The 72,089-nt window shown below is 35.7% G+C and overlaps 1 protein-coding gene across 1 annotated transcript; it reads right to left on the reverse strand.

The window, feature by feature from the left end:
• Positions 1 to 1,359: 1,359 nt before the first annotated feature.
• On the reverse strand, positions 1,360 to 57,342 carry LOC128547423 (heat shock 70 kDa protein 12A-like). Its single transcript, XM_053520217.1, has 7 exons — positions 57,249 to 57,342; positions 43,062 to 43,367; positions 40,098 to 40,249; positions 37,171 to 37,395; positions 17,553 to 17,709; positions 8,271 to 8,405; positions 1,360 to 4,509 (listed from the first exon to the last, which is right to left on the reverse strand). The coding sequence occupies exons 2-7, from the start codon at positions 43,201 to 43,203 to the stop codon at positions 3,587 to 3,589; spliced, it is 1,734 nt and encodes a 577-aa protein (XP_053376192.1). The 5' UTR covers positions 43,204 to 43,367; positions 57,249 to 57,342; the 3' UTR covers positions 1,360 to 3,586.
• Positions 57,343 to 72,089: the final 14,747 nt, after the last annotated feature.

Genomic DNA, 72,089 nt, shown 5'->3' on the forward strand with positions numbered 1-72,089 from the left:
TTTACACTTCGTGCCTTTCGTTATCATTATATGTGTAAGAGACACCTGGCGGGTATTTCTGAAAGTTTACACTTCTTGCCTTTCGTTATCATTATATATATACATGTAAGAGATCCTGGCGGGTATTTCTGAAAGTTTACACTTCGTGCCTTTCGTTATCATTGCATGTGTAAGAGACGCCTGGTTGGTACATGTATTTCTGAAAGTTTACACTTCATGCCTTCCGTTATTATTAAATGCGGAAGAGACACCTGGTTGGTATTTATGAAAGTTTACACGTCGTGCAATTCGTTATCATTATATGTGTAAGAGACACCTGGCTGGTATTTCTTAAAGTTTACACTCCGTGCCTTTCGTTATCATTAATGTGTAAGAGACACCTGGTTGGTATTTCTGAAAGTTTACGCTTAGTGCATTTCGTTATCATTTAAATTATATGTGTAAAAGACACCTGGCAGATATTACATTTTCACACTGGTATAATATTTCGATTCTAAAACGTTTTTTATGAGAATGTGAAATAAGGCAAAGCCTCAAAGCATGCTCGAAGTAATCAGATTTTACTTTATAAAGATAATACAAAGAAACTATTCGTTACTCATAAGAAAATGAAATTTCACGTGAAAAAGTTAACATTTAGTGTCATCACACATGCATGTTTCAGCTAATATGATACTTAGCACATTTTTGAGTTTTCATACTGGCTTCAGAAATATTAATGACAATATCTTCCAATTATATTCCCATGTTTATCTTTAATGCAATCTTTTTTTTAACCAACTGGAGACCTTGCATGATTTATGAGTGAACTATCAAATGATGCTGTCTATTTGCTGCTGAGATACTACTTCCTCGCCGCGAGGTTCGCCTTATTACCTTCCGGCGAAAGTTTTCAAATCCAACATATTATTGTGTGGAAGTATTGTTGCGATAACTTTGAGCTCGATTCGGGCCTGCTCTTCGTGCTCGCTATAAAGTTATAGATCAAATGTGGTAGCCCACTTCCTAGGCGCCTGTATGACGCCAAATAATATGCCGACGTGACGTCAAATGTTCGTGTTGTAACGGAAATGTGCATAGAGTTTTCATATCAGAATTCTTTATAAAATGTTTTGAAAATGTGTACGTCAAAGCCATGATATTCTGATTTATCCAAATGCTTTAAATATATACAAAGGTTCATGAGAATACGAAGCATTAAAGGTTTACTGTTTATGATAGAATTGACATTACTCTGACACACATTTTCGCGAATTCACATACCGGTATTATAAAATAACGGCCAGTTTTAAGGAACATTGTTTTCGCGAAAACGACTTGTGTTTGTTTTCTGAAATTTATTGAATAATTTGGTAGAAATACAATATATAGATTTTTCCTAACAAAAACATAGATAAACAGTATTTTATTTTACAAAATAACTAAATTTATTTTCTTTCATGTTAGCAGCTTTATGAAGTACCAGAAATATCATATTGTGCATAAACACAACACACATATTACAAATATTAAGTATAGTAAATATGTTGAAATGGCCGCCATTTGATAACGTCAAAACTCTGAAAAGAAAGTCACGCACCTGCAGAGAGATGCACGGGAAAAGTTGACTATCAACATCATTCAACAATATGGTGTAGACTAATTTTCGCGCTACGGCCTGTTTATGCAATTGTTTTAGATACTCTTCATAGTCCTGGTCAAGACATTTTCTTCTTTTTAAAAAAAAATTGATAGTCAAAAGCTAATTAGCACGGTAAACATACACATTCTGTTTTACCTAGTTTGTTTACATGCATGAAATAGCTGAATGCAAGTATTTTGTCTTATACATCTTTGATTAAATTATATAATATATTTCTGAATAGGAATTTTTGCCAGGGTGCAAGACCCTTATATGGTGCCATAGATTACTTTGAATATTTCTGAAGTCAAATGTTGAAGTCAAATGATATTTTTGAATACAATTATCAGTCTTGTCGATGCAGTGAGTCAAAATTACACCATACAGCTTAATAATTTCAAATCAATCTTTGTTCAATATCTATAGAGAGTAATAACGATGGAAGCGTTATGTAGTATATACGAAATGATTATACAAAAAAAAACTATATATGTGAAAATATTAACATACGTAGTCTCAGACTATGAGAACATTGTTTTTAAATCATTGGAACACGATTATAACAACTGTATGGTTTAACACGCCAAAGATATAATGTACAGGTTTGTAAACCATTTTAAATTGGAGAGCGGTAGAGTGATGATGGCCCAGGTAAGAAATTAATAGTCAGAGTTTTTTATCCTCTACAAAGGTCTTATCACTAAGATACGCCGCTCTCCCACGTATTTATCTGCTGATTACATGTTGTCGTAATATAGCACGACAAAATTGTGTCATCTTTTACGGTACAATCATCTACTGACATAATAATTTTCAGCCATTATAGGCTAGTAGATCGAAATATTTCAGTTTTGAATTTTAATTTTTCTTAGTAACTTGATCAAATCCATAATACAGTTGTTTTGTTGCTTTAAATAAAGACTTTCATTGAAAAAAGTTATTTCACAAAAAATAACATTACCTAGAGACTTACTCTAAGCCCTCTTTACACAAGGGAAACAATCTTATTATAGAGTGAAACTGTTGAATGAACACCGTTTGCCAATTATAATCCTGTCTATTTTATATCAGGGCAATGGGAAAGTAAGCAGGATAACACAGTCATGCATCAAAAAGTCCTGAATTTCTTGTTATTTTCCCCATACTATGACGTATGTGGAAAGCAGGGATCATTCTCTTTCCAGCAATAGCTTTCTCAACATATTTTACCTTGTGAAATTCTGTGGGTTTTAACATTTAAAAAAATTCGTCTGTTTGTTGACAAATTTCATCTAAATAATGTCACACTTTCCCCCCAGGGCATTATATAATATTGATCTTTACATATTTTTCGTTTCAAAGTGCTGACCATAACAGTAATTAGACATGATTTTTTTTCGTGCTTAGATGTAAAAAGTGCATGAAATGCATGAGATACTATGTACTATGCATTATGTTAAGTACATAGCCATCTAAGCCTACAAAAACGTTTTAGCAGAGTTGTCTCCATTTTTTTCCAAATATTTTACCCAGGATCATTTTTTTCAGCTCAAATACTTTTTTTGGTCAAAACAAAAATGTACCATAAGGCCATTTATAATAATGTGAAAATGCATCAAAAATAAGGTAACATGAGTTTCTAGCACAAAACGATCACTATTTACAGGTATACATATAATTAAGTAATGTCAACGTTGCAAATAGTAGCATTATACTACTTATGCGACTTAAATGTCTTTATAAGCTGAATTCATGTTTTCCTGATAAGGTAATTCTTTAAATCTTCTGCACTTAATATGCACGTGCAATATTTCATTCTGTATGCTGTACATGTTGCTGGTTTTAAGATCGTGTAATATTCAACGTCTCGAATAGTTACGCATGTATTACCTATATACAGAAACACTTTATATATATTTTACATTTGTAACAACTGATCCAACTGTTTATTTCACAAGTATTTATTTACAATGTGACTGCGTATGTTCATCCAAGAAAATTGACTGATCTATATGTCACGTCGCCAGTTGCCTTGTCAAAAACTTTCACGACAATTTCTGTCCCGCCAAAAATAAAACTCGTACCAAATTTATGATTCCTTCCCAAACTTGTATCGGAAATAGGAATTGAGAAATCTCCGATAACTCTGCATCCTTTATCGGTAATAAAATGCGGATGTGTTGTAGATGATGAATATATATCGAAGTTAATAGCAATTTGGCCGTCAGATACGGGACTATAAATCCGTTCCTGCTGTTCTTCATTCAGTTTTATAGACTGTCCGGCTTCAACATGGATGCTAAATATGTCATAACAACGAAGGTCTCCGTGAACATCAATTTCAACTCTTCCTTCAGGATGTTTGCATCTATCGCTGTACTTGTGGGTCGAATCTGTTCCATATGTGTACTTGCAGACTCTTTCCGTGATTACCTTAGATTCATAGCCGAAGATAACAGCTCCTTTCAATACTGCTAAGCCAGCCTCATTAGGAACAATTATTCTGAGATTTGGGAAGTTGGTCTGGACGCTCTCTTGTAAAATTGGTGATGCGGAGAATCCACCAACCATTAGGATAGCAGCACAGCCATGGACTGAAGGCCTTTCCAGTAAGGTGGCAACATGATCGATTATGTTTCGGATAGTTGGCATGAAGAACTCTTTGACTATATCAGCATCTACCCTCAACTTATCGGTAAATACTTTAACCTTGTCGCTGTAAAGTGTCTGTTCCTTCAACGTTTTTCCTCTCATCTCAAAATAAAGGATGGAAAGACTGCAAGGCATACGGAAAGAAATTATTCCTTGTTTGGTCAGGCTGATCTTACGTTTTTTTAATTCAAAGTCTTGGAACATTTCAATGTAATCATCCATATGTTTCTTCTTGAATTGCAGTATAACGTCTTCATCTGTAAAACCAAATGTTTTTCGAAAGATAAGTATTATACCTCGACAAATATGTATATCTTATAAACAATGTCTTTATTGCGCTCACTACGCTACAAAAGGTAAAGATGCAATAACGTATATATAAAGTGGCATTCACATATAGACAGAGAAAAGAAGTTTCGAGAATTGTTTTCAATAACTTCTTTTTGTCTGTGGCAATTATGAAAATACTGTGTATGGTGCGTATAATGCCTACTTAATGAATGATATTTCTATACATTTTAATAAACTCCACTTAGTGGTATATACACTAGCGGATAAAAATATGGATGTAAGTGTGAACTTTGATGTCACAATAAAATTTGAATTTATGATTTTGGATTTTATAAAATGTCCTTACTGTGTGAGATATTTACGTACATTTCATTACTTTTGTTATTTCTTTTCAAGCAGTGTAAAATAGAAAAAGTGGAAACTCCACAGGACCAAAATGAAAATGTTGCAGGCTCAGTTTGATTGAGTATGTCCATGGACAACAGTGGAAATTAAATTTGTTTTGCAAGTACGCCTGGTTAGTGAAAATAACACCGAGAACATAACAAGTGTGTAGTACTATAAGCCTAAATCTTACTCTCCATTTTTCGGGGAGTTAACAAGAACATGACTTCACCATAAACTGGTTTATGCTTCCGAGTTTCGGTTTGGAGAGGCTGCATTTTTGGAACGTGACATTCCCTGTTGGATATTTATCCTTGCTTTTTTTCTTTACAAGTGGCGAAGTTGACAGTTTTGCACAACTCACATCTTACTTAATATTCACCGATCGCTTTTACATCATTAAATTATGAAAATGAATATGCAAAATAAATGAGGAAATGGCCGTGACCTCAAATTAATTTCTCATGACTTTATCTAAAAAGCATTATTTCAAATGGCATTGGAATGATTTACCGAAGACCAAATGTAAAAGTAGTCATTAGTTTGATTCACTATTAAACAAAATATTAAATGTATCAAGAAGGCTGAACATTTAGCTTATATACATGTAAATACAAATAATTCTTGGTTTATTGTAAGAACGATGAACGTTGTTCTAAATATTAGGTCACACCCATTAGTGTGACATTAATACGTATACTTAAAACGTATCGCGCCTGTTTAAGCCCATCACGAGTGCAGTTTATACCGTCCACGGCCACAAGCTCCGGGTTGAGCATAACTCAATATAGCACATGTTCCAAATACCAAAGTACAATTAAGAGACACCCGAAGATACGTTCATACAGTAGTGTACAGGGAGCTTTCAATGACAAACTAGAGTGCGATGGAAAGCGGCGTGTGGTCCTCAGGACTAGCCCTGAACAATAAAAAATGTGCAGATCTAAACAAACTAGAATTCAGACAGGAGATCCAAGGTTATTGAACCTGCTTATCACAGAAACAGTAAAAAGTCAAAATTAAAAAGCAGGTACCAAATCTAAAGGGTGATTAGACGATTCCCAAAAATAATGAAAGCGGGGTATTGGGACCGCAGCCACTGGTTCAGGCTTTTTTTTCAAAAATCGATGACCAAAAATGCGGTCACTATCCCTGCCGAAATGTTCAAACTGATAAAACGAAACACAACATAAATGTTGTGCTTAACGATCTGACCATTCCTTTACCCACCGATATAAATGTAAATATTGAATATCATTGTTTATGAAAATAAAAAAGGTCAGCATATCAAGTACGCAAGTTTTTGTGTGTGTGTTTTAAACACTAGCAACATGAATAACACCAATGTTTAAGGTCATGTATGCCAGTATCAAGACCACCTGATTAATTAAATGCGTCGAGCAAAATATCATTTCATGGATAAGCAGAATGTTCTCTATGATGTTTTGAGAGAAGAAAATATATCTGAAGTTATTTTTCTACACCTCTGCATCATGTCACTCAATGGATGTTCCCAGATATCTGCGTATACATAACTGATCAACACCAGTTTAGTTCTGGTACTGAATCTAGTAAATAAATCCGTATTAGGTTTACTGGTTGCCGTTACAAATATTTTTGTCACAATTCATTAGTCACATAAGATGGAATATGAAATAGACAAAGTTGATGTCTTTAGGAATTTGTCAAAGGACGGGGGACAGACGGACAAACATACCACAACAGCAAATCAGAACAACATCAAACAACTCTGTACAATATTTACAGATTTATTTACAAATGCTAAACAAAAGATAGAAAAATACAACGAATAAAATAAAGAAAAGTGCTCTATGGTTTCTTCGAATGGCTGTCCATACACGACAAAGCGCTAACTATAGTTACGTAAACAAAACGTCAACACTATGAAAATACTGTAAAAGAATTAAATGGTACTTAAAAGTCAAATCCGGACAGCCATGTTTCTAATTTGGCTCATGGTAGTGTCGATTCCTTCGAACGGTTTCGAATCTTACGATAACAGATCCATGTAGCATTCGGTCGCACACAGGTAGAAGGATCGCACAACAGATCGCCGGAATGTGTAGATTCGGATGTTTCTCTAGGTTTAGGGTCTTAATGGGTAAAAGTGGTTGCTTCCCTGGTCTAGTGTCTTCTTAGGATAAAAGTAATCTTTCAGGTATAGGTCGCCTGGGCTCAAAGATTTATTCCTCCAGGTATAAACATCTGGGGTAAAAATATAAAATACGTAACACAGTGTCATTGTACATAAAATATCAGGGCATATAATGTAACACTGGGGTACACCATACTACATGTATATGTAGGCCGCGACAAAAAAAAGTGGAACAATAGTCCTGTTAAGTACACCATACAATACTTATATGTAGGTTCTTCAAAAACAATGTGCGATAACATAAAGGCAAACAATAGTCGGCTTTAATACACTACAACAATTCTTCTGCTTATACTTAAGTAAAATGAAACAAGCAAAGCATGCTGATACATAAATACAAGTAAAAACTAACTGCAGTCCGATTCTCAAAGACATTTTTTTTTAATATACTTACATCAAACGTATAAAAAAAGAAGGCGTAAACATAAATTTCACGTTCAAATACTTCTTGTTAACAATGACCTAAGGTCCTTACATAATTACAAAACGATTTTACAAAGATTTACACAGAATTTATTTTTGTCGAAATAATGTTCTCATGAAATTTTACTCTCGTTTATAAATCCATAAACCATTTACGGTGACATGTATCTTCAAGTCAAGAATCTTTCATTGCAACAGAAACAAATAATTACTGTAACTAAATCTGTAATATAACAATATTTCACATACCTTGCAAGCTCATAAAAAGTCCTTCCAAAAATCAGTGTAGGTCATATGTGTATGTTGTTATGTGCGCAGTTGGTTTGTTTTCTGAAAATTCTCAAACATATCGCACTGTACTATACAAGAAGATGTAAATGGAGACTCTGTGTGTCCGGGGTTCAGCGTCATTTTCAATATTTATTCAGTCATATAAACGACGGTGTCTACTTGTAGCACTGAGCAGAATGTCCAATTTTACAGTGCTGCCGCAAAGGACTATCACGTCGTAAGCAAATGACATGATACCCCAAACAAATCTCTCTTATGTTTCATGACTTTTGCAAGAGCTTACGTTTTGCAGGCCCGTTGTCTTCTAATCCGCAATACATTCGTATAATATATAAAAAATGATTGTAGTTTGGCAAGACTACTATCTCGATTTTTTTTTAAAAGATTCGGCTAATTTGTAAAGTTTGTTCAGGTATACGTCACAGAGTTAACCAGATACCGACGAGTTCTTACCTGTAATACTAGAAAGGAACGTTTCATATGCATTGTCTACTTTAGTTCCACCCCACGCCCCTCCGCTTGCCTTGTATAGTTCCTTTAAATCACCGCTTGTAGTGACTTCATGTACAGTGATGTCAACAGTTCCGCCTTAAATATAAGACATGAACAACATACATGACTAGAAATATAACTAAAAAATGTTAGTCAGCATGCTGTTTTCCACCTGAAGCTTTGACTTTACAAATATAAGTAAGAGCAGAGTCATGGCCCTTAGTGGACTGGTTGAAATTTCTGAAGAGTGTAAACGAAAAGTGATAAATAAGAGACGTACAGGTGTTTAGGAAGTTATTATAAGACAGTATACGCATTTTCGCATCTTCTATCAATATGAGTAAATATGATGAAATTTTTATTTTGACATTATCTTGATGAAATTATACCATTTGTGCATCAATATCTAGGTCAAGTACTGTAAGCAGCTACATGTAGTTAGTTATCAAGTTAGTACCGAAGTTATGAGATCTATGATTTAGTGCCCACTGAGATAAATCGACGAAGTCCGCTCAATTAATCCTTGATTAAGTTTGGACTTCACATAATGTAAATCGTCATAATATCTTAGTCAAGTTAAGATAACAATCAGATCGGTCATAAGTCAAAATTATGAAAGATGGGAAATAATATGAGATGCAATGAGCGGCTCTAGTTATAGACAATTTCGCCTATGAATCTATTATGTTCCTTTTTGTAATTTTTCTTGGCAAATTTTTTTTTCGTTTTCCATAGAAGTTAGTCAAATACGTTCATAAATATTACTTAATTATAGTATTTTAAGAAGGTCGAGAAACCTCTTAAAGGGCTCTTGGGCCAATTGTAGACAGTTGGCTAACTGGGAAAAGAGGCCTGGTTAACAAAGCCGTAGGCATTTTTAGTACAATATGGTATCATACCTTAAAACATTTGTTATTGTTTCTTCTACTCAACCAGGGTGGATACCAGGCTCAAAATCCATTTTTATTTTTTGTGAGGCCCCAAAAGGGTAAATTTAGTTTTTTCTCAATTTTAAGGGAAATTAGAGAAAATTTTCATTTTATTATTATTTGATCAAATGTGTATCTGTTTTAGATTAAATTATTGTAATATGAATAAATATGTTCAACACACTAATTATTTTAGAATTTGAGGCCCATTACAGGGTTTTTAAAAATATTTTGAAATTTTAGATAGGTAGCGCATAATTTAGAAGTATATTGTTTTTACTCTATTTGTGAAATCTCTACGATAGTAAGGTTGAGTATTTAAGGTTCAGGTGAGTAACAGGCATCCTAATACACAAAATAATATGGGGTCATGTTATTGTAGAATAATTGGTAAGCAAATTTTAAAGTTTGTCGAAAAAGTTTGATAAATTGCCCTCTTCTTTCATTTGTTGTAAACCATAAAATTTACTAGAATATTTTCTTCACTGCAATTTAATATTTGTTCTTAGGTAGTTTTTACCGCCCCCCCACCCCCCAAAAAAAAACAATTTTGAGGCACCAACGTGGTTTAAATTACTCACATTTTATGATAATTTAGATTAATAAGTAGTTATTATATAGTTAATAGAATCATTGCTGAAATATATTTAAGATATGACGATATTTATGATTCACCATTTTATATTTATGTTGGTATTCACATCTCTTTAATAACTTGTAAGTGGAACTTTAACTAATATGCCATAGTATAAATATTGCTCCAAGACCAGATTAATCCAAAATGTGTGCTCTCTTGATATACTAGTAGCAAGTCTATAATTATATTGAGCAATGTCACCTATACCGGTTTCTTTATTCATCTGATCTCTTGTAACATTGGAATATACCCCAAACAGCAATCAGATCACTTGATTCAGGTAGTCAGAGGGACAAGTCAAAGACATTTGTAACCAATTCGGTATCAGCGGAGCAGTTGTCAAGTATTTAGGTTTCCGCTGCTGTAGGTCAGCATTTCATGTACCACATGACACCAGTACTGGTGTGTGTCCGCTTCAGTATATATCACAATGACACTGCATAGCTGATAATTACTTTTTATTATTGTAAGTATTTCATTACCTGAAAAGGATCACTGATGTTCATGTGAACATGTAGCGCCTATTTTCCCAACCAGCTAAGTTTTTGGTATGTGGAGTTTATGAAGTAGCCATAAAGGGTGCTAGAAAATTCTAATATATTCAAAAATGATGTAATCATCATTATTTTGTTTAATTTTGTGCTTTGCAGATTGTAGATATCGGCTCTTCTTTGTCCTCATATACTCATTTCTATTCATGCTATAGGAACAAGAATGTCCTGGACCTGTGAAATCTGTTTGTTTACAATTTTGATAATAGAATAAGTATGTATATTTTGTTGTCCGTTATTAACGATGGTTATACTTGTAAGGATTCCTGAGAGTAAGCATTTTTATGTACAAATGACTGCATGAAATGATTTTTCTGGCACCTTAGTGATGGCCAGGGCTAAATTCCAACCTGATGGCCCTCCATGTAGTTTCAGCTCAACATTAAAATATTGTTATTTTTTCACTTCTAGGCTTATTATTCTCTAGAAGCCTATTTTGCTCTGGTTAAAAGAACTGAGTACATGTCTTAAGAGTTGTTAGGCTTACTTTGTATTTAAATTTACAGAAACATTTCGTATTGTACATACTTTGCCATCACATCTTTTATTTACACTGTTATGTAACTCTGAAAAGTTGAAAGGATTAGGAGGAAGATTTACTTCACTTTTTACTGGTTTAAGTTTAATTAACTTGTGTTTTTGCAACTGACAGTTCCAAATGTGTGCTCCACTTTGTTCCTTTGTGTGTCCGTATCTTTCTCGTTGTTTATAAATTTTACTTTGTTCATGTCTATTAATTGTAAAATTAATCATGTACACATCCATACAATCACTGATATGGGTTTTTTGTTTGAGGTGGAAGGATCTTCCTTCGAACCTAGTTTTTCTTAATTAATATTCGTCCTTGCGATTTTTTTTCTAGCCTTGTGCTCTGAAAATTCTCTCAAAAAGTAACAAGAGGGTCATGATGACCCTGGATCGCTCACCTGAGTAATATGAGCTACATGTTTCAAATGTCAAACTGATGATAAAATATTAAGAAAGTCAGTAGGTCACACACATTCATGGTCAATGAAATTCAGTTTTACGATTGGTGTGCAAAACTGTGTATGTCATCAAAATTTCAAGGCTGTATCTTAAAAAACAAGAAAGTAGATCAGTAGGTCAAGGTCACAGTCAAGTGACATCATATTACTTGGGATCATCAGGTAATTATAATTAAACAGTCTTGGAAATAGGATAGAATGACTTTTTAAGTATTTTTCCTATATAACTCACATAATAACTAAGTGACCCCAGGGCGGGGTCTCTTTTAACCCCAGGGGCATAATTTGAACAATTTTGGTAGAGGACTACTAGACAATGCATCATGCCAAATATCAAAAGCCTAGGTCGTGTGGTTTCAGACAAGAAGATTTTTAAAGTTTTTTTTCTATACAAGTCTATATATAACTTAAGACCCAGGCAGTGCCTCTTTTCACCCCAGGTGTACAATTTGAACAATTTTGGTTGAAAACCATAAGACAATACTACAAGCCAAATATCAAAGGTCTAAGTGTTGTGGTTTCAGACAAGAAGATTTTTAAACCCTTTTTCCTTTATAAGTCTATGTAAAACTTTAGACCCCCGGGGCGGGGCCATATTTGACCCTAGGGGGATAATTTGAATAATCTTGGTAGAGGACCACTAGATAATGCTACATGCCAAATATCAAAGCCCTAAGCCGTGTGGTTTTGTACAAGAAGAGTTTCAAAGTTTTCTCTATATAAGTCTATATAAACCATGTGACCCCATGGGCGGGGCCATATTTGACCCTAGGGAGATAATTTGAACAATTTTGGTAGAGGACCACTAGATGATGCTACACACCAGATATCAAAGTCCTAGGCCCTGTGGTTTTGGACAAGAAGATTTTTAAAGTTTTTCATTTCGGTTGCCGTGGCAACCAGAGTTCTGCAAGGAATTCAATTCTTTGAAAAATTTTGAAAGGGGGCCACCCAAGGATCATTCCTGTCAAGTTTGGTGTAATTCTGCCCAGTGGTTTTCAAGAAGAAGATTTTATTTAGAAATTGTTGACGGACGACGCACGACGGACGACGGACATCAAGCGGTCACAATATCTCACCTTGTTATTTCGTGACAGGTGAGCTAAAAATGCAACATCAATTCTTTAGGACAGTCTAAGCATGACCTTTGTTACATGAGCATATGGCTACATTTTACTACCACCTTAGAAACTCGTATCAATTTCATTTCGATGTATAGAAATTTGATCATCAGTAAGGAATACCAAATATCTGTAAAGTGTGTGATGTAGACGCGATTACAAACATTTACGTGTAATGTCATACGAGGTTTTCTATATTGTAGTAGTATTACATCTTGTGACTCCAACATTTGGTCTTATGGCATACCACTGCTTCAACAAAATATTTTTGAAAATTGCCTGTTCTGGCCATTGATAGAATACGATAACGATTTTAATAACAATAACTGTCCAAAAGCCTGTACCCTCGACTATTTAACAACTTCTAAGTTTAACAAGGACCATGACTGGGCAAGACTTACAAAACCGTATACTGGTTATTTCCTGTGGTTTGATGACCGGAAGCACTATATGAAGTTTTAATCAAATGCATGTAGTTTCTGAAATATATCTTGTTTTTTAGGTACACGCTAATCTTTTACCAAATATTCTAGTTTGAAAAGGAATCATATTTTGTATTAAACTCAGTCAAGATTATTTTTATTTCAATAGGTTAGATGACACAAAAGCCTTATGTAAAAGTTTAATCATAACACATATATTGATTGCAAAGTTATGAACTAACATGCAAAACTTATCCAAGGTGAGGATGTCAACAAAGGCGACACTAACACCAGAGTGAACAGAATAGCTCTCACTATTCTTCAAATGCACTCGAATTTTGAAAAGTTTGGCAATTTTATATGTGTATATCAATGTACATCAAATATTTACACACAATGTTTTGCAAAAAAAAGAAAAATGAAATATTTGCCAAAAAGTGATATTGCGCGTTTACTTTTTGGAGTGTATATATCGGTTCAGTATTCCATATTTTGGCAATTTGACTATATGTGTCTCAAAAGTTAGTACCAATAAGCCGATATTTTACACACTCTTATTGTAGTAACAATTAAATGAAAATAAGGAAATGAAATGCAGCGAAGTAACATGTATATATAATATATTGGCTCTACACTTTCTTGAAGTTACTTATTCTATATTATTTCTCATACCTGTATTAAAGTGTTTTGCGAAAGTCTCGGTTTTAGTGTTCTCAGACCTCAACAGAAAGTGATGCTGCAATAATATAAACAATAAAATTAATTTACACAATAAGTTTTAGTACTATTAACGTTTTAAGACTGCGTGAGTATATCCACACACTTCACTGAATGTTACATTGATGACAAAAATGATATGCAGCATGTCCGGTTAAAAATGTTCATTTTGAGTGTAATTCTCTTTGGGGCCTCTTGAATTATATATGAAAATTCAAAGAAAATGGAATATGTCTTAGTTTTTATATGCACTGGATACTATAGAGGATAAACATTCATTTCTTAATTACATGTTAATACCAATGTACCGCACATTTTAACATATTGGATACGTCACATCATCATGTAAAGAACCCCTAATTTAAGGCCTATTAGTCTTTAATTTCACTTGCAAATTACATTTATACCTCAAATTAGATTATATAGTTGAATCTTTCTACTCTATTATATATTTTTAAGTCAGATTTACCTTAACCTGTAATTTAAACAGCATTTTACTTTCATTAATATTTCTTATCATGTGCACCCCTTTGGGGGCCTCATGTAAACTTGAAAAGGGATATTTGAGCCTGGTATCCACCATGGCTGAATTCCATATACCCCAACGAACATTTTGATGTATGATACCATATTGTACTAAAAAATGCCTACGGACTTTTTTCTCGGGGTTTTCGCCAATTGTCTATTGAGGGAGATTGTTTGTTATCTGATGTTAATTTATCATGTTACTACCCCTTTAATTGATCACATATGTCATTTGATATTTTAAATATTCTACATATACAGGTTATGTAGTTTTGCATTATTGTTATTATTAACATGAATATTATTATACCACATTCATATGTCACTCTTTTCATGCGTATACACTGAAAGTAGACATTCAAATAATGTAAACGAATACAAGACGGAACAAGATGCAGACGTGTTGTAAGAAGATGTTGGGTGTTAACAGATATTTGAAAACATTAAGTGTATCTGCATTTCTAATCTTGATCCAGAGAGTGTTCGATGGTCTTGAAGCAGTGTGCGCAGAGCTCTGATTGCCGTACATCACGGCCCGAGTTTTTAGCAAACTAAATAACGAGACAGTGTCTTTTGATTTTATCCATACAGCGCTCCTTCAATACAGTCGTAATAAAACCATGGCAGGACGTCCTATTTATAAAATATTTATTTCTATTTTATACCACTCTGCCGCATGATTTGATAAATGACAAACTAACTGCCCTAATTCAAGACTTTTGCCAGGGAGAATACTACATTTCTCGCTTGCAACTTCGAGAAAGCTTTAATTGCACTAGTTTTAGCAGTTGCGTTGTTAAAATCATATACGTGTACTATGTGGATCTATGACGAAGTTTGTAAAACCCTTTTGTTTTTATTGAACAATATTTACGTCAGGTTTTGAAGCAGTTTCCAGAGTGATTGGTATTTCAATGGTAACAAATTGTGTGCATCCTGTCGCAGATTTGTTTATATTGTTAGGAAAGAAATTTTATATTGAACCTTTCTCTGAATAGGCAAACCTTATTTCTGCATTTAATAATACGTTATCTTATCTGGATGATATTCTTAATATGTATAATTTTGTGCTCAATTGGTGGATACAATTCATCCCTGGGACCGCCAGTTAAATAAAACTAACAATTCAGATACTGCTGCTTCATTTTAAGATTTACATATCTCTATTTATGACAATATCATACATACAAAAATTTATGACATGACGGATGATTTTAATGTTAGTATAATTGTAAATTATCCACATTGGATCGGAATGTAACCTTATGGGATATATATTTCTCAGTTAACTCAGTTTGCCGGAGCGTGTAGTCATGTTGATGATTTTAATGAACGTAATTAATATATTACAAATAAACGTCTTCAGAAAGGCTACCTTTATTATAAACTGCATTAAACAGTTTGCTTCATTTTACTACCATAATTCGGATTTGGTTTTAAAATAATTAATTTAAAGACACTTCTGCGTGAGGAGGTATCTTTAAGGTGATTGTTTAGTGGCCAATTTATTTTTACAGATGGGTGCTACGCTTTCCTCTTTGCTTGTGTCTGACGGAGGAGAGGAGAACTCTATGATAGGCAGTATTAAATTCTATCGGGACTACACTATTTCAATTTCTGTCTTCTGACGTGTTTTGTCGGGCCCTTGTTTATCTTGATGCTCCGTCTTCAGCAAATTTATTGAGTACATGCGATTCGGTTCTTAAAACTTGCCTTTTATATAAATATACAAGAGAATTTTAGTATTTTACATGCAATGCCTTCTGTTGCCATTGCGTGTTTAAGTACTCACCTTGCGGGGATTACTTTTATTTACACTGTCCCGTGTATTTGGATCATGGTAGGGGTAATTGTGAGGTTAGGTGCGCGCCATAAATCGGTTTTAGCTCCCCTGTGTTGATTAAGCCACTGACCGTGCCCCACTGTGTTCCTTTTTGTTCGTTTTGCATGCGCGCGCGCGCGCGCGTATGTGTGTGTGTGTGTGCATTTGCGCGTGTATGTGAATGTTGGTCGTGTGTACGTCCCTGTTGGATATTTATCCATGTTTTTTCTTCTAACAATTTCGTTTATATTGCGAAAATATATTGATACCTTCGCAAATATCAATCAAATGTACATGTGTAATCAGTTGACAGGTTTTATTGTTATTTAATCATATGTTACGTGTAAGTACATGAGTATACGTATTTCAAACCGTACGTTCATTTTGTTTACGTTAGTTTGATTGTAATACGTAAAATGACCATTGGTTTGAACGCTCTTTTCATGTGACATAACGCATGTTCTTTCTATTGAATTTCCTTGTAGCCGGGTGTGTTAAATTGTTTAATACTGTAGGTAATTATGTTTATATGCTCACAAAATTCACATTAATAAACAAAACTCTTATCTTATTATCTTATCTTATAAATTTAACATCCCCTCGTTAGACATTGTTTAACAGGTAAGAATAACTAGGGGCCGATCAATAAGAACGAACGTCATCAGACATCTTTCTTAATTTTTTCCTTCGACAAACATACACTTATGGTAGAAAAATACACCAATAAAAAAAATTAAAGAATCGCTTATATCAAATACAATAAGTAAATATCTTATAATATAAAAGTTTTGGAAGATTGCCATTAATCGAAAAGGCACTAAAACACACCCTCACAATCCCTATATATATATATTAGGCCACGTTTCACAAGTACACCATTAAAGTTGCTCATTAATATAGAAAGCTTTGCGAATTATCTTATGATTATACGTGGAGATGAAGGTAGGTAAAAAGTAAATATATTACATGTATAGGCATTGTAAATTTAAAAGGAGAGACTTGATCATAATATGCTAGTGTTTCAATACACAAATGGTCAATCTATAAAAGCATGCAAACAGTAAAAACTGGACATATACACATGCTTTGAATTCAATATGGAGCCCACAGTCCAGAACGCCAGTTTAACGCCACATAGTAATCATAACGTAAACACATGTACATTTGAATGAAAGAAAATAGACGTAACACTTTAGGTCATAACAACTGAGCATGGAATCGGTACTACGTTGTTTTTGAAACAAAACTGTATTTAATTAGCAATGGTGCCGATATCTCAACATCTACCCATACACACACGCCTATTTTGCGCCTATTTACATTAAACTAAACTTCATAAAAATCCTAAAATTTAAAGCTCTGACATATATCTTGTGTTTCACCCTGTCTAATTCATTTTCATGTACAATTGTTAAATGTTATATCCAATGTTGTAGAACTGCCTTCAAGTTTCAAGTTTATTCAATAAATTCTCAGTTTGTGTACAAACAAAAACATGAGACATATACAAACGTTTGTGTATACATGATTTACCTCCTGCGTCAAGCACAAGGTACTTTGTTCCAGAAGAAAGCTGAGCTAGCGATGTTTTCTCCCCTTCAGAATATGATGACACCGGGAGATGGCGACAGTAAATAGAAGCAGCTTCTGGCTCAAGACATATTATCAAGTTCTTCCCTGGTATTCCAGCCTATGAAATAAAAAAACAGATTTGGTTCTTTAACATAAATTAAGAAGCGTGACAAATCAGTTAGGGTCGACCATTTCTTATTCTAGTCAAAGGAGTGGGATTTGTTTAGAATGAAAGAAAATTTGGCTCCAACATAATGAACAAAAAAAAAACACAACAAATTACTGAAAACAAATCCTTGCTCCAAGTCAGATTTAAAACAATATTTCCATTTCACTGAAAGCCACGCTCTTTGTATTTGAATGGCTATAGATTTAATATTCTATATCTATTTTTGTATTACACTCTTTCTTTAGCATTTACATCAACGTTTAAATATGAACACTGATGAAGCTGAAAAGTGAAATACTAACTGAAAGTATTAAAGCTGTAAGGTGTAGTTTAAGCTGCAAAATTTCATTATATGAACAGTAACCTCCTTTAATAACAGCAGGGAAGTGATGAGAGGAACATAACCCTTTTTAATGTATATATACTTGTTTCTTAAAGATAAGAATATACAGATAATTTTATCATAAAAGCTCACTTGTTTTCTGCAACTGACTTTTGAAACAGTTATCAATATCTTAAACCTAGAGTAACCGACCGCCATATTTTCAGTGTTGAAGTCCTCTTAGGATTCAAGATTTGATAGTCACATAATTATTTAAAATATATAGTTTATACATAATCTATGTTAGGCCGATTGTGAAGGAAGTTCTACAACTTATATTAGAGAGTTTGAGATTTCAACCTTCGCCTTCCCCTTCAACGTCTCTCATATATATTTGGGGTAAAACGTCACCGATATGCGTGTATTTTATTTATATCAGACGTTGCTACTAAAGTTTTCCATGTAATATCAAGTAAGCCTAAGACTTCGCTTTATTACTATGTGAAATAAAAAGCTTAGTTTCAGGAGTTCTGCTTATTAAGTTATTCGATTATCCATATGTATAACTGGACTAAATTTGATGCGAAACACTATCAATAAGTATAAGAATAATGAGGTTTTGTTTGGCTAATGATTTTAACTAAATACATTGAATTGAACCTGGAATTATGAAATTATCAACTGATTTTGAGAAACTTTGAGATTTTGTTCAAACTTTAACTTCTACGGCATATTTGTGTCCTCAGGCGGAATTTATTATACCAGATGGGCCTTTTTGTCGTAAGAAGTGAAGTTTTGAACGTCCGAAGATGTGATATCACGAAAGTCAAAACTTCAGTCTTTGTACATCTACTCTGTCCACATACTCGGTATCAAAGACTGAAATCTGGATGGAGGCACATGGCATGACAGTCATTTTACTTGAAAAATGAATGATAACACGCGATTATTATTTGGTGGAACATTTTATTTTAACTTCTAAATAAAATCAATCCGTTTCTGTCGGACACTTAATAAGACAATTGCGTTTTAATTATAAACATAAAATGGTACTAGTAAGACGGAAATTTTTTTCTGAAGTATCAGACAATTTCAGATCTATGATATCATGATGCGAGAAGTTTCCTGTTAGCCGTATGGGATAACTCCATTATTTACATGCACGGACCCAAAGCCTGGCGGAGGGGCATTGTGGGTTAATCCCCCTTTGATTCTTACATTTTACAAAGAAAATCGGTCTTGAAACTCGGTGTGACTACACCCCCCCCCCTCCACCCCCCATGAATGGGTGACCCCTATTTAAAGTTGGTGTCCCTCTAATCAAAATTCCTTGATCTGCTGCACATGCTTTACTTATGAAATAGTATATTCAAACAAATACGTGTATATGCCCACGTGTTATTTTGTGCGACAATTTTCGTCTCCACCTAGCAGTTCTTGACTGTTTCGCTAGACACATAGTGACTTGGCACGATAATATTGAGCTGTCTGAGGCTTTGGCATTATACAGAGTCAAACTGAGTGTCATGATGCCAAAACGTATGATATCACGAGCGTATCTTACATTTGTTTCAAATCGCTTGTTTAATGTATTCATAAATTGTGTATACTGGCTCATATTATCAACATATCTTTTAAAAGGTTAGATTTTCAACAGGTATAGTCTACAAGTAAAACGCGTCTTTTAAGGAATCCTATGTACAAAGTACCAATTCAAAGTAAAAAACAAACTTTAAGAAAAACTATGAAATACTAGTCAACAGCCTTTTGTGTTTGATTTATCTCATATATTTAACTTAACTTCAAAGTATATCGAGAAATGCATTTGTAGTAGTTGATGTCTCGTGTTTTTGTTTAAAAAATATTAACTGTAATGTCTTTCAAGAACACCATCAACAATAGAATACGTTGATATGATTATCATTTTTATTTCCTCTCATGTATAATTTACAATCGTGCATTGTATACTGACATCATTTTATATAAAATGATTTTTTTTTTTGTAATCGCACTAATATCCATGCGATGATTATGTTAACTGAAATGTTTTTATTTAATTTTCATTTTAAAACCTCTTGTAAAAGTCCTGCACTTTCGGACAATTGATATCAAAATGCACGAGAAAAACGATCATAATTACAGATAAATTGAATGGGCGGATTAAGAGAAGTAAGGTTCATTCTAAAGTTTGAAATCTCAAGGAATTTTAATCGAACTTCAACTTCATACGTTAACTTCGCAAGAGACATTGAAGGGCAAGGCGAAGGTTGAAATCTCAAACTCTCTATTAATCACTCACGACACCTCATTCCTGATGGAGTCCATAGCCACGAGGGTATTTAAAATATTTCTTGGGGAGGACCCCTCACCCGCCTTATACAACAGATAAACAACAGAATGAAATAACAATATTTATTACATATTCGTTTCTATTCCCCGTTAAGTTACACTGGTACCGGAAACGTCAATATTTTTCCATACACTGACGCCTGAATTTCATATCGGGTGCGTGACGTATTTCAGTGTGTGTTGTTGCACTATTTTTTTCTATTTAGTTCAGTATTGTCAATCCTATTCAGGCTATTAAACATATTTATAATATTTACTTAATATTTATACGTGTAGATGCGTATGTAATAAAAAGGTTATTATCTTTGCATCGGGAAATATGCACTCGTTCTTCAGCGGAAGAATATTGCGCTCCTAAAGTCGCGCAATATTTCCGCTGAAGAACTCGTGCATATTTCCCGATACAAAGCTAATAAATATAATTTTTAACTCTTTATAACAAATCAGGGGTGCGTTTCATAAAGAATCTTAAGTCTGTTTTTACTCCTAAGTGCAAAACTAAGTGAAAAGTGCGTTTCAAGAAAAATCTTAATGCGCACTATGTGTGAAATTAAGACTAAAATTAGGACTATTCCTAGGGGTGCCTCAGGGCACCCCTAACATTTATCTTTTGTCTTAAGACAAAAACTACGTGCAAAAATAAAATGGCGGCGCCCATGTATCTTGCGCTTTTCAGTGATTTTCCGCTATCAAATTACGAAAAACTTAGCGCAACTGATGCGTGTTTTGTAATACACCTTCCAATACTGTGAATTTATTGGTGACGCAATATAAGCTAGATCGTCCAATCATAGACTTTTTTACAAAGGGTCGGAGATAGTGTTGTTTATCGACAGCGTCAAACAAAATGTACATATAGATCTATTCAGTTTCAACGCTGGACATTTAACAAATTACATGTTGAGGTATGTTTCGTCTACACAACAGTTACTTGTTTTATTTGATTATTGCATCATTTATTCCTTGTTTTATCGGGGCTCAAAATTAATCACTCTCCACCCACCCAGAAATGCACCAGCGACCAGCAGGGGCGGATTCAGTTAGTGAGTTACTGTAGTGGGGTGCGGACTTTTTAGTTGGATTCGGGTGCATATCAGCTTCGAAAATTATTGGCAAATATAGCTCTACCTCCTCAAGTGACAGAGTGTGACATGTGTTTGAACATGAATATATGGCTTCATAGATACTGTATGTACAGTAGCAGTAAATATTCACACAAATAAAATGATTTGACTATTATTAAAGGTAATTTATGTCTGCTCCAACCAGTTTAGTAATTTTAATTACTGTTTATGATAGACTCTTTACATGGGCATAGGAGCTGTGTGTGTGTGTGTGTGTGTGTGCGGCGGGGGGGGGGGGGGGGGGGGGGGGGGGGGGGAAAGCTGCCGCCCCAATGTTTTGAGGAGCAGTAAAATGTCAAATTTGTATGTATTTTTTTGAAAAGGCTAGAAAGTATAGATATAGTTCAATATTTAATACAGCGGTCCTCCATATTTCACAAAGTGCATCAGCTGCTGATACGTACGCAGAAACTTGTCATATTGCTGACACCTTGCTAACAGGGTATGGTACAAAATCTATAAACCGCAATGTCCGAAAACATGTAATGTATTCTTTTTTTAGTTTAAAGCGACATGCCTCCAGATTTGGCTAAAAAATAATCTTTCTTTCAAATTGAAGCTTTGGTCATATTATGAACATTAGAATATGAATTTTTGTTCTAAAATACTTTAAAAATTCTAAATCAAGAAAAAAGGATGACCGCGTCAGGAAGCGAACCCTGACCTGCCGCAGCAATAAAGACTTCCCGTCATCGTAACCAATAGCGCTATAGCTGAAGTAGTGAATAATGATTTCAAAATACAGATATTTATAATTGAGACAGTTTACCCGGAGTAAAAGCGTGACAAACTTTCCAATTTTCAGCGTAAAAAGTAGTAAAAACAGCAAATTCACATGTGTTTCCATAACATAAAGTTATCAACTGATGATGTTGTTCCCATGCTCTGGATTTAACATTTTGATGAAGAAATTCCATACTCAGAGCAAACATTTACCTAGTGTAATTTTCGGCAGTGTCTCACTGCCTTCTTCAGCACTGACTGACCGTTTATGGTAGGTCACGTGACGTAGGAAGGTCACGTGATCGTTATAGAGATAAATCAGCGGATACCATTGCTCAATCGAGACGAGGGCCTGGAGCTTCCCCCCGTCTACGGACCTCTCCTCCGATCACGTGACCTTCCTACGTCACGTGACCTACCATAACCGGTCAGTCAGTGCTGAAGAAGGCAGTGAGACACTGCCGAAAATTACACTAGGTAAATGTTTGCTCTGAGTATGGAATTTCTTCATCAAAATGTTAAATCCAGAGCATGGGAACAACATCCTCAGTTGATAACTTTATGTGTACTAAGATAATAAGTCCAAAGTTTAGAAATAAAACTAAAAATAGACTTTTTTTTTGTCATGCCGACTGCTTATAGAATCATTTCTGAAATAAATCTTAATTCATTTAGATATGTGGTAATAGGTCATATTTCACTAAATTCAGGTGTCAGTAGTCATTCTGTTGGAGATGAAACCCTTTCATTCAGTTTTTAACCAATCTGATTACAGAATTTGTAATTTTATCCACAGTATTTTCCATTGGTTTTGCTTTTGGTCTCTAGGACAGTAACCAGACTGTACTAGAAAACATATAATTTGTTCATCTTTTAGCTTAATCATAGACTTTGAATATTTCAGATAACGAAGGCAGGGCAAGAAATGGCTGTCCACACTGGACAAAAAATGAGCATGCTTTGATGGAACATCATTTAGTTCCCAGGTAAATTATGTCACTTTGAATAAAATGCATTCTTAATTTATAAATTCATCTCAAACCCACACACACTATTTCGCAACTCTTCTGAACATTATTTCAACAGCTAAAACCAGAATGTGAAAAAGTTATGACAATTTATTTCTGACGCATGTAGTAATATTTCTTAAAGAAACTAACTGAATGGCTTGCTGGACAATGAAGTCAAACGTGTTGCTCTCATCGCTTTAGGCCTAAGGGCAATAGTTTTGATTGTTACATGACTCCTTGAATATAAATTGCTACTACAAAACTGTAACCAGTCTTTATTATTCATCATGTGAACTAGGCTGAAAATCAAAAATTTAGAAATAAAACTAAATATTATATACCCTTCTTAAATGCGCTCATTTGATTGGTCGAAATGAGTGGACACACAGGTCCGCAAAAAGTGATATTGACCTGCAAAAGTGATAATGACTCTCACTACTGGATGCACATACCATTAAACATGGATTAAAACCCTGTAAAATACCCATTAAAATAGGAAAACCCGTTAATTAACCCCATTAGTTCTTGCATCACTTTATTTAACAGGTTTCACAATATTAATGGGTTACATGTTAAAATACCATTAAAACACCCAGTTTTTACCATGAATCATGTCATTAAAAATTAAGTTTGGTAGCTAAAATAGTTAATGGCTTTGAAAAAATAGTGAAATTCTGTATATTTTGAATTTAACAGGATTATTCATGACCCTTAAAATTGATTTAATGCCCATTAAATGTTCAGGTTCTGTACGATTTCATTTAAGAGTAAACTTAATGGCCCTTAACAGCAATGTGATGCTCATTAAATCCTTCATTCTGTAAAATGTGATTCTTATATTTTCGTTTTTTGGTTTTTGGCTTGCACTCCCATTGAATGCTTATAATTCCAGTCCCATATTGTTCTAAAATGGACTTAAATCACAATAAATACATACTATGCACACATTATCTATAATATATCATGATGTTATATTTAGTTGCATTAAAGTTATTTCCCCTTGATGCAGTTACGCCATTGTTTTTCAAATGTTTGCCAACTTGTGTTCCTATAAAAAATCGGATTTATTTCAATGAAAGTCGGATGAAAACATATTAATTTATTTGATAACATCAATCTACATTATTTTGGTAAAGGTAAATATGTATTGATGCATGCCACTTTTCTGTTTTTTGTTTTTCCTGTCCAAATAATTAGCACTTGTATAAGAAAAAGGGTGGGGTAAGGAATTTACATTATAAAATGTGCTCAGACCAGTTTAGATTTTCAAATTAATTTTCCAATCCTTGAGTAGAAACTAAGGTTTATAGAGAAGTGAACAGTACACATGATTGTGAAGACTTACAGTCTGACTTAAATTCACTTGGGGCATGGACAGATTAATCGCTTCTTCGTTCCGATGAATCAAAGTGTGTGGTACGCTTGATTGGGGAGGGGGGAACTTGTAATGCAATCCCTCAAACATTTGCTGTTAGCTGTTTAAGTGCATGCACCTGAGCACAAAGTACTGAAGTAGAGCTAAGTTGTGATTGCCCATTGTGCACTGACATTGTCATCAATAGTTGCTTTTTTAATACACCTGATGCCTAATGTCTGTACCAATAAAAACTTGGTCAGAATGTTGGTCAATATTATAATGTTGAATAGTTAAAACTACCCACATGGTCACTTCATCTATTAAACCGGTACCTGTAAATCTTTCTCAGTACAAAACAATACAATACAAAATCCATTTATTTTCTCATTTCATATGAACATATGACAGAATAAGGATACAATATGACAATATTTACGAGGCTGTTACATGTGTTTACATTAAAAATAATGAGAGAAAAAAGAAGAAACAAATATTCTTCTAGCATTTTACAAAACAGTACATATGTATAGATACTATTACACGTGTAGTAATACGTAGTTTAAATCAATACGGCAAAAATAAATATGAAGTTGATTATCTTAAGATGTCTAATTCTTATGGCAAATTTTCATGGCCCTTAATTTGATATACCATTAAAATATTATGAACCCATTAAAATTGAATCTGGCATATTTAATGAGTCTCAGACCATTAATCAATTTTTTTATTAATTAACGGGCATTAACAGAGTATTAAAAAAATTAATGGTCCCATTAGTTCTTACTAATTAATGGGGAATTAAGGGGTATTTTTAATGGCACATTAATTTCATGCCAATTAAAAATTTTCATGGAGTTTTAAGGAGCCTGTTAACTTACTTTAATGGTTTATTTTAAGCAGCTTTTCATGGTCATCAAAGACATTTTAACAAGGGTTTTAATATACATATTTCATGGCTTTTTAATGTGTGGCATTGAAACTATGGTCATGAAAATCCCATTAAATAGTAAGAACTAATGGGTGAATTTTAATGGCGACCTGTTAAAACTCTGTTAAAAACGTTTGAAAAAATTAAGGCCAATTTCATGACCCTTTTAATGGCATGTGCATGCAGTAGTGCCTTGTGATATCATTTTTTCTTATATGTTTGAAATATGGGCCAGTCAGATGAATGCATTTAAGAACGGCATATATTATAACAATTATAGGTTATGTTGAGGTCAATATGTGTTTTACAGACCTGTAAAAACACATATTGACCTCAACATAAGTCAATAACTGTATAATATAAATTTTTAGTCATGCTGACTGCTTAGAATCATTTCCAAAATAAATCCGAATTCATTTACGGTAGAAATGTGGTAATTAATAGGTCATATTTCAGGTGTCAATAGTCATTCTGTTGAAGATGAAACTCTTTCATTCAGTTTTCATCCAGTTAGATTACAGAATTAAATTTCTTAATATTGAATGGTTATATAGCACAAACTATGTACTGATGACTATGTACTGGGGACTTACTGGCAAGCGGCTTCAGTTAGTGTATTGTTTTCTGTAGACTTCAGTTTAAACAGACAATATATTCCATATATAAGGTATAAAAACAAAATGAGGCGCACCATGAGAAAGCCAACACAGTGGGTTTGCGACCAGCATGCATCTATAACCAGGACATTACCTTATTAATGGATTTATTATTATTTATAATGATTCAAAGTCAAACTTGATTCAGTTTTCTATATATTTTATTCATTATCTTAGAGTACGAAGTCCACATTGCTAATATTAATAATTCCAAAGATATATTTTCTAAGTCTGACCTAACCTGCTACTAAACTTGTACTATCTCACAATTTGTTTCTCTCAGCTCCCTTTCTCTCAAATCAAGACACACCCCTTATTCCTTTCTTACAATCATCATTCACTTCCTGCTCTAACTCCCTAATTACATTAATTAACAGCTATCATTCATTGGTCACTTTACCTAACACAGAAACTCACACTTGTCAGTCACATACATATAGATCTCATTTACCCCCTACCAGGTTCCCACATTGATAAGTCTTTGACTACTAATTTGGCATCACTATACAAGCTAGGGGTCCGTCTGCAGCCCTTTTGATATATCTAACTGAAACTAATATAATTATACATCAATGTACTTAAATAATAGTTATTCACTAATACATGGTGAGGAGACCTGTACATAACTAATTGCAGACTTTATATGATTATGAAATATTTCTATATGATATGAAATATGAATTATTATGAAATATAATTTCATAATTTTCTCTCTGTTATACATCCACGCAGTCTTGTCAGGATCCATGCTGTTCCCTTTCGTAGTCTATTGCAATTAGAGAAACTGTTGTGAACAGCATGGATCCTGACCAGACTTCACGGATGCGCATGCTGGTCTGGATCCATGCTGGTCGCAAACCCACTATGTTGGTTTCTCATGGCGCGGCTCAGTCTGTTGTTGTTGTTTTAGAAAACTAGATCTTTGAATTATTTGCTGGATTATTTCTTTATTATTCCTGTGCCTTTGTACATGTAAACATTTTAAAACATTTGTTATTGACTTAGCTGAAAATATTTTTATAATGTTAAAAGTTTCTTCTAAATTTATAAACAATGTCATTTTGCAAGTATATAGTATTTTTTTATTATATAGAGGATATTACATCAGTATTTTTTTATTATATAGAGGATATTACATGAGTATCTTCTCATGTTGAATTTATTAAACGAGTTGAATAAAATAATAAAATTCGAGGCTCTGCAGAGCATTTTATCAATTTTATTCAATGACTTTAATAAATTCAATGTGGAAAGTCACAAATGTATTTTCTTTTTATCACATGTAAGCCTTTCTTGTCGAAACATCAAAAAATATACTTTCTTTTACTATATAAAAAAGACAATTTGACCGACGTCGCTTATACTATAAATAACGTCGACGTCAAAGCTTTATTACACTAGTGTATTACCATTTTTATTTAATGGCTTTATTACACTCCTGCGACGTCACACTTGTGATAAATATGCATATAACAGAACTAGTATGCAAATATAGTACTGAAATATTTTCTCATTTTTCAGCAGTTCTTTCCAGATGTAAAGTGAATTGATGAAATCTTGAAAAAGTGTTGTGAGTGTTGGCGTTGTCCGGATATAAAAAAATGAGGTTTGTATTAAAGATATTTAGACTATAAATATCTGAAAAATGTTAGTTTTTAATGCAGTGTGGGTTAGTAAGAGGTCAGTATCATTTATGTACTCTGTAAATCCTTATCATGCTGGACACAATTGATTCTGCCTTTGCAACCAGTGTCGATCATGATCAGCCTGCATATCCATGCAGTTTGATCAAGATCTGCACTGTTCCCCATTCAGTCAGCATTTTTGGTAAGCAATCCTTTTGACAGTTAATTGTACTTTCCAAATTGACAGATGGACAAGTTTATATAAAAAAAATAGCAGGGTAAGGGTGAAGGACTTGCAAGTGTTGAAACATTTAATTGAATTAAAATTTTCTTCTTCAAGTCTGTCACTAATTAGTAAACATTGTCAAAAATAGGGTTTGCTTATCAAATGACTATCAATCATTATCCCTGTGAGATATTACTAACAGGTTCTCTTTAATGTGCCAGTGAAAATATAAGATGGGTTTTAAAAGATCAGTATTTGATATACATGTTCAATTATTGTTTAGTAATATATGAAAAGTACAGTGTAAAAAACTACTATAACTAATAAATTTTTCGTTTCATCAGCTCCAGATAAATATACTTTCCAGATGTAAACCATCACAAATGATGCCTGTTTGTATTTACCAGTGTTTAAAAAGTGTAGGTTTGTTAAACATGATATTTAAGGTTCTCTAAATATTTGAGAAAAATTGTTGCCAAAGGTGGGCATATTAAAATCACACTCGCTGTCCGTCCGTAAATTCTTGTCGTGGCTGTAACACTGCATCCGTGAAGGAATTTGAAATAACTTGACATAAATGTTTACTATAATCGGACAATGTGTCATGCCCTAGACCCAGACCCCTACCTCCTAGGTCAAGGTCGCACTTAGAAGTCAAAGGTTAACAAGGTCTGTTTTGTGTCCAGTTCATAACTCTGCCATTCATAAAAGGATTTTCAAATAACTTTGCTTAAATGTTTCCCATAATGAGTTGACATCGTGCGCAATATCCAGACCTCTAGCTCTAAGGTCAAGGTCACACTTAGAGATTAAAGGTTAACATGTTCTGTTTGTTATTCGGTCCATAACTCTGCCATCAGTGGAATGATTTTTATATTACTTTGGCATAAATGTTTCCTATAATGACATGACGTGTCACGGGCAAGACCAAGATCACTACCTCCTAGGTCTAAGTCACACTTAAAAGTCAAAGGTTAACATGGTCTGTTTCTTATCTATTCCATATTACTCTTTAGGGAACAGTTTCTTCTCCATAAAAATGTTTTCAAGACTTTTTCTAGAAAATATTGTAAAAAAAGTAAGAATCACTTGTTACAAGGACTGTCAATCTGGATGCCCAGTTAAAGGCTTACATTCATTTTTTAATTATTGTACATGTTTATCCCCACATCTGCTGTTGTCAGTTACTTCAGTAGTCTTAAGTAATTTTTTTTTATAAAATGCAGAAAAACAGTCGATTCACTGACTGCCTTAAGGCATAACTGAATCACTGTCTGAACTGATGTTAAACCCATATAATAAAATTATAATGAATAAAACGAAAAACTCTATTATATAATGATATAAAGATAGATCAAACTTACTGGGGGTTTCGTTTTGAGGAGGCTACGTTTTTGGTGCGTGGCATTCCCCGTTTGATATTTTTCTTTGTTTTTTACTACCTGTAAGCCACTGGGTGAATTTAATATTTTCTGGTATATTATAACGAATTTGAAGTGACACTTATTACTGTGTGCATATAGTTGTCTTTAAATTCATTGATGTCATAATAATAGAAATTTTATTTTTTAGCTCACCTGAGCCAAAGGTTCATGGTGAGCTTTTGTGACCGCTCAATGTCTGTCGTGCGGCGTGCGTCCGTCAACAATTTCTTCTTGAAAACCACTGAGCAGAATTACACCAAACTTCACAGGAATGATCCTTAGATGGCCCCCTTTCAAAATTATTCAAAGAATTCAATTCCATGCAGAACTCTGATTGCCATGGCAACCGAAAGAAAAAACTTTAAAAATCTTCTTGTCTAAAACCACAAGGCGTAGAGCCTTGATATTTGGCGTGTGACATCATCTTATGGTCCTCTATGAAGATTATTCAAATTATGCCCCTGTAGTGAAAAGAGGCCCCTCCCCGGTGGTCACAAGTTTTACATATATAGGAAAAAACTTTAAAAAAATTTTTTGCCTAAAACCACAAGACCTAGGCCTTTGATATTTGGTATGTTGCATTACATTGTGGTCCTTTACCGAAATTGTTCAAATTATGCCCCTGGGGAGAAAAGAGGTCCAGGCCCAGGGTCTCAAGTTTTACATACTCTTAAATAGGAAAAATCTTCTTGCCTTAATCTGCAAGGCCTAGACTTTTGATATTTAGTATGTTGTATTGCCTTTTGGGCAAATTGTTCAAATTATGCCCCTGGGGTGAAAAGAGGCCCTGCCCTGGGGGTCCTAAATTTAACATAGACTTATATAGGGAAAAAATCTTCTAGTCCGAAAGTTCAAGGCCAAGGCCTTTGATATTTGGTATGTAGCGTTGCCTAGTGGATCTCTAACAAGATTGTTCAAATTATGAAAAGAGGCCCCGCCCTGGGGGTCAGTTGTTATATGAGTTATATAGGAATAAATACTTAAAAAATCATCAGATCATATTTCCTTGAATGTTTAATTATATTTACCAGATAGATGACCCCAACTGATTAGGGGCCACTTGACCGTGACCTTGATCTACTGACCTATTTTCTTGTTTTTTAAGATACAGCCTTGAAATTTGGATGACATGTACAATTTTGCACACCGATCTTAAAACTGACTTTCAGTGACCATGAATGTGACTTACTCGCCTACTTTGTAACATCAGTTTGGCATTTAAAACATGTGGCTCATATTACTCAGGTGAGCGATTTAGGGTCATCTTGACCCTCTTGTTTCTATTTTAGGATCAAATCTGATGTTGAATGATTCAAAACAAATCTTCAAATTGACAATGGCAAAAAGCAAGTGGAAACGGAATACTCCAGTTGATGAAAATGGTAAGCATGGATATTGTTTGCCTGTGAAAAGTGCAGAGATCTTTACACTACTGTTGTGTTCTTTTAGTCTGTTCTTATTTCCAGGAGACTTTATTATGCCCCCTTCGAAAGAGGGTTATATATTGTTTTGCTGATGTCGGTCTGTCTGTCGGTCTGCAGACAAATTGGTTTCCAGATGATACATTTATAACTCAAGAACGCTTGGGCCTAGGATCATGAAAGTTGATAGGGAGGTTGGTCATGACCAGCAAATGACCCCTATTGATTCTGAGATCAGTAGGCAGAAGGACAAGTTCAAGTGACAAGGAAAAGTTAAACCATTTCCGGAGAATGCATATGCCTAGGGTCACAAAGGTCACAGGGAGGTTGATCATGACCAGCAAATGACCCCTATTATTTTCAGATTACTGGGCCAAAGGTCAAGGTCACAGGGGCCTTATATAGGGAATCTGTTTAAGGATGATATTTCCCATACAACAGATGACCAAAAAGCATTGCCACTAGATGTGGTAACTTTACCCCTAATTTTATGTAGTGGAAAAACTTCAAAAAAATCTTCATGTTTGATATTGTCATATTACATTATTCCCCAATGTCTCACCCGACCTTTACCCCCATCCCCACATGCAAGTAAATTCAGGTGAGCGATATAAGGGCAATTATGGCCTACTTGTTTTGTATACATGCTGGAAAATGATCACACTTTTTTGTCTTTCAGGTCTGCTCAGCTCTGAAAAGCCATTGACTTGAATACATTGGTTATTTTCCTTGTACTAACCATATGAAAATAAAATTTGTTTATAAATTTGAAAGGCTTATTAGAATTTTCAAGTTTGTTATTTGATCCACTGCCACGAGTGGTGGTGGGGTGGGGGGGGGGGGGGGGGGGTATAGGCATGTGTGTGTGTTCGGGTTTAACGTCTTTTCAACAATTTTCAGTTATATAAACGATGTTGTCTACTTGTAGCAGTGAGCACAATGCAAAACTTTATAGTGCTGCCTCACTGGAATATCACGCCGTAGACACGTGACATGATTCCCCACCCAGTCACATTATTCTGACACCGGGCTGACCAGTCCTAGCACTACCCTCTTAATGCTGAGCGCCAAGCCAGGAAGCTGCTAGTTCCATTTTTTACGTCTTTGGTATGACGCGGCAGGGGATCGAACCCACGACCTCCCGCACTCGAAGTTGACGCGCTACCACTAGGCTACTTGAGGCGGTTATAGGAATGGTCTCCGTCCGTCCATAACAATTGTGTGCGCTCCATAAAGCTTAAACCCCTTGAAGTGTTTTCATGAAACTTTGGTCAAATGATCACCTCATCAAGACGATGAGCAGAACTCAATGAGACAGCCATGTCGGCTCAAGGTCAAAGTCACAACTCGAAGTGTAATGTTTGAGAAATGAAATAATAAGCGTGATCCATGGATTTGCTGATCTTATTCTGTCGTTCATTTCACATGAACACCGAAAAAAAAAGATAGTATTATAAATTGCACATATTTTGAGGCATTTAACATTAAAATTAGCTTCCCGGCCGTTGTGTTCTCTAGACAGAACAACTGCGACGTCAAAATCGAGCCGTGCCATGAGAATACCAACATAGTGCGTTTGCAACCAGCCTGCGCATCAAAGCAGTCTGGTCAGGATTCATGTTGTTCGCTAACAGTTTCTCTAATTGCAATAGGCTTTGAAAGCGAACAGCATGGATCTTGACTAGACTGCTTGGATGCACACGCTGGTCTGGATCCATGCTGGTTTCAAACGCAATATGTTGGTTTTTCCGTGGCGCGGCTCATATAAGGAATGTTCTCCCGGACTATACGTCGATTATCACTAAGCAGCGATGACGTAACTTTTACGCTTTTCCTTTTGCTGCTCATACGAAATAAAGGTCATAATTTTCAAAAGGAAAGAATAGGGCAAATGTAAATATTATGACTTGGCTGTGATGTATACTCAAGATTCTTTTTTATATTAAACTTATTTCTGCAATCTCTCAGCATATCGCTTGGAACAAATTCATCGATTTCGTCGTACATAAAGTAGATTACATAATATATTTAACAACGTCAGTGCTTCCACCTATCTATAACAGTGGCAGGGGATATAGCTGTCTGCCTTGTTCACAATACCAATGATGAGCTGACATGAGAAGATGGGCTGCTTTAAAGATAAATCTTTCATTTCTATCAGCTGATTTGCCGTAATGCTTGAGCAATTCCTCCGTCTGTTAAGACTGTAGAAAATATAAATGTATTTTCAATATTTAAGAGGTGATAATGATCAACAAAAGAAGTCTCCAGTGACAGTCCTAGTAATTTTGTCTGAAAACATTCGAGGAAATCAGTAATCCCATATAAAATCCTTGATCTTTTAGTAAGAAGATAGATCCGGTGGACTTCATGCATGCTCCTGAGTAGATATACTTCCAATTGCATTGCAGTAATATATTTGATTATTTACACAAATCTATTGGCTTCTAGATGTTCAAGTTATAAAGTAATGAATTCACATTTTATACACTACTGTAAAGCACATATTTCCGCTGTAGTTACTGTACCCTCGCCCTTCCGAGACCGGGCACTAACTAATCCCTCAGAATTCAGCAGATGTTATAATACATGCTATCCTTACAAACGAAATGGAGAGGGGGTGGGTGTAGAAGAAAGTCGTTAAATTGTCGGCTCTTTTTTTTTAATCTTGTAAAACTTAAGGCTGATACTTCTATTCTTATTGTGTGATTCAGTTATGAATAGCACACTCCAAACTTTATTTGCTAAAAGTTAAGTATATCCTAATATCTCACAGGTTTCCGATGTATACAGTAGTATAGACGCTCACGTTTAACCTAAACCGCTAGAAGAAACACCATGATTTTAGTCATGAAAATGTATATAATTGATTAACAAATGAATATCAATTTAATTTTTATGCAGAATCTTTTTCTAACAAGAGAGGTATAGGGGTGGCATTGATAACTGCTAAGGGTTGTCTAAACCACATATCTGGTGCTAAAATCTTCCATGTCAGTCAAAATGTATATAATATAAAGTTGTTTATCAGACAAAAAACAATTCTACATAGAGTTATTAGTTCTACAATTGCGCCACATCTCCACAAACAAACAGAGAAAGCATTAAACAAGAGCTGTCTCCATAGGATGACACATGCCCCCGATGGCACTTTGAATGAATAGTTATGGCCGATGTTAGAGAGACCTGGGTCTTGCGCGCGACACGTCGTCTTACTGTGGTACACATTCATGCCCAATAATTTTAAAATCCATGCATGAATGACAAAGATATGGACCGGACACGAATGCACTATCATGAAAAATGACCTTTAACGTCTAAGTGTGACCTTGACCTTTGAGCTACGGACCTGGGTCTTGCGCGCTACACGTCGTCTTACTGTGGTACACATTCATGCCAAGTTATTTGAAAATCCATCCATGGATGACAAAGATATGGACCGGACACGAATGCACTATCATGAAAATGACCTTTAACATCTAAGTGTGACCTTGACCTTTGAGCTACGGACCTGGGTCTTGCGCATGACACGTCGTCTTACTGTGGTACACATTCATGCCAAGTTATTTGAAAATCCATCCACGGATGACAAAGATATGGACCGGACACGAATGCACTATCATGAAAAATGACCTTTAACGTCTAAATGTGACCTTGACCTTTGAGCTACGGACCTGGGTCTTGCGCGCGACACGTCGTCTTACTTTGGTACATATTCATGCCAAGTTATTTGAAAATCCATCCATGGATGACAAAGATATGGACCGGACACGAATGCACTATCATGAAAAATGACCTTTAACATCTAAGTGTGACCTTGACCTTTGAGCTACGGACCTGGGTCTTGCGCGCGACACGTCGTCTTACTGTGGTACACATTCATGCCAAGTTATTTGAAAATCCATCCATCGCTGACAAAGATATGGACCGGACACGAAATTGCGGACAGACTGACAGACTGACAGACCGACAGACGGTTCAAAAACTATATGCCTCCCTTCGGGGGCATAAAAATCACAATTATTTCTCAATTTTCGCATAAATTATACTTTTGAATAAATTACGAACGTCATCGAATGCGCGGATAAAGTTCGATCGATTAAACATGTACAGTAGACGAAAACTATGACACTTTTAAGCCATATTTATAGTCGGTATTTAGAAATTAAGCGTGTTTTTCACGACTATTTTTGTAAAAACAATTAAACTAGGATAAATTCTGTACAATTAAGAATAAGATATGTTGCAAGTCAGAAACAAGAAGTCTGGATAATCGCAAAGTTTCAGGATTATGCGGCGGTTAAATTTTGTTGTTTATTTACGTTTCCAAGCAGGTGCGCGTCATGCGCAGACTGTGTCACTGTGATGAAACTGTCCTAAGTCAAAAGTTAGGATGATTCCTATGTACGAGAGATACGAGTGTTTCTTGAAACGCACATAAGTGCAATCTTATTCCAGTCCTAACTTTACACTTAGGAATAAGACTTAGGATTCTTTATGAAACAAATCAGTAATATACAAACTTTCCTGGTAACAAAAACAGACACATGATGACAGAAAAAGGTTTTCACTTACACCCCAGCAGAGTGCAGGATTTAGCATTTAGATACCAAACTATATTTCGTTTAAAATACCAACATATTGCAGGAGGGGGATTCCCCCGCAATCTCCCCTATTAATGGCCCCCAACTAAGCAAAAATCTCCTACACCCTGGTATACTGTGTATGCACTATCTATTTCAGCGGTACACCCAACAAACCAACCAAAAAAAAAAAAAAAAAAACTACAACAACAAAAAAACGGCAAGTATATATTTTGGAAAAGACTAGAATTTACACTTAAGGGTTTTTTAAAAGAAAGTGGTTTTGTATGAAGCTGAAGTCCAGCAGGCCCACTATTGGTGAACTTTATTATATATTACATCAGATAAGCCACACAAGTGGGTAAAGGGTAATTATTAACAGAATGAACTATTAGGTCCACAGGCTGTTGGCTGCATATGATTTCCACAGGAATAATTTATTATACTTATAATTCAAAACAGGGATATTATACAGTAGAACCCCGCTAATATTACCAACAATGTTTTTTTTTCTCCAAAGAAAAGGTCTTAATAGAGGGGCAGTTTTAATATTGGGGGAAGTCATCCAACACTCGATCGATAATAATTTCTTAATTACAAACAATATTTTTCTTACCTTTAGAAGATGAAACGCTTAAAATAACAATTAACAACAAATAAATTGAACGGCTAAATGCCAAAAATCAATAATTGACCGCAAACAGTCCTAATGTTGCATAAAATTTGTTTGTTTGTTTGTTTGTTTTGGGTTTAACGCCGTTTTTAACAGTATTTCAGTCATGTAACAGCGGGCAGTTAACCTAACCAGTGTTCCTGGATTCTGTACCAGTACAACCATGTTCTCTGCAAGTAACTGCCAACTTCCCTACATGAATCAGAGGTGGAGGACTAATTATTGCAGACACAATGTCGTTTATCAAATAGTCACGGAGAACATACACCCCGAACGAGCATCAAACTCACGACCCCGCGATCCTTAGACCAACGCTCTACCTACTGAGCTAAGCGGGCGGGCTCATTGTATAAAATAGATCGTAATGTAGAACAAATTAGCCCGGTGGCAATCTGATTATATGCGGTGACAGGTATGTTTTGATAAGTATGGTCGCGTGGTCTCAACTTCAAGATTAGAATACACATAAATATACTAATTGGTCAGCGGCAAATTTGCATCAAAATGCAACAAAGCTACATGTAAAATTCACTTTTTCTGGGAAAGTATTCCCCGTACCCCGTGATTTATCCCTCGACATCTGTTTTTGGATAGGTATGCCCCTTATGGCTCATTTATCTTTTAGACATCAATCATACAGTTCATATTTATATGTTCATAAAACGCAGATTTTTTTTTAAATATTTTGGTTATAGAACTGTTTGACTGTGCTCCAATTTAGGAACTATTTAATGAAACACACTGCTTTTAATAAAAAAAAATATAATCAAAAAGAGTAGCATTTAACTAATTTATGTGTACATATTAAAGCTAATTACGCAATACAGAATGTATTTCTTTAACGTGCTTATTAGTGTTTTAATAACAAAAATATTTTGAAAAAAAAAATGAAAATGTCTTTAGTTTACTTTGAAAAAAAAATCTGACCGTCAATCCTGAAAAATATCTGACTTTCATAGAAAGCGACAAATGTTCATATGTAAGAATACCATTTGAGCTGCCTCTCGCATGAACTGTTTAGCCGCGTCATTCCATATAGCTGGGACAGTAAGAACCCACTGTATATCCTCAACGTTGAGTCTACTTTCACCAATTTTCATGCCCAAATATTTAAGAACATCATTTTTGAGATAATCAATAGATAGTGAGAACACTGTCACAGCTGGAAGCTTCTTGCCACTTTCATCTTCAAGTGTAGCACTTCTTTCGATGCCCTTTAAAAATGAACAATAGTTAAGGACGTTTTTAGATTAGTTACATGGTATAGAGATAGTACCTAATTTTTTCAAATCATAGGTATGAAGCTAAAATGCTTTGAAATGAAGGCAAATGTCCATATATTTCTCAAAAATAGATATACTGACAATATTTTAACCAGAAGCGTAGAGTTATGAGCATTTAATATTTTCATATAAAAGAACATTTCGTGATCAAGGAAATATGAGCATGGAGAGCAGAAACATCAAAGGGACATAATATGTTGAATATTTTCAATTTGGGTGCATTGGATTTAACATTCAGCTGTGATCTGGATTGCTAAATAATGATCCATGATAGTGTTCGCTAAAAATATAGAAATTCTGGAACAGTCTGATAACAGCAACAAAATGCTATAACAGAATGCAAATGTTTGAAAGCTCTGCCAGGGATTCGAACCCAGGACCATTCACACATAAGGCAGACACTCTACCACTTCCCTATTACAGAATTAGCTATAGCTAGGCAGTTGTTTAAGTGCACCCCTATTCTCTTCCTGACTACATTACGTGATCTGGAACAATTTTGTTATACAATAACATGCTCGGTGTATAGTGGACGCAACTTGACCCCGATGGTTGACCTTTGTATTATAATACATACTGAGGCACAACCTATTATTGAAAAGGAGTGTACGTAAAACGCTTTGAACATCTCTTTGCATTCATAAATTTAAAATCGTGAATTAGATTTACTGCACCCCTTATTTCTACAATGAAATAATCGATATGAATAATCAGCCTAAGGTCAACCATCGCGGTCAAGTTGCGACTACTATACTCCGGATTATAGATCAACTTTATGCATCAAGGCGTGTCTGTACTTTTAGCTCATAACAATACTGCGGTCAACGCCGAGGATAGCGGATTAGTCATGCCTCACTAATTGTCATTGAATTATACCGGCGTATTCACTTTGTAATACCTAACGGCAATTTTCGTGTAAAGAAAAATATAATATAATTTTGCTAACAATTTAATAGGTAAAAATTGCCCAGATTTCTCTGACGTGTTTTTTAGAGTATGAACTAAATAACTGGTAGTACCAGTGAATTATAACTTACACTGAATCTTTTATATTTGCCCTTTTAGCAGCTGGCGAACGGCAAAGACAGTGAGCCTTGTCTAAATTTAAGCAATCATTTTACCAGTTTCGAGAGGATTTCAATTGATAGGAAATTACAGTTACAAACTAAATACCTTTCTGAAACACACGTGGCCAGTTTTTCAACTCTAGCACTAAGAAAGGCTCAAACCAGCATTAGTTAAGCCATCGCTCAACCTTGTTTTCTAACGGATTTTTACTAATACTCGGCGGGTATTTTTGCGATGTATTAGCTAAGCCTTGGTCACACACTATGAAGATGTAGATACAGTCATCGGACCGTTTCGCTGTACGTTTTCATAGATAAAACGTGTTACTTTGGTGATTTACTACTTCTCATAGAAAATACAAAGACACATTAAAACAAAATACAAAGACACATTAAAACACAAAAGCACTAGCGCCCGTCAAATGAATGAAAAAAAAATTGCTGTGAAAAAAGGTGAATTTATTTCAAGGTAAGACTACAAGCATTCCTATGTTTGCTCATTGTCTTATTGTTTTCATTATTCCTAAATGTTCCACCTTTCATGTACAAAACACGTGTAATATGCACTTGTAAGTAGGAATGCATTTGTAAATTTAAATCAATAGTATAGGTACTCAAATTACACTTGCAAATGCATGAATTTCAAAATCCACACGTCACTGAAAGGAGACGTATATATACAGACGTGCGTATCCATGAACTTTTATATATATATTCACCTACATATTTGTGCGTTACATGTATTTATAATTAATTACATGCACTTATATATTTATGCTTGCACGTATATTTTGAAACGTGTACAAACGTAGCGAATTTAGTAAAGTTAAAATGGAAGAGTTGAATGTGTTACATTTTTAGCTCGACTTTTCGAATAAAAAATAGAGCTTTTGCACTCGCCAAGTTTTTCTTCTATATAAAGTAATACCTATATAATACTAGCTTCACTGAGAAAAAATATGTCCAAAAATCCAAATCGTCGTACATAACGGAAGGGTTTGCTCAGTCCTGTATCATTCCCTCCCTCCTCAACATTTCTGCTTTAACTTCATACTGGAAATTTAATTCCATGTCTAAATATTCCGCCTGCATATTTTCTTAAACCACCTATGCCCCAGGTTTAAAATAACAATAGAAAGATAAGCCATTGCTGACACCGCTCAAAGTAGAAAAATCCAATTGAAGGTTTAACTTTTGTCGAGCCCCGTTATTCACGTGCTGACTAAATCGTTGTAAATATACCCGACACGGCTTAAGTCAGAGCTTAAGTCATTACTTAATAGTTGAAAAACTGGCCAACGAAGTCGTTAGCATTCACTGTCATTCAGTATTATGACTAAGATCGACTGTCATTCATTCATTCCAATGACACATAGACATAGTCCGTTGTTTACATTTTTAATCCTAACCGGTGCTCTTGTAAAAATCACTATGTTTTGAAAATTCGAAGTATGCGAAAAGCTCTGGTACGGTCTCTACATGGTATATGAATGATTTTAAACCAACAATTTACTTAACGTAAATGTTTAAAGTACAGACTTAATCAATCATCATCTAAAAACAAACCTGGTCTTTAAAAAGCATCATTTTAAATCTTTTGTAGAAGAACCATTGCTCTTGCTCGTTTATCTCAACTTTTTCTGCATATTTACTTTCGGCATCATAGCCAAAAGAGTCCGTAGTTTTACCATCAGGTTTGATCAAAATGCAAGTTGGACCTGGAAATTAATTATAACTTCATTAATTATTTTTGACAGGTTCTGTTCAACATCAAATCTGTTATAGACATGAATCTGTCTTAAACACTTTTATGAGAATAAAATCTGAAAAGTAGATCCCCAGGAAGCACCGTGAACAAGTCAAACAATGAAAATTGCCGACTCGGTTTGATTGAGTCTGTTCATGAGCAGTAATGGAAAATGCAACACTACCCACGCCCCCAGCACCGGCTTAAGCAATATTCAATTTTCAAATCTTAATGAGTTGAAATCAATGTTCCCGAAGGACCAGAAAATATAACAACACTGAGATGAAGTCGGGTGACTTTTTACGGCCTCCACACAGCACTTAACACTCGCCGTTGTGGAGTAAATAAAATCTGTTATGTAGATCCCCCGGAAGCACCGAGAACAAAAAAAACAAAGACAAATATCAAACAGGGAATGCCACGTACCAAAAACGCAGCCTCCCCAAAACGAAACCCACAGCACGCAGACGGGCACACCACAAACACACACACACATACACGCGCACACACACAAAGCCAACACATTAGGACAAAACGAACAAACAAAGGAACACAGTGGGGCACCGCCTTGGAACGGTCAGTGGCAAAAACACCACTGGGGAGCTTAAACCGGTTTATGGTGCGCACCCAACCTCACTCTTACCCCCACCATATTCCAAAGACACGGGACAGTGTAAATAAAAGTAATCCCCTCCAGGTGAATCTCTAACACACGCAATGGAAACAAAAAGGCATGGCATGTAAAACCAAAAATGCTCGTGTATAAATATATAAAAAGCAAACCTTTAGAACCAAAAACGTATGTACTCAATGCCTTTTCAGAAGACAGAGCAACAAGAGAAACACCCTTAAGGGCCCGACGAAACAGGCCAGAAGACAGATATCAAAACAGTTCAGTCCTGGTAGTATTTAAACACTGCTTATCATAGAGTCCTCCCCCTCTTCCGTCAGACACAATCAAAGAGGGAAGCGTAGTGTCCAACTGTAAACGGGTTGAACACTAAACATGCGGTATGTCTCAAAACAGTTGGGTCGTAACCCGTTTTAATAAAACGTTTTATAATTTTACCAAATACATTTGAAAAATTACCATGACCCAAGATCTTACGAAGTTTGTAAACCACATCCCCATAAAAAACGGGTTTAGAAATACCTTCTCGCAGAAGTGTCTTTAAATTACTATTGAATTTTAAAACTAAATCAGAATTACGATAGTAAAATTTAGCAAAATATTTACGCAATTTGTAATAACGGTAGCCTTGCTGAAGAAGTTTACTTGTAATATATTGATTACGTTCATTGAAATGCTTGACATGACTACACGCTCTGGCAAACCGAATTAATTGAGAAATATATACCCCATAAGATGTAGTCTAAGGTACATCCCCATCCAAACGGGGAAAATTTACAATACTAAAATTAAAATCATCCCTCTTGTCATAAATTTTGGTATGTATAATTGTCATAAATAGAGAGATGTAAATCTAAAAATGAAGCATCAGTATCCGAATTGTTAGTTTTAATTAAATGAAGCTCCCTAGGATAAATAGTACCCACCAAGTCATACACTGAAAATTGTAGATTCGGTTCTAAGGCTGTGTTTTTAGGGCTCTGTGCTTCCAAAAAATCTACCCTTACCTATCATCTTTTGTCTTTTTTCCTCCTTCTCCTCACTCCCCCTATTGCAATTGCGCTGCCTTGTTTTGGCATCCCCCACCTCTAATTTGAGTAGGTTTTCGTGCCCCCCTTTATTTTGGCTGCCGGAATCCTCAGGCGGTACACGATTTTTTCCTGCTTGTATTCCTGCTAGGGCGTGCCCTACAGTGTTGTTGTATCTTACTTGTCTGTTTATCTATGTTAGTTAGCTGGGTGTGGCTGTGTGTGTTTATTTTTGGTACATGAAAGTCTGCGCTATTGAGGTTTACGTTGTAGTGTAACTGTGATTAAGGAACGTAGCATTCCCTTTGTATATTCATCCTTGTTCTACTTTCCCCTTTAACCTCATCCCCACCCTCTCCCTTTCTACTCCTTACCCCTTCCTCCCCCTCTATCTATACTTTGCATAAAATTTAAATGTACTTGTTGGATTTTTGAAGCTGTAATACTTTTCCGTTACAGCTTCTTTTTTTTGTTGTGGGCCTACTTTGCAAATATGTGGCTTTTAGAGCTCTGAGCTTCAGAGAGACCTACCCTTACCTATTATCTTTTGATTGAGTCTGTCCATGAACAGTAATGGAAAATGCACATTGTTTAATATTCTGCTTTTATTTATTAATAAATTTTGCAGGCCCTTTTCCCTGCAGTTGTTGGTAAATATATAACTGCCCTGGAAACTTTTTGTCCCAAGTAGAATAGTCATTCAAACATAAATTGGTATAAAGTTGTTTCGTTTAAATGTACATGGATTTTCATGAACTGGTAGTAAAAGTCTCTCCGTACATTCAGTCAGAGCTGTTATGTTTCGATCTCTTCAGATCATTCAACACGAGATTTATATTGTGTTAGTGTACTATATATTTAATTTCTCAGCTTGAACATTTCGACATGGGTGACTCCAATATTCCGGCTATAATAGCTGCATCTACACTACAGGTCATGATCAGGCTCTATCAAACCTAGCTTGCAACATTTTCATTTATGTCGTGTTGGGCCACCTGTGGTTTTCAACTAATTAGTTCGCAGTAGGACCAACAATCACAATCTGCATACTTTATCTATTTTGTGTCGAATAACCAAATAACCGAAAATGACTTATTGAAATACCAATCAGCATTTAGTGATACCTTTCTCGGAGAGAAGTGCTTCTCCTAGCCACGGCATCGAAGAAATTTTGGGTGGATCTTTCTCATACTCGTGCCTGAATGAAAACGCCCATCCCGAGTATGTTGTTCCAAAATCGATTGCTACTACAGCCAATGAACCCATTTTTCTATTGTACCAGCAACATCAGTATCAAGACATCGACACATATGTTTGTTATGGTAAAAGCGAACACATAACGACAATGGCGTTTTTGACGTTCAAGATGAAGTTTAGTTTTCTTTTTTGCTGACTTTATATCAAGTGTCAAATGTCTGATCACCTGTGCACTGAAACGAAAGAAGACCTTAAAGATAAAATAAATCTTTACGTATCTAAAGCTAGAGTGAAGCTCAAACATAGTGAGTTGCATGATAAATCAATCATTATTACTATAGATGGATGTGTTCATTGTTTTTACCAACCTGGGTTACATTCACTTATGTTGAACTTGTGAAGCCCTTAAAACTTGACATTGTAATTTGTTATAATTTCATGTACTTTGATTCGGAATTTTTTAATATATACGCCAGACAAAAGGTAAAATATTTGAGAGAATTATGCTTGGGGTTTGAAGACAACTATTTATATAGGAGTATAAAATATGCTGTAGATTAGCTCGCATATAACTTTCCTTCTAGCTGATTCATTAAATAGGGTTACAAGGAAATAGAAATAGTACTGGTTGAATTCAGAAAATATCAAAACAACAACATACTGCGGCAACACCTGCGGTTATCAAGGTCGTCGCCCGTATGATCTCAAATGTCAATCTACCGACATAACGACAAATGGCAGTCAAGTAGGAGCTTGTCTCAAAACATTGAAGCGTTTCCTACGTTTGACACTGTGCAAATCAACAAATGAAGAACAAGGTTCTGGAGGCTGTATAATAATTTGGAAATTGCGTATGGAAAAAAAATTGCTATTTCTGACAAGGCTATGATGTGCTTAGGTGGAAACTTATGGACATAAGTGGTTGTGCTGCATCAGAAAAGGTAACAAAGATCATGAGAAACTTCAGATTGTTAAGCGTTTTTCTTTTGCTGCAGGATATTTTTGCTTGGGTTGGAGTCATGTTTTAAAGCAATATTGAGATTAGACCTGTCCGCAAAAGGAGATTCTATAAAGAAAATGTTTTAATAACTTATTAACATTTTAGACACTTTGTGGATAAAGATTTGTCTAGTTCAAATCGAGAAATGATCGCTAAATATTTGGTATTCCATCAAGAATATCCGGCCATTCATCTAAACAGATATTGGACTATCTAATTACGAGGAAAATTAAATTCATAACTCCCAACAGATGAATTCAAAACTCTCTGTATGCATCACAGATTATAGGGAATACCAAGGAGACGATCAAAATGCACACTGTAAAGGCTCTTTAAATGACTTAAATAAAAAACCTTAAAATCAGTCTCCAGGACCAATGGAAGAAACTGTACCAATAAACTATTAATTCAACTTTGGCGTTAAAGGAGGTAGGTTACCTTTATATTTGTATGTGCGCATGTCCAACCGGAAGCTAACGTGACGATTTACGACGACGTTTACGACAAACTAAATGTGTTTGTATATTCATTCTTCTGAAAACAAATCATAGACCTGTCTTCGATCTGACGCTTTATGGTTTAATAATGCAGAAATAATGAATAAATTGCCGCAGAAACGCTTCAAAACAATGTTGCCTTAAAATGACGTCATTGACGTCATGACGTTACGTGTCGGTTACCGCGCAAAATTAATAGCTTTTATCTTGAAAGTACGTAATTCTGTGCATTTTTTTATTCAAACTATTTTCAAATAACCATTATTTGCTGAAATATTTTTATGAGTCTTTTGCTCTGAATGATAATCAATATTTTGCTTCTTTTATGTAGTTATATTGAAATGTTATGCGGAATGTAAGAAAATGGATGATGGTAACCAATGTTATTTGGAATATAGTTGGGTGAGAGGTTACTTGTTACGGCCATTTTTAAATAAAAAATCTAACAGTTTGATTTGTAATACCTATTTTTCAGGTTCCGTTGATAATTTGTTATTTATATACTAAAACTAAGATCTAAAATTGTTCAAATTTCAGTAGAAAATTGTGGTTTCTTGAATTGAATTGATGTTACCATGGAAACGAAGCCCGTGACCTATGTATCTAAATGTAAAATTCAAAAGCGTTGACACTAGTCTATTTAAGAAACACAGCTTCGGCTTTTTATTTTCATTTCAACAATATCCATGAGAATAATAGCATGCTGAACGAATTTTCCATGAAAAATGCCAGATGAGGGTACTGCTGTAAGTATTCTAAGCTTAGAAATTTGTTTGAATAAATGCAGATAACACGAAAATATAACTTACGTTAGAAATAATATGTTTTAAAGCTACATCAACTAGAAAGATAATCATATTCAATATTGTTTTATAAGCAATTACGACAAAAAGCAAGATATAAGCCATTTTAAACATCTCTGTTGCCATGGTTACTTTAAACTTTAAGAAAAATAGGGTACCATGTATAGTGCTTGGTATTTTGCTAATAATATTACCCAAATATTCCATGTTGGTCATTAACAGAATGGCACTGAAGCCGTCGAAAACCCCTATTTTTATACATAGTTGTTTAAAAATGAGAGAAAATGCGTTACCATGGAAACACGAGCCCCGCGACATATACATTTTAGTCTTATATTAGAAAGCTAACGTGCATACTAGTAAAATAATAGATTATGCTGACTTCTACGGATATCAATGAAACTAAAATACACTGAAAAGTGTAAAATATCCGTATTTTCCTTCTTCTTTCAATATGAAATACCTTTGGAGGGTCATGTTCTTCAAACCTGGATAAAAATTGAACTTGAAGGGACAGAGACAAACGAAACTGAGATTTTAGCAGTTGAAACTTCATATTACACGAAATACAAAAAGATGCTGCGGTTCAACTAATTTGAATTTACCCTTGTAACAAGGTAACCTACCTCCTTAAGCATTATAGCAGAATGATTTAATACTGTAACAGATCTTGAAGCGACCGTAGTTACAATTACAAATATATCATTAAACATATACGTATGCGTATATTGTTTTCAAATATTATTCGAACAACTCCTGTATTACAAGATAATATCGGTAAAACCGATGGATGCGTCCCGATGTGAGATTATTGTATTTTAAAAGCACGAAAGGGAATTCCAGCAAGTAGTTGTTGAGAAAACGCATGTACAAGATATACGCATCTCCTTGAGAGTGAAGCTTCCTATATAAATCTGAATTCCAGTCAGTGGTTGCTGAGAAATACTCCTTTTTTAATACTATGGCTTATTTATGCTGAATAACTAAAGGACAGTAACTCAGTGAAAAATTATCCGACCGGAAAATGAAGCTAACACGCGCATTCGCTTTTAGGAGTGAAGCTTTCTATGAATGTTCACTGAATTCCAGTCAAAGGTTGCTGAGAAATACTCAGGACAATAAATGTGACATCAGTATACTAATGTTGAATGATCAAAGGGCAATAACTCAGTGAAAACTCATCCGACCGAAACATAAAGATATTACTCGTATCTCCTATTTCGAGTGAAATTTGATGAATTCCAGTCAGTGGTTGCTAAGGAATACTCCTGACAAGCTGTGGTGCAATATTAATCTAATGTTGAAAAACAAAGGGCAATTATTCATCCGATCAGAACACGAAGATATTCGCATCTTCGGTTAGGGGTGAAACTTCCTATTAAGTTTTGCTCAATTTTACTGTGTTGCTGAGAAATAGTCTGGACAAGAATTGCGGGACGAATGGATTGACGGATGGTCGAACGGAAAGACGGCAGGACGGACGGACGGACGGAGCGGCGACGTAAATACACCAAATTACTTCTGTTGATTTTGAGATCAGTAGGTCAAAGGTCATGGTCACAGTGACCCGGAACAGTTAAACAGTTTTCGGACGATAACTTGATAACGTTTGGGCCTAGGATCACACAACTTTATAAGCAGGTTGGTCATGACCAGCAGAAGAACCCTATTGATTTTGAGTTTAGTAGGTCAAAGGTCAAGGTCACAGTGCCCCGAAAAATTGAAACAGATTCCGGACGATAACTTGATAACACATAGGCCTAGGATCACAGAACGTAATAGAGAAGTTGAACATGACCAGAAGATGACTCCTACTGAGTTTGAGATCAGTAGGTCAAAATTCAAAGTCACATTGACCCAGAACAGTAGAACTGTTTTTGTTAAATAACTAGAGAACACTTTGGTCTAAGATCAAGATTTGATACGGAGGTCACTTATGACTGGTAAATGACCCATAATTTTTTATTTGAGGTCAGTACGTCAACAGTCCAGTGCACAGTGACCAAATAATTTCTCTTCCTTGGGCAGTTACTGAATGCATCAAGGGGGCATTTCGTGTTCTACGAGCTCTTGTCGTAATTGCTTTTCTTTTCAATGGAATACAATGGCTAACTTATGGAGATAGTATTTAACTCTTAAAATTTTACCCTACCGTATCTCAGATGTTTCCTTTTTGTATTTCAGTTACCATGAAAACAGCGATGGTTAAAATTTTCATATCTTCCTTTTCACAATAACTAAAACAGAAATCTTTTTCATGTAGTTCATAATATTTCGTATTTAGAATAAAAAATAAAAAGGAAAGAGCAGATTTCCCTGGAGCACGGAGCACTCCAAACACAACCAGGGAGCCATGTATAGCAAAATAGGCCTGCAACAAAAAGGAAATTGTAGTGGAAAGCAGTAGCAGACAAGTTGCTTCAAAACTTCCAACAACAAGTACATTTTAATTATATGCAAAATACAAAATAGGTAAGGGGTAGGTACAGGAGTGGGGGTGTTGGTGCGGGCGTAGTGAAAAAAAAATAAGGATGAATATTCAACAGGGAAACCCACGCTCAAATACGCCGTCTCCCTACATTGCACACGCAAACACGGACGTGCAAGAGACAAATGCAAGCAAGCGCGAACACACATGAAGCTAAATTAACAGACAAGCAGAAAACGACACAATGGGGCACCACCTAGAGACGACTGGTGGCCAAAATATGGTATGCACCTGACCTCATGCAAAGTTAAAAAAGAGGGGCGTAAATGCAAGTGGGGCGATGTAGTGGGGGTGTTGGAGGAAAGAAACACCAACAACAAACAAGGCGATATACGTAAAATACAGTACAAAATTAAGAAATGGACAAAAAAACGAGTTGAATATAGGGGCACCGCCTTGGACGGTCAGTAACCTATATAAAGGAAATTGTTAATATAAAGTAATGCACAGTGGATATTTGTTCGTTTCAGGGTAAGATCGAAATCTCTTTCACTGAGTAGACACCAGATGTAATATGTCTATGAGCGGCATAATCGATGAGCTATCAGATTGTCTACTGGTAAAACTCTTGACCGTCAATCAAGAGGTACGGGGTTCGAGGCTCGGTCCAGGCACTGGAAATCTCTGAGATTCCACCGAGTGTTTCCCGCTTAACTATTAAGCCAGTACTGGTTCTTCCAAGAAAATACGGCTTTACGTTATCGATGCTGTACACCGAGAACGTTTATGACCCAGACTGTCTATTCGCAAAGAGCTAGACTAAGTTGGCCAGACTGGCCTGTGTCTAAAATATTTCTATCTCTCTCTTATATATGGAAACAGTTTGTCGGAAATTCATGCGTGAAAAACAGCTTATGAAGGTAGGGGTGTGAGAGGTTGGCATTATTGTTTTGAAAAACATTTTCTGACTGACTTTGGAGTTGCTTGAAACAAAACTATTTTGGCTTCAACATATTGAAAAAAAGATCTGGCTCCAAAATTGCTGAAAAAAAATTCTGGTAAGATTTTTTAAATTTAGGGAGTGTTCACTGACAATATTTGCAACTTTGAGTAATTTAAGGACCATAACTCTAGAAATATTGATCCAAGCTTGCTGGTTATCGAATTTGACCTAGATTTTTTATTTAGAAAAAAATGTTTAGTTTTCGAGCGGATACTATCAATTTGGACCAATTCAAGGGCATAATTCTGCAGATACTAGTCCAGACTGGCTTTTTATTGAACTTAGCCTAGATTTTATATACATGGGTTATCCTGATAAAATTGTTCTTCAATTATTTTCTTAGAATATGTTTCTTCATTCAGTACTGCCATGATAACAGTATAAACTGCAGTGAGACCTCTGTAAACTTGAGTCGGTTTAGTATATATATCATAATAACAACACATAACCACTGTCTATTTGTTGTTATATGGTTCAGTAAATGAACGTTTAGACGATTGTGAAAATGTTGATATTTTCTTAGTTATACATTTGAAGTCAGCATGAAGTACAAAAGGTGCCATGAATTGTTTATGAAAATTTTCAAATTATACCTTACTTCCCACTTCTGGTATTGTTTTCGCTTAATAGTTAAACTATTCGGTATATGTGCATTTAATACTCTTTCTTTAGAAAAACATTGAAGTTCTATTTTTATGATTTGTTCTGTAAAACATCAATGTAGGGATAAAACACGTTTTTTTGTGTATTAACGTCTGCAGTAGCCCGCGGGATTGTTTGTGACCGAGACCGAAGGTCGAGGTCAGAAACATATCCCAAGGGCTTCTGCTGACGTTAATACACAAAACAAACGTGTATTGTCGCTATTCTTGCATAAAATACATTACACGACGACTTTATGTATTGTTTTAATATGTGATGACTTGACGATTCCGGTACATTTTTTATTTACCATTCCTGTTGTTCTTAGAAACGGTAAACATGTTTCAAATATCCGTATCCAGGGCCCAGAAATAAACAACACTATCAAAAGCACATCCTGAAGGTTTTTAAGCAATTTTTTTATCTCTCGTTATTACAAACATAAAATTACCAATACTTGTTCATATCATTTCACAATTTGGTGGACTCGATCACAATTTCAAGAATAATAACTTTACATTCGAGTTATATTGAGTACGGACACAGTTTGAGTACGGATGAGTACGAACGTAGTGTCAAGCTTCCAAGCTGTTTATATAAATATTCGAGAAATTAGATAAAAATAAACCGACTGATACTTACCAAAATCATAAATATGATTCCTAAAAACAAAGAATCGCACAGGTAAACACGCGATTCTTTAACATTTACGGTTGTCTACAAAATCTGAATTGACGCCGAGTTCTAAAAGGGGAGTAAACAAGGGAAGAAACGAGTACGAACATTGTTGGGGGCAGCGCATTTGGCGTTATTTACTGATACAGTAAAACATTCTATGGTTTAGATTGCATCTTTAATGCTTCAAGAAGAGGTTTTACGAAAGAAACAAGACGCAGATACCAGATGTCAATCTGCGCAGAAATACATATACGTCCCTGGGAAAGCATTTCAAAAATAAAAATCGGCTATTAACAGCACGTGAATTGCCTTGTTTGCACACGATTTTTCTCCCGTTAATACATGGACGGATCCAGTGAAAAAAGTAGTTTTTATGCAAGAATGTATCACAATTTTAATCCAGACAGAGTGAGTAAGAACCTGTGGTTCTTCGAGAAACATTTTTTTTAGTCATCAAATGTACTTATCTTCATATTCATTAATTAATAACATGTCAATTTATATTGAAGCTTTGTAATATAAAATGGACACATTTTATTACTAGCATAACCAAATACATAAAATGGGATACATTCTGAATATCTATTTTAGATACTTGATTTAATGTTACCAGACATTTGATAGCGGTGTACTCACGTTTTTCAATTTATTTTTAATATTTTAAATTTCTTTGGTGATCTTTTTTCAACCTAAATGACATTACCGAAAACATTCATTATCATTATTCTGTATATTTATTAATCCTTTCTTTGCATTTTTCAAAGGTTTTGGTAATTCTAAATAACCTGGAGCAGCGAAGGGACTATATTTATATAGATCAATGAATGCAATGGGCATCTTCCTACACCACCCACTACCTTCTGAAATCCATTTACCATTTTTATGTATCATTTCATCATATGCCTGACGTAAAGTGTTTTCATTTGATTTACTTGATAATACTGTAAGCCGTTGGCTGGCTGAATTACAGACTCCATCTATTTGATTTTGCAAATGTTACCTTTTAAACAACATTTATTTATATACCGTTTAAAGTTCTAAGTTCAGATTATGAATATTAAACAAATCTTATAAAGCTAAATGTAGTTGTTTTCTTGGGTCAAATTTATATGAATTCTAATTTCATTTTTCAGGACGAATAATCAATTAATGATATATTCTATTCAAATATGTCCAGTTGTTTTCGAAAGTTTTAGAACCTCAAATCCCCTTTCTAAATTCCAGTTTGTTTAGTTCTGCCCATTGTTTTCTCGTTTGTGGCAAACCCTTTAATTTATCTGGGGACCAAACGCCGCTCGTCATGGAATTACACGCCTCAACACGTGTATCATTGAAGGTTCCATGTTCATCGCCATTTGAATACATCTGCGGGTGTCTCTGAATTGCTTTTTGTACTTTTAGAATGTGTAAATGTTGAGTTCTGCTCAACCCGGAGCTAGAGGGCGTTGACGGTAGCATGCATTTCCACTACCGTCCATGAACAGGCTCAATCAAACCGAGCCTGCAACATTTTCGTTTTTGTCGTGTTGGGCGACCTGTGAAGTTTCCACTTTTCTCTATTTTATTATCACAGCAGCGTTGTTTGTGCCGTATGGCGGCCGTAAAAAGTCTCTCCGTACATTCAATCAGGGCTGTTATATTTCAATCTTCTCAAATCGTTCAGCACGACTTTTATGTCGTGTTATTGGTACTGTTTAGTTTCTCAACATGACCATTTCGGCCTGGGTGGTTCCAATACTCCCGCTTTCATAGCCTTGGGTATTGTATAATCACCCCTTGGATATGGTGCCTGCCTTTTAATTTTGTCTTTTGACAGTTCCTGTGATATGCAGGCTCCATAACCTCAGAACACCTTTCTAAATTCCAGTTTGTTTAGTTCTGCCCATTGTTTTCTCGTTTGTGGCAAACCCTTTACTTTATCTGGGGACCAAACGCCGCTCTTCATGGAATTACACGCCTCAACACATGTATCATTGAAGGTTCCGTGTTCATCGCCGTGTGAATACATCTGTGGATGTCTCTGAATTGCTTTTTGTACTTGTAGCATGTGTAAATGTTGAGATCTGCTCAACCCGGGGCTAGAGGGCGTGGACGGTAGCATGCATTTCCACTACCGTCCGTGAACAGGCTCAATCAAACCGAGCCTGCAACATTTTCGTTTTTGTCGTGTTGGGCGATCTGTGAAGTTTCCACTTTTTTCTATTTTATGTGTGGCTGGTACTAGTTCTTAATAAAATTACTGTATCAAGATAAACAGGGGAACCAGCGTAACGTTGATATGCAACTGCACTGTTAGTTGCTTCAAATTTAAATTTGACCACCTTTCTGTTGTTACTGAAAGTAAGATTGTGAATTGATTTTCTGGTATGAAAAATTAATGTTTTATTATAAGTATCAACAGTACAAGAATGCATGAGTACTGTGAGACTATGACCAAGTCCAGTTGACTGCAACCATGGTGATGTGTAGATGGATTCACATAGATTATTTCCACAATAGCTTTCACATATTTTCACTTAAACATCTACTGATTAGAAACAACTGGGCGGAATCACACAAAACTTGGTTTGTTAACTTTGCAGAATCCTCATATATTATTACTGATTAGAATAGAGATATCAAATTTCGTCAAAGAGTACAATGTACTATTTTCATTTAATTGGAAACACACTGAGTCTTTATGACATTGTAAAAGACAAGCCAAACTACTGCAGACTGTATTGTTCACCATCTATAACATAATATTGCAGTAGATACATTCAGATAAACAGTATAATGATATATAAAAATATACCGTATTTTCGGTATATTTTAACTATATAAGAAATAACATTTAAGGTATAGGCCGCTCCGGCAAATTGGCCGCGGCCTAAACACCGCAGTGCGGCGAACTTGACCATGTCGTATAAAGACTGTCCTCGATAAATAGTTATTGAAGTCGGTTGTATTTACTGGTAATCACACTTGTTCATCCGTCGAATGCAGTGAATTGTTTAGCCTGAAATGTCAGTTTTCGCGAGCTGTTTTCAAAGGCCCTTTTAGTAAAATTGTCCAAAATTTAGTAAAATTGTCTGAAATCGACACTGGAATATCCAGCGCTAGTCCATCTTAAAGAAAAAGGCACACCACTGAGTTCAAGCTGAAAGTGGTTGCAAACGCTGAAGAGAATGGAAATCGGTCTGCTGGCCGCTACTTTGAGGTATGCACCGGTTAACACTGTCTTATTTTAACGAGTTTTAATCACCGATACATGGTTTAGTTTACATATATATGTGTCAATTGTAAATATTTTAAAGATGAAAATCCGTTGTTTATTTAAGGACGCTCGCTACAGTTTCGTAATTTTTTTCTCAATAATAGATTTTGATGAAATGTTTTGTATGAAAAGATCATGTTTTGGTGTATTGAAAAATGAAATAAAAATACTAGGTCACCAGCTTTGTTTCAATTTAATTTGCCCCTAGATATGGTGCTATTTTAAACATTTTTCAAAATTTCATTTCTGTAATCCTAAAATATATTTCAGTAATGTACAATAATCCGCATAAATTTGATTATCTAAGCATTTTTATAACGGAAAACAATATATCTATTTGAAACTTGCTCAGAGAAATCAAAAGAACACGATTTTGTAAAGAAAGGAATACTTGTTCAGCAGACCCAAAGGCTATTTTTGCATATTTTTGTCAGTTTTAAGTTGGTACTTCTGCTATTTTATCGAGTTTCACATAATAGAATTTAAGCAAACTCTGCACATACATTTGGTTATGTCTACCTAATCTAAAACAAAAAGAAAATTGATAGGTCACCAAATTAGATTTCGCTTAAATCAAATTACAACGAGGTGGGATGTGGCGGGCATTTATACAACGCAGATTGGTACGAAATACTCTTTCAGTGTTTGAGCAAATGACTTAGAAATATATATATAAAATTATCAAACGGCAGATTTCTTAATAAGCGGATTTTAAGGTGTTTCCGAAGCATTTTGATGGCATAGAACGATGAAAGTTTCCGCCCTTTTTTCTAACAAAACCTTTAGTTTACGAATGTACGGTACGGGTACGGTACGGGATTAGAAACAGCTGTGACTCAATGCAGAGTTTGAGCGTTGGTATAAATAACAGACTCCAGTATATGTCGGACTGAAGCAATTTGAACTAAATGTACTTTAAATGTATATATTTTGTAATCATGGTGATACTTACCCTATATTTTAGTCAGTATATTATACATTTTGTACATTAAATGCATGCGAACATACAATAATTTGCGAATTTTTTGCCGTACGCGACATTAGATAATCACTTCCGGGCATGCGCAGAAGACCGCACCAACCCTGCAGTGAGCTACATCGAAACCAATTTGGCACGGTGTTGGGGTAAATATCGACTTGTCCGAAAAAACTGTAGCGAGTGCCTTTAAAATTTCTGCACAACAAGTTTTAATATGAACTAAGGCAAAGCCTCAAAGCGAGCTCAAAGAAATCGGATTTATCTAAAAATATAATACATTATTTATTTGTCACAAACTATTCACTAGTCACAAGAATTCAGGAGAACCTATTCACTTGAAAAAGTCTACATTTAGTGTCACCATGCCTATAACGGTGAATATCATACGTTGCAAAATTTATGGGAAGCCGGTGTCACGGTGACGTCATTACCGCGTTCCCGTTTCTTTCTGCTTATTAATGACATTTTTTCCATTTTCTGGCCGATGCTTGATCTTTTAAATGCAAATAATATTTTTTTCAAACAACTGGAAATCATTCTTTCATTATTGTTGAGTGATGAATAATTTTTAGCAATTGAATGAAGTTCTGTATTCACTCCGGAAAGGAGTACTTCCTGTGAGCATCAGTCCGCTAGGGTGCGCTTTTTTAAAACTTCCGACGAAACTTTTCAAATCCATCACCAAGTGTGAAAGTATACTTGCGTTACCGTAAAGCTCGATTCTCGAGCAGGCCCTTCGGGCCTGCTCTCCGAGCTCGCTATAAACATGATAATCAGATAACACATATTTGACGCACTACCGGTAATCGTCTGTTTGTGTCTATTCATCCTTTGTCTACAGAACAATAGCGATGCGAAACAACTGGGCTATATAATTTCACAGTTTGTCTTTTGTTGTCAAATACAAGCCGAAATCGTGGAGATTTTACCGAGATGATTATAACTTTCGAGATTTATAGGCCGTTGAAAAAAGCAAAATAGTTTTGAAAATAAATGTCAATTGACGAGCACTTTTAATTATTTCCTAGGTTGATGAGAAATGTGTTCGTCGCTGGAAACAAGAGAAAGTATAGAATGAATTGCTCTTGTAATGCATTGACAAAGCGTATATGTTAAAAACGTAGCAGTGTAATGCATGTACATTAATAAAAAACAAATAAACATTCTGAGATAAAACAGTTAATAGCAAGTTCAAATGGCAGGTCCAAAGGGCCTGCTTGAGAATCGAGTTTACGGTAACGCAAGTATGCTTTCACACTTAGTGACGGATTTAAATGTTTCGTCGGAAGTTGTGAAAAAGCGCACCCTAGCGGATAGGTCTTGACAGGAACTACTTCTCTCCGCAGCTTATACAGAACTTCATTAGATTGCTGAAAATTATTCATCACTCAAAGATAATGCAAGAAACATTTCCAGATGTTTTAAAAAGAATCTTTTAAATTATCAAGCCTTGGCCAGAAAATGGGAAAAAAATGTTAATAATAATCATAAAGCCGCGAGAACGCGGCAAATAGGCCTTGACGTCACCATGACACCGGCTTCCCATAAATGTTGCAACGTATGATATTCGCTGTTACAGGTATGATGACACTAATATAAGATTCTTACACTGGTTGTAGGTGCAGATATGAATCTCCGGTAAATGTTTAGGTGGTAACGAGGCTCCTGCCGGCATTTATGTAAATTTATTTTCAAATCTCTTGATAAATGACAGAGCCATTGGCCAGACAAGAAACTGTTACCATTTGACTTCTTAGCATTACTTTGACATTGGAGCTAGGGGTCTGGGTCTTGTGCATGACATGTCATCTCATTATAGGCTCTATTTATTCCAAGTAACTTTTAAATCCTTCATTCATAACAGAGTTATGGAACGGACAAGAAACAAATCATGTTAAACTTTAACCTCCAAGTGTAACCTTGATCTCATTGTGGGAAACATTTATTGCCAAGTAATTTTAACCTCCCATGATTAATGACAGCATTATGAACCGGACACAAAACATACCCTGTTAACATTTGACTTCTAACTGTGACCTTGACCTTGGAGCTAGAGGTCTGGATCTTGCGCATGACACGTCGTCTCATTATGGTAACATTTATGCCAAATGCTTTCAAAATCCCTTTATGGATGGCAGAGTTATGGACCTGACACGGAACAAACCTTGTTAACCTTTAACCTTGACCTTGGAGCTAAGGGTCTGGGTCTTGTTAGAATTTACACGGACATACGGACACACGCACCCATACACGGACGGACAGTGCGATTTTAATATGCCCACCTTTGGGAATGTAGACTTTAGCATTAAAATACTAAACAGATGAAGTAATCTTAAGAACATTTTCATCTCAATCAAAAGGATATATATATATACTACTAATTTGTCATTTTAGTGTTTTAACTATTCGTTGAAGGAACAAATACATCTATCAAGTGTATTATGATCTATGGACACCATGACGTTAATTTCTATCTGATGATTTCAGTTGATTATTGGGATAAAAGAGTGGAATATATCTGATCATTTCATTAAATATCAGATATGACTTTTACCGACTAAGATCTATCAGATACAGTATACCTGGTTATAACCGCTGGCACTCTAATAGTTTAGTATAAATTTAAATTCATCTATTTAATATAATTCATTATGAAAACAACGCTGAATATGTTGAAAATTATAATAATTAGACATGTTCAATTTTTACAAGGAGGCAAATACGAAGTCCTATGTTTAATATCTGTTTTGACATGTGAATCAAATTTGGAAAAATAGCATATCATTTTTTTAAGTATTTGCTGAAAATCGTAACTCAAAAGTATTTACCTGCTGCACTAAATTCCTGATATGAATTTTAGTGAAATAGTTTATCTTTTACCTCCAGAGGCAAACGATCAGATTTGATACCCGTGTTTAACATATAAATTTTTCAAATTCAAGTGCAAAGGTTTTAGGCAGATGTAACTTTTTATTGGTTTCACATAAAGACTGAATATGTTTAAATTTCTTGACTATCAGTAATTTATCTTGCACCATATTTCAGACATATGGCCTTTTGTGTTATATAAGACATACAAGACAGGATTAACAGACTAAATTCCCATAATATACGTGGTGTAATAAGTCAAAATCTTAGTTTTATCAGTCTGTTCAAGCCATTTATTAAAAAGCAGATTTTTTTCAAGTAAAGACTAACTTTAACTGCGCAAATGTAACTTCCTTTTAGCAAACTATGTGAACTGCCCCCTGATTTACACATTATTTCGTTTCTATATTGTTATCGTTGTTAACCATATGACACTGACCATACCCAGTCCTGTCGCAAAGATTGTTTGTTCACAGGAGACATCAAGGAGGATTTGTGACAAGATATTTTCTTCTCCATATCTACAAAATAATGAAAATAAATACTTCCTTATTGCCCCAAGTTGTGACAGTGTTGTTAACAAATCAAAATGTTTGATTTAAAAACAATATAAGTAGACTGTCATTCTAACCTTCCTTCTCGCTCATCCTAAATCAAAAATGATGTTAAAAAGAGGGACACCAGCTTCGACCAGTTACGAGGGGAATCATGAAAAATTTTGAGACTGTCCATATTTAAAAAAATTCACCGGTATTTAAGAATTTTGCCTACACTACTCACTCAAAACATTGATCTTTTAATTAACAGAAATGCACTTTTCCATCCGTTATACATGACCTGAAAGTCAAAGTGGTATATGATATAGACAATGAAACACTGCGCAACAAAGGGCGCAACTGGAATTGTAGCGACGTTCAGCCTGCAATTTTTTCCGTAAAGGAAAGTGAAAAAAAATGAAAAGCACTTATACCGGCCGAATATGCGAGGGTGGTGGTGGGGGGTGGGGCCCAAATTGCTTATTCGGCTGGTCCTATTAATACTGCTGTACAATATTCCTCTTTTGTGCAGAAGAATTGTCATGAATAAGGCCGATGCCCCGTGAACCACTTTATAGGCGACGTATAATGTTTTATAATTGATTTTAGAGCCTCGTCCCTGTAAAACTTTTCAGTGACGGGTTTGCAGGGTTCACTGTGTATTTTGAACCAAATGGCCTAAGGAATTGAACAAAAATGTGTAAAGAACCTGTTTGCAACTTTTTGCTCTTTTTGCGATAACTGGTCGTTCTTGCCCTTTTCTAAATCACTGTTTGTTGTTGATCGGCTTTTGAGGTTCGAATTAATATAGTATGTATTATCTCTTGTGAGAAATTCAGTAAGCCTCCTTTATCTGCGTTTTAACAGATTTTATAAGTTTTTTTTTCTACATTGCACCCTTTTTGTCTTTTCGCTGTCTGGTTTAAAGATGTACTTTCCAGCTCGCACACACCTTCGTTAATTTCAAGAGTTTGGACAGATTTTCATGAACACCTCCCGATGTGAAGCCCAGTGACTCAGCTTTTTCGGAAACTGTATTGAACACACAGCTAAAATCTGTTTCCATTCTTACACGTTCGAATTACACTAGGAAGGGATACTAACCTGAAATAAAATACGGTTTTAAATATTAGGGAGTAAACCGCAATAGCCAAAAGTAAGTTATTTTGCGAAACATGTTTTAATCGACAAGACAATACACGATAAAATTATTCTTTATTTGTATAAAATATAACCTTAAAATTGTTACGATATTAAAAAAAAATACAGCGTGTTAATTTGTGTTTTATTGTTAATTTTCTAAGCGATATCTACTGTAGCTATGGTAATTTTCACGCGGGCTTCATTTAGCGAGTTCATGGTTCGCAGCCCCATGTGAGGTGTAAAGAATTCGCGAAATGTGGGTGTTCATGTTTTACCTTTACCCTGTTTAATTTATGGACTTATCTACCATTTAATTTGGGCAGTACTATTTATAATTCGAAAGGGCGTTCAATGAAAATTTACAGACTGAAAAACACACAGTGCAGACCAAGATCAGTCTACAAGTATAGGCGAATCTTTGTCTGCAATGGTCGCAAAGGCGGTATCATTTGTCGCCAGCGGGCTAAAAGTTAAAGACTTGATGAAGATTGATATATACAAATATTTTGAATTTGCAAGTGGCGTTATCCGTGAACATAAGCGAAAATAAAACCGTCTTGCATATCACTCTACAGTATCAGGGAGGTCAATAATTGTCTGATTCACTTGTGTAATTAAACCGATAAAAATCATTAATTGCTGTGTATTACGTCATATTTTAGCACACTGAAATGCAGATCTTAACAACCTGAAAAACAGCATACCCAAGAAATATTGCGAAATAAATTGCAGATTTTTGCAATTTTCAATTTACTACACATAACACGTAATATAATTTGACATGTTTATTTGATATTTACGTGTAAGTTATATACGCTCAATCATATATACATTGGTTGTCACTGGACTGGTTGCGACGCGCAAAATGGTCATTAAAATCGATGCTCAAACTTTGTACTAATTTTAAAACTATTTTGAATTATTAAAAATTTCTATTTCCCTATGTGTATTGAAAGGACAAAATATTTTGAACATGTCCCTTTTCAACGTTTTATTATGCTTTCAATATGAAAGAGCTCGCTTTTATGTTGTTATTGAGAAACTCTTTGTCAATATAGTTTGAGCAAACTGAGAAATATGTTGCACTTTGTGCATCTGGAAATAGCAAGAGTTGTTTAGATATTTATCAGTATATTAAATATCTAAGGTAGAGTCGGCTATTAAAGTCAAAATGTACATCATCAGGATATATTTTAACAGTATCAAATTTCTTGAGACTTAATTAGAGGCCAATCCAGACCAACGAAAGTCGTCAAACATCTTTCCTAAGTGTTTCTCACAAAAATATACAGCGTTGGCTGAAAAACTACTCTTACCATGTATGGAAAACACTTAAGGAGCGTTTAAGTCTAATTAAGTAGGACACTAAAATAAAACTAAATTTGAAATATTGCCATTAATCGAACAGACACTAATCAAGCAAAGATATTTAAATCATTGAAATAGGAGAATTTGAACTTTTTATAAATTTACGTCATTGTTACAGGAAGTAAAACAAATTTACTTTCCTACGGTGTATATAGTTTTATCGAAAAATACCGAGCTAACTGTCACCTATAGTAGATGCATCAAGTCCAGAAACTAATTACTCTTTCTACGAATGAACATCTTTAAGTATTTAAATACAATTTTCTAAACCACAATATTAAAACTCTGCAGTTTGGACAGTTTTGAAAGTTAGCAAATGATTTTACTGGGAACAATACACCATATGTAACTTTGTCGTCGTAACTCGAGAGTTTTGCTCTAAATATTATATTGTTTTAGTACATACAGACTTAACCTATACATGCATATAACAAGTTTACGATAACTAAACCTCCACGTACTCCGATAGGTAATACAGTTATCGCCTAAGTAGAAAAGACGCCATATATGTTTTTGAAATTTCACTACATTTGACCCCTTCTGACAGAAACATGTGTAGTTTTTAACCACTAACCTCCCATACTTTTTTCTAATGAAGTAGTGAGGTAGATTTCTATGTTCAATGCATTGCGACAAACGTGCTAAGCAACCAATCAGACAGAGAAGCAGTTTTGCCGGAGTCCATGCATACAATCCATGTTCTTCAGATACCCAAAATATCACCGTCTTCAGGTTGTATGAGCTTATCTGGTCAAGTGCAAACAGATCAATGTATTTTTGATAAGCCTCTTCTTGATCACATAGCACTGTATTTGCGTATCGTTGAAGTTCCAGATAAGTTCCTTCTCTCGTAACAGAAACGAGTGTCGCCATTCTAGTGAGCATGTCGCAGAACTGGAATCACCCACAGGAACAACCCAATTCAGATATTGTACTGATCAATGTAGGCATTGGACAGTCAAATCTCTTGTTTTCCATTCGATTGCTTCTTCTGGTCAGCCTCTGTACGTCAATGCATAGGCTGTGTCGTATTCTGTTATAACCGCTTGCTTACTGTCAATGGCGTGAAACAAATACTAGTTAAATATCATGCATGGTCCGTGTTTAATTCCTTCGAAGGGGAAATGCTGTTGTTCATCGTCATTTGGCATTAAGCTTACCATCAGATATCGAAACCATTCACTAGACAAGTAGGACCCCTCTGACATTGGTTATAAGTAATTACCAAAATCCGTTTCTGACTTAGTGTGATACAAGGATTTGCTATGCTCACTTGGTATAAGTTTGACATACCCCGGATTACATCTACTTGAATCAGATAAAAAATAAATAATGCCCTTCCTCACATTTACACAGACATTTTTGTTGTACACAATGCGTCATATGTAACAAGCTGTACGTAAATCTTTTGAGATCAAAATTGAAATTGAATTCAGATCCTCTGCTTCGGAACTCATTATCTGAAAGAGTCGGGTCAGTTACATGTTAGTATCTTTTGGAAAGAAGGGCAGTCACTCCTGATGTAATAATGACATGCGTCTACCGTTTTCTTTTTGTATTATCGAAATTATTTAAGTGACATGTGCAGGCCGTAAAATGTATCTCCATACTTGGAAGCAGTGTTAATATTCCACGTGTGGGATTATGTACACAAAGTTACAGTTTCAATGTCAGCGTTACGTAGCGCAAATAGATTTACACACTTCATCATTCCATTACCAAATTAATAAGCCCTTATTAAAGTTATCTTTAAGGCAAAAAAATAAATGGACTAAAACATGATGATATAGATATTGTACCTAAAATTCATATTGTACCATGAAATCATGATATTGCTCTCTAATGAGATACAAGTGTGCCCCAATTTTATATTGGTTAGGATTCTATGCCTCAGTCTTCATGCCGAAATTCCTCACTTGAAAAGTGGAGCCAATGAACGAAAACCCTGATAGAACTATTTAGTTACTAGTATCTGGACAATGTATGCATGTGTGTCTACTTCAAAATCGAATGGCTTTTTTACAAACAAAGAAGCTAACTATCATTTCTAATTAAAACCTCATTAATTTAAAGACAAAATAGTGTTTATTACTTGTGATGATTTACAGGAGTTGGTGTGGTATCGTCTTGGAAAAAAAAACATCATTATTAAGTTAAACACGATATATAGACTGTATGGATTTTACAACATCGTCAGGTTTTCTTATGTAATCTGTTTGTAAAAAATAATGTAAGATAAAAGTCAGAGAAATATAAAAAATATATATTCCACCTGATAGTCAATACCAATACCATACCAAAAACTGTACCGAAAGGAGTTATTCTATTTTTTGTTGCACGCGGTTTGAGTTTACAATTTTACCTAATTTGCATATTGACCGATGCGTTCGTAAACGAATTAAATGTTTGCAGAACTGTAGTTATAAAAACTTCTGTAATTGAAATACAGACATTCTCTAGTAATTACATTTCAGGTTAGTTTCAAAGTAATGGTAATACTTTTCCTTCGCACGTCTGCCAAACACTGTAAGTATTTACCACACGGTACTATGTGAAAATCCTGCTATTGCGACATAAGCAATTTGTGCAAATTTTCGAAATGTTGACAATGAAATGATTTTTTCATATGTAAATGGAAGTCACCTAAAATGATAATTTGAAATACCGATAAATTCCTATAGGATCTGGTAAATAAATTCGCAACCAAAAACTAGTTTCCCACTAAAATCGTCTTGTGTGTAATCTTTTAATAAATCGTTCATATATTATCCTTAATGCATGTACGTTTCTTTATCCTAATGACAATAAAGTCATTTATTGCGTAATAAAGATCTCAACTTTGTTACGGTCATGAAACACTGTATTTTATCGTGAACATTCAGTACTACTATTCTTATCACATTAAGAAAAAATACAGTTTGTTTACACACCTGCAATCTATTTACATTCGGTGTCAAATTTAAATCTATCCACGTGGTGTACAAAAATGTAAAGATTTCACACTAAATGTTTTTAAATCTATCCACATGCTTGATTTCACATTGACTGTTTGCATAGTTTGTATTTTATTAATTGTATTTTAATAGCTTCTAACACACGTTAACCACATTTATTATGATACAGCGAGCCACGGTCTTCTTCTTCTTCTTCCATTTGTGTACAGGTCCACGTCGTGGGGCAACGTCGTACAGTGGTGTATGTACAAGGTGATGTGTGCGGCGCTCAAACATTTACAGTGGAGAGTTAAAAGCAGATAAAAAAACGACGTGCTGAACTAGTGGGACCCTGTCACCAGGCTCCTCTTGAAGGCCTCGACGCTGTCAGACATGATGGCTTCTTCTGGGAGCTGGTTCCATAGTCTGGAAGCGGAGGGGAAGAAGGAGTAGTACAGGGCATCTTTGCCACAAAGCGGAAGATAGAATTTCATGGAGTGGCCACGGGTGTTGATCGTGGTAGGATTGAAAAACCTCACTGGTGGTGTGATATCGACGAGGCAGTGGACGATTCTGTACGTCATGACCAGCTTGGCGTTGGAGCGACGATTGAGAAGGGGTTGCCAACCGATGTCTGCAATCATCTGACTTGTGCTGCTGGTAGTGCGGAAGTCACCCTTTACGAAGCGTGCTGCACGTCGCTGGACAGCCTCAAGTCGGTCGATGTTGATCTGAGTGTGCGGATCCCATGCAGTGTTGGCATACGCAAGGATAGGACTGACGAGGGTATGGTAACACTGGGCCTTGACTTCCTGTGGGCAACTCGTCAGGTTTCTCCTGAGGAAGGCGAGGCTGTTGTTCGCCTTTCTAGCAGTGGTTGTGACATGTGTGTTCACTGAGAGTTTCTCATCAAGATACACGCCTAGGTACTTGCCTTCCTTGACGACTTGGAGTTCGCTGCCATGGATGAAATAGGCCGCCTTAGTAGGATATGTCTTCCTGGTGAAGCGAACAACCTCACACTTTGAAGGATTAAATGACATCATCCAGTCCCGTTCCCATTGTTGGAGCCTGTCTAGGTCATCTTGTAAGGCTTTGGCATCCTCGATGGAGCGGATCTTCCTATACAAGAGACTATCGTCAGCAAAGAGACGGGACGTTGATGTCACTTCTGGGGGAGGTCATTGATATACAACAGGAAGAGTAGAGGACCGATGACTGACCCCTGTGGCACTCCAGATGTAACCGGTGCTGAGTCAGATGACTTTCCTTTTACCAAGACTTTATGTGATCTGCTGGCCAGGAAACCTCTTATCCACTGCAACAGATGTCCTCTAATGCCGTAGAACTCGAGTTTACTGGCAAGTCGCTCGTGGGGAACCTTGTCGAAGGCCTTACTAAAATCAAGTAAGACCGCGTCAATTTGTTCCCCCTCCTCGAGGCCCTCTGCGAGGTCGTGTAAAGTGAGGATCAACTGGCTCTCGGTGGATCGTCTCTTCCTGAATCCGTGCTGCTGGTCCGACAGTATATGGTGCTTGTCGAGGTGGGCCATGATCTGGCTATGGATTTTGTGCTCAACAAGTTTACTGCAGACAGAGGTGAGGGATATGGGCCGATAGTTGGCAGGATCGCTGTGATCTTCCTTCTTGAAAATGGGCGTGACATTTGCATGCCGCCAGTCGGTTGGTACTTCAGCTTGTTCAACAGATGCAGAGAAGATGAGAGCAAGAGAAGGTGCCAGTTCTTCTGCGTAGTCTTTGAGGAACTTTGTTGGAATATTGTCTGGACCAGTAGACTTGTGCACATCAAAGTCAGCAAGGAGCTTTCGTACACCCTCGATTCCAATGCTAAAGTTGTGCATGCTGGGATGCGGGCTGGTTCCAAGTGACGGGATGTGGGATGTGTCCTCCCTGGTGAACACTCCGCTGAACTGGTCATTGAGGATTTTCGCTTTGGTGGTGGGGTCGCTGGAAGTGACACCGTTTGATTTTAGGGGAGATATGCCGCTCTTATCACATCTCTTCCCCTTTACCAGGGAATACAGCTTCTTGGGATTTCTGTCAGTTGAGACGAGGTCCCTGATGTAGGAATTATAGGCACGTCTGGATTCATATTTGGTGTCCTTGGCTAGTTGTTTGTAGCGGTCCATGTCCGCTTCTTTCCCGGAGGCTCTGGCCCTGTGAAATGCCCGCTTTTTCCTTCTGGAGAGACGCTTAGCTTTCCTCGTGATCCAAGGCTGGTTGAACCGTGAGGACGTCGTCTTAGATGGTACGTGGGCTGTGATGGTATCCTCAACAAAGTTCCTAAAAGCCGTCCACAGGGAGTTGACGTCGGACTTGTGGTCATATCTAGCGATGAAGTCAGTACTGAAGTCACTGACAGCTGACTGGATGTTTGTAGAGTCCGCATTTTTCCGTAGGAGTATCTTTCTCGGTGGTGGTTTGACACGAGATGCTGATGTTTGTGCTTGAATGAAAACAGCGTCGTGATCGCTGACCCCTGGTACTGGTTTACAACGGCTCACAAGTGATGGGCAATTTTTGATAAACAGATCAAGGGTGCTGTTGCCTCTTGTAGGGAAGTTTACGATTTGTTCTGAGCTGGTGTCTAGAACAGTGTCAATGAAAAGTTTGTTTACCATGTTTGTGTTGTTGTTCCCCAGGATGGAATAGGAGTCCTAGTCGACATCAGGCAGATTTATATCGCCTGCCACCCATATGGTTGATGCTGGGTAAGCGAGGTGGAGGTGGCGTACCTGGGTGCATAGTTCCTCCATGTAGGCCTGGTTACTACTCGGTGGGCGGTAGATTGAGGCTATGATGAGCGGCTCTTTGCCTCGACAAACAATGTAGGCGGCAGTAATTTCAAGCTTCAGGGAGGTGCCGGTGATGGGGTCCTTGGCAGCAATGATGACTCCGCCATGCCGGTCTTGGGTTCTGTCCCTTCTTGCAATGAAGCGATAGCCTGCTGGTAGTACTTCTTGGTCAGATTCCGCAGGGTACAGCCAGGTTTCACTACCTATAATGATGTCAGGGTCTGCTTCTTCTGTTAGGAGCCAGAAAGATGTACGTTTCGCCCTCATGCTCTGGAAGTTAATAACAAGGACCCGCAGACTTGAAGCTCCTGTTTCCTTGTTGGGTGGTGGTCTGCGGTGGATTGGTGATGAAGTGTACTGAGGTGACCCTATAGAATGGTTCGCAGAGGTGAAGCTGGACGTGACGTTGCTGCTGTCGGGTGTGTGAGGCGTGTCAGAGAGAACGCTGTAGGTGTTCTCTGTGGCAATGGACGTGTTCAGCGAGTCTGGTGAAAGTGTGTTGAACAGCGTGGAGGAGAAATTTGGAACGCCACAGTAGAAGCAGATCCAGCTAGTATTAGGAGTCAGACCTCTGTAAACTGCTGTGTTCATCCCCATGCACTTGGCGTGATACCATCTGTCACACTTTTCATTGGCACTGGCAACAGCACGTTGGTTGGATCTACAGGGCTTTTCGCAGATTCCACATGGAAATTTATAATTAGGTGGCCCCGGGTTCGGATGGCAGTAGCCGGATATGAGAATCTGTATGGTGATTTTGCATGTGACATGATGATTTTCAAAGGGCAGAAGCAGTAGGCCGAAGTTAAATAGGGCCAGGATGGTGAAAAATGTGTTAAATATGACAATCACCTACGCCAGTATGATCATCTTGGTGAAAAACGATGTCAAAGGACGGGATATGATAAGATATGCGAAATGGCCCCCTAAATAATTAGAATGTGAAAACTCAATAATTGAAATTTTAACTGTCTAAAACAAAAAAGAAGATCATAATCGTTAAAACTATGACTTTTAAAAACTTCAAAACCAAGTTATTTGTACGATTTAGACCTTTAAAATAGTCGAGGTCCGTGACTTTTACTGTTTTTACACACTACATGCTCGATTTTCATTGTGAGCCGGACCTGGTGTCAACCTGAAGTTTTGCTGAGAAAATAAGGTTACTAAAATATATATTTTCAGAAAAAATCAGCTTGACACCAGCTCCGGCTCATATTGAATTTCCACTTTTTTCGCAATTTTAAGCCTCACTTTTCTTTGAAGGAAACAGGATACGTGCTCATCTCTAAGCAACCGAGCATCAAACAGGTACGCGGGAGTTTTGTTCTAATCATGTAACTGATAATTAAAAGTTGTTTTTATAAGAAAATTAAATGTTTAGAGCCGAGTTTAATACAAAGGTGAAACTGAAACTAGATCTAGACATTCTAATGATCAGTTACGTGTTTTAGATCTACGTGAACTGTATTTCGGGATGATATTCAAGTTGATTTTGTTTAAGCGGTATTTTTAAAATATGACGTTGTTTGTAGATAAGTCTCTGTGACGCAATCGGTACGCACGCCGGCTGAAAAGTTTATGCCTGGTGTCAGTGGTATGCGAGATCGATTCCCAACAAATCCTGTAAAACTTTTTTTTCTAGCAAAAACGACAGAAAGTACCATTCTTTGATAATTGCAAACCATATTTAGATTTTATATTTTTAGCCGCGAGTTAAAATATTTTAAACCATTTAAACGCGTTATTTCTATAATTTTTCAATATATTCTTTTACTGTATGTCTGTGATGAAGTTATAAACATGTGTTTTTATATTTCTTTTTTATGACGTATGAAAAATAGTAAGTCAACAACTCAGAATTGTTTCATTAATTTTGAAATACTCCGTTTCATCGCCGTACGAAGTTTCATAGATAAATGTATGTTGAGTCAATTAATGTCACTGACACGTCATTTCCGGTGTGACATATTTTATTTTATGAATAAAAGGTAAAATCCCTATGGATTCTATAACCATTTTAAAAACAAAATAGCTATATTTGTGTTTAAAGAATATCTAAAATATCGAAAGACGCGTCATTTTATTATTGTTTTTTATAATTTATTGTAGGTTGATTGTGATTTGTTTTGTTTTGCGCTTTAAAGCCGTTTTCAACAGTAACGGACAATTAACTTAACCAGAGTTCCTGGATTCCGTACCAGTAAAAACCTGTTCTCCACAAGTAATTGTCAACTTCCCCACATGATTATGAGATGGAGGACGAATGATTATAGTCACAATACACCTTATCAAATCGTCACGGAGAAGAAAAACCTCGCCCGGGGATCGCACTCGCGATCTTGCGATCCGCAAATCTGCGGTGGCCTTATTGAGCTTGTGAAGCAACTTATATAAATCAATTTCGACATTTCATTCCTGATGAATCCATCACCAGGGTAAGAGCAGAGAAACCAGTTTCCCTTTTAATGACAAGCATCCAAGCAAGGGAGCTACTGGTAATATTTTTCACGTCTTTGGAATGACGGGGCCGGAGATCAAACCCAATACCACCCCGCCCCACCTGAGTCGAAGCGGACCCGGACTAGCTAGACTCTCTGCACGTTAATGAATACGCTTTTGAAATGAAGGCACATATGCAGGTGTTATGTTTTCTCTCTCTCTTTTCTAGAATAACTGTAATGTTTTAAAAAAACGGAGGAATGTATATACATGTAGTTAAGGTATCACAGAGGGGGACATGGATGTTTTTGTCATACTAAAACGTGCGCACGTATTAATTACTTCGTACTCACGTAATATCTATTACTTCCGCACGTAATAAGAATTACGTTACGTGCGCACGTAATAGTATAAAAAATACCTCTGCGCACATATCACTAGGCATGATTGATTTTGTTTGTTTGTTTTGGGTTTAACGCCGTTTTTCAACAGTATTTCAGTTATGTAACGGCGGGCAGTTAACCTAACCAGTATTCCTGGATTCTGTACCAGTACAAACCTGTTCTCCGCAAGTAACTGCCAACTTCCCCACATGAATCAGAGGTGGAGGACTAATGATTTCAGACACAATGTCGTTTATCAAATAGTCACGGAGAACATACGCCCCGCCAGAGGATCGAATTCGCGGCCCCGAGATCCGTAGACCAACGCTCTTACCTACTGAACTAGGCGGGCGGGCTCGGCATGATTGAAAACTTACTATGGAGACCACTTATTAGCTATAGTTCGTGGGCAAGTGCATAGCTGTTTCTTAGACTAACACGTGCGTACTGAGCAACTATGCCGGTTCTTTTTCGCTGCAGCCGTTTCGTCTCGAATCTGTCTGTCTTTCTATCTGAGGAAAGGAAACGTGGTAATCCAGAGGAAAGTCGGGGCATCTGCTTCTCATCGTGCAACCTTGACCTATTGTTATTTTGTAAACAATTTATACCTACCGCTCTAATGAATTCAGTGTTTAATACTATTAGAACAAAATCAAATGTCTTCATTTATAATATAAATGCAACAATTGTAATTGGAATATATCATAATGGAGTAAAGTCAAAAAATTTCTTACATCTATAACAAAAAATCTTCTGCAGGAAATCGGAAGCATTTTACGTTACATATATACGGACATTTTGGCGGGAAATTGCACGTGCCTTTCATGTCACTCCTTCCGTAATGATCTTACATACGCTAATGTATATTTCGTGCTTCTCATATCGATATTATAGTTTCGTGTCAAAGGAAACGTTTTTGATTAAATTAAGTTGAATAAACTACATAGATATGCTACCATGGTTGTAATACCGATCTAACTCGGTTCCGGCGACATTTCTGCGGGTACGTGTTTTAATTATGTGGTAAGGATTTAGTAATATTCAACTCGTATATTGTTTACTCAAGTAAAATGAACACCTATGTCGTTTTTTCAACTTACTTGATGAAGATACTTCATTACATATTTAAATAAAAAATCACCGAAAATATGAAAAAATGGAAACTTGTAAGACAAAGTCCTGCCTCCTGATTTATTCGACGAAGGTTTTGTTTTATACGAATGTCACACAACAATAAGAATATTCCGTATACGAAACAAAAACAAAACACTAAATATGTAAGGAGATATAGAAGCAAAATTTTTTATTTTAAAAAGTTAATATTTCATCAAGTATGTGAAATAACTTGCTAAATTACTATAAATCCAAAAAATGCAAAACTGTTTCTATGTTGCTATGGTAACGCATATGAAATGAAAGTTTTGAATTTTAGTTTTAGAAATTTTCTTGATACGAAATAAAACGAAACAGACATAATAGTTAGAGAATAAGCCAATGCAGATGTATAAAATAAAAAAAAATCATATTTCTTAAAAGAGTTTTCGGTCGTCCTTACATGAAAGAGTTATCTTCCTTGTTTTTGCACGATCATTCTGTCTTAGAATACAAAATAAAAATTCGTTTCAAGAAATTGGATCACTGTGTATTGTGACGACATTCAATTTATAGGGTTCAGCAATATAAACTAAAATATATTGCAAAATAGTTTTCTATACCCCCATTCTAAATGATCAAATATCTTTTCAGCGGAAGTCTTAGATAGATGTAATAATCAATTATTTTTGGTTCATTACCGACGTCTGGTCATTATATCTTGGTGGATTTTGAAAAATATAGTTAATTACCAATGGAATGGTGAACATTACATGCATATTTAGTGGGGGCCATTTTTGGTCCTTATCATATCCCGTCCTTTGTTGAAAGTGTTGAAAACTTGTAAATATCGAGAAATGTTTACACCGGAAGTAGAAGTTTCGCGGTGAATGGCGACCAAAATCAAAGGACTGAAAGGACTCGATCAGCTGACGGAGACTTGAAGCTTTAGAAGTGTCTGAAGCTTTCAGGATCGGTGGATTTATGGAACGTCGACATGTGGGGGATGGAAAGGAAGAACCATGGTGAAAATCTCTGCAAGAGATAACATTTATATTAGAAACATATTTTACATTTTTGTTGACAAGTTTCCAACAGAACAGGATATTACAGTCACTACGCCCCTTCTCCCTGAAACTTATTCATACAGAAGGATTCTATTTTATACATAAAATACATCATTTATTTTTTTAAATGGCTTTTACATTTGAATAAATACGGTATGTAAATTGCCTTCTAAATAAAGGCAATCACATCTGAGTAACATTAAATAAGACTCTCTTCATTTTTAGTATTTTCTGTTATAGATTTATTTAGTGAACAAAAAAAAAAAAAAAGAAAAGAAAAAACATTACACGTACAGAGTAAGATTCCTATTGAATTTTGTAATAACGTCTCTTTGATATGAAAGTGTTGAAACGGTTTTTTTGTTTTGATTTCAATATGATTTGCACTTGATAAAATATTGCACTAATGAACACCACATCTTACATTTTGACTTGTGGCTAGGCTATAAAATTTTGCACTAATGAACACCACATCTTACATTTTGACTTGTGGCTAGGCTATGAAATATTGCACTAATGAACACCACATCTTACATTTTGACTTGTTGCTAGGCTATAAAATATTGCACTAATGAACACCATGTCTTACATTTTGACTTGTTGCTAGGCTATAAAATATTGCACTAATGAACACCATGTCTTACATTTTTACTTGTGGCTAGGCTATAAAATATGGCACTAATGAACACCATATCTTACACTTTGACTTGTGGCTTGGCTATACAATTTTGCACTAATGAACACCATATTTTAGATTTTGACTTGTGGCTAGGCTATAAAATATTGCACTAATGAACCTTACATTTTGACTTGTGGCTAGTCTATAAAATATTGCACCAATGAACACCGCATCTTACATTTTGACTTGTGGCTAGGCTATAAAATATTGCACTAATGAACACCATGTCTTACATTTTGACTTGTGGCTATGCTATAAAAAATTGCACTAATGAACACCATGTCTTGCATTTTGACTTGTGGCTAGGCTATAAAAGTTTGCACTTTTGAACACAATATCTTAC

This window comes from Mercenaria mercenaria, chromosome 12, assembly GCF_021730395.1.
Source record: "Mercenaria mercenaria strain notata chromosome 12, MADL_Memer_1, whole genome shotgun sequence".
NCBI classification, from domain to species: Eukaryota; Metazoa; Mollusca; class Bivalvia; order Venerida; family Veneridae; genus Mercenaria; species Mercenaria mercenaria.

Bases quoted from the DNA above. Each gene is read 5' to 3' on its own strand.
- LOC128547423 (XM_053520217.1), bottom strand. From the start codon at position 43,203: ATGGGTTCATTGGCTGTAGTAGCAATCGATTTTGGAACAACATACTCG. The intron at 37,396-40,097 runs GTTTGTTTTTAG...TCATTTTTAAAG, and splicing joins TGATGCTTTTTAAAGACCAG to GGCATCGAAAGAAGTGCTAC. The intron at 17,710-37,170 runs GTATTCTTACAT...TTTATTTCATAG, and splicing joins TGCGAGAGGCAGCTCAAATG to GCTGGAATACCAGGGAAGAA.